This window comes from Camellia sinensis, chromosome 5 (genome assembly GCF_055761805.1).
Source record: "Camellia sinensis isolate YWXY chromosome 5, ASM5576180v1, whole genome shotgun sequence".
Taxonomy (NCBI): domain Eukaryota; kingdom Viridiplantae; phylum Streptophyta; class Magnoliopsida; order Ericales; family Theaceae; genus Camellia; species Camellia sinensis.
The window spans coordinates 186,943,131-187,015,219 of NC_138965.1; the positions used below are offsets into that span (position 1 = coordinate 186,943,131).

General features: G+C 41.8%; 2 protein-coding genes across 6 annotated transcripts; both read right to left on the reverse strand.

Annotated features, from left to right (window-relative positions):
* Positions 1–16,132: 16,132 nt before the first annotated feature.
* On the reverse strand, positions 16,133–29,453 carry LOC145791058 (uncharacterized). 3 transcript variants are annotated; one of them, XM_082870823.1, is made up of 6 exons: positions 29,211–29,453; positions 20,989–21,082; positions 17,726–17,887; positions 17,060–17,632; positions 16,881–16,979; positions 16,133–16,671 (listed from the first exon to the last, which is right to left on the reverse strand). In XM_082870823.1, the coding sequence occupies exons 4-6, from the start codon at positions 17,486–17,488 to the stop codon at positions 16,369–16,371; spliced, it is 831 nt and encodes a 276-aa protein (XP_082726949.1). In that variant the 5' UTR covers positions 17,489–17,632; positions 17,726–17,887; positions 20,989–21,082; positions 29,211–29,453; the 3' UTR covers positions 16,133–16,368. The 3 variants fall into 3 exon arrangements, with proteins under 3 accessions (XP_082726949.1, XP_082726950.1, XP_082726951.1); XM_082870824.1 differs by having other exon boundaries at positions 20,895–21,082; positions 29,211–29,449; XM_082870825.1 differs by lacking the exon at positions 20,989–21,082 and having other exon boundaries at positions 29,211–29,422.
* Positions 29,454–47,222: 17,769 nt separating this feature from the next.
* On the reverse strand, positions 47,223–55,743 carry LOC114309837 (uncharacterized). Of its 3 annotated transcripts, none has more exons than XM_028255666.2 (6): positions 55,456–55,697; positions 52,079–52,172; positions 48,815–48,976; positions 48,149–48,721; positions 47,970–48,068; positions 47,248–47,760 (listed from the first exon to the last, which is right to left on the reverse strand). In XM_028255666.2, the coding sequence occupies exons 4-6, from the start codon at positions 48,587–48,589 to the stop codon at positions 47,458–47,460; spliced, it is 843 nt and encodes a 280-aa protein (XP_028111467.2). In that variant the 5' UTR covers positions 48,590–48,721; positions 48,815–48,976; positions 52,079–52,172; positions 55,456–55,697; the 3' UTR covers positions 47,248–47,457. The 3 variants fall into 3 exon arrangements, with proteins under 3 accessions (XP_028111468.2, XP_028111467.2, XP_082726948.1); XM_082870822.1 differs by having other exon boundaries at positions 51,985–52,172; XM_028255667.2 differs by lacking the exon at positions 52,079–52,172 and having other exon boundaries at positions 47,223–47,760; positions 55,456–55,743.
* Positions 55,744–72,089: the final 16,346 nt, after the last annotated feature.

Genomic DNA, 72,089 nt, shown 5'->3' on the forward strand with positions numbered 1-72,089 from the left:
TGATATTTTGTATCCATCTTCTCATAAATATATTCGCTCCATCTTTCTATATTTTCTTATATCATTATTTTTCTAAATAGCTATATTTCATAGTTGAATGATTTTTGATATTTTTTTGTTCAAAAAAAAAAAGAGTTAAATTTTGTTTAAATGAATGTCTTTTTGAATTTCGGCAGTGAATGGTTGGATGATTAAAATAACAGTGCATATTTTTTAATGATTGCTTGTGTATATAAATTTTATAATTAAATAATTATTGATATTTTTTGTTAAAAAAAAGAGTTAAATTTTGTTCAAATGAATACTTTTTTGAATTTGGGCAATAAATGATTAAAATAGCAGTGCATATTTTTTAATGGTTGCTCGTGTATATATAAATTATATAGTTGAATGATTTTTTATTTTTTCTATTAAAAAAAAGTATGTTAAATTTTGTTCAAATGAATTGAAATGGATGTGGTGTAACAACAGGAAAATTCGCTTTTTAAAAATAATAACACATGCTAGTACAAAATTTTACAATAATTATAATAGGGTGTAGACACCCCATTTTTGACCGACTTTAAGACTCAGACGTCGTCGATTGAGCGCTCGGTGATGGTGCATGTTGTGCTCGTTCTGAGGTTTTGGAGTTTTGGCTGAGAGTCTTACCCCCAGACCTCGGGACCCTTTTGTGCTTTGTCTCAGTTTGCGAACCAGGTCTTGTTTTCTCTTCCCGAAGGGAGGGAGAGGTCTCGTAGACCATCTCTCAGTGGCTGTAGGCTACTTTTCGTGGTCGTAGGCCACTTTTCCCAGTTGAAGACCAGTTTCTGGTTTTCGGAGCCGTCGGTCGTGCGTCTCGGTTCAAGACCGCTTAACTTTCTTCGTTTGGCACGGTTTTTGGCACACACCTTGCTTCCTCTCTCTAGAGGGATACTGTGGCCCTGGAGACTACTTTTGTGGTCGTGCACCACTTTCGATGCTTAACAGCCTGTTTTCGGGGCACCCGACTGCACATTTTGACCCCCCAAACCCTTGTTTTACATCCGTCTTGGTTCATTTTTGGCATGGACCTTGTTTTCATTGTTTGGGAGGTGGTACAAGGGTGGGAGACCACATTTTCTCCTTGGAGACCACTTTTCTCCCGCCATCCGGGTTTCTTGTCAGCAAGCTGGTCTCCTTGGTCTTTGAGCCACATTTACTGGTCTCCCACCATACCACTAACTTGCATTCAATGTGGAGACCATCAAATAGGGCTGCCGACCACCTTTCATTGAGTTGAACCTTTTGAACTGCTCGGTCGACCAGGGGAAGTGGTCGGCCGACCACCTGAACTGGTTGGCCTGCCTCTCCTAGTTTTTTCTCTGTGAGTTGTTGCCAGCTGTGCTAGCTGGAAGGCACAGACTGGATCCTTCATACACGTGTATGGAGGATCTTCAACCTTGGTTTTTAGCTTCTTTGAGAAGCTTTGGTCCCTTTTGGCTATAAAAGAGAGCCTCCCCCTCCTTTGTGAGGGTTCAGAATTTGGTTGAAGGCATACAATACATCTCCCTCTATATTTCTCTATCTTGGCTCAAAAAGTGTATTGTTCTTGCACCTTTGCACACCATCTCATAGCCTAACCCTTCCACCATTGCTTGGAGCTTCTTGGAGGCCATTTTCAGAGGTTAAGGAGTTGGGTTTTGGGTCCAGAAGTTGCTGTCTTGCTGAGCTTCAAGAGTAACACACTTTTTCCCTCTTTTAAGCTTTATTTTGATCCATCTCTTAGCCTTATTTGCATGCATATTTGAGCTTTGTTATCAACTGAAAAAAGTCTTGTTTTGAGGTTCTTTTGATGTTTGTTTAAGGCCCTTTTGGTGTTGGGGGTCTTCTACCCTCTTGCATGCCTCATTTGGCCTTGTTTTGTGCCATGCCATAGGGCCTTTGAGCTAGTCTTTGCTTGGCCTTTTAGCCACTGAAATCCAGCGAATTTTTAGTGGTTGGCATGTAGTTTTGAGGTCCTAAATCAGAGAGGGGTGACCCTCTCTCTTTTTGATCATGTTTACTTGTATTTTGGCCTATCAAAGGAGCCTTCATTTGTACACCTCCAAGCCTTGTTTTAGGCCCTTTTCAATGACTTTTAGGGCTTGCCTAGGCTCTGTCCAGAGTTGGTTTTGTCACCTTGGGTGTGTCTCTTGCATTTGTAGAATAACCCCTCTTATAGCCTATCAAAGGAGCATGACATTCTTGCATGCATTGATCATGTTTCAGTGGGTTTTTGGGCTTAATTTGGCATGTCATGTCTCTAAATTTTGTTGGTTTAGTGGCCTCTTGAATGCTTCATATGCTTGTAGTGTAATCCATGTTCACTAGCTCACATTGCATGTTGTTTTGGCCCTTCATTCTAGCATATTTTGGCCATGTTCTAAACTGCTTTTTTTCATGATTTGGGTTGCTTTAGCTTTGTTTTGAGGTCCCATGGTCGAATGATGCTTTCCATGCATGCTTGTAGTGTAATACCATTGCCTAGCTTCGAGTTTTGAAGCCTCTTGCATGCTTAACTTGAGTTGTCTTCATGTTTTGGCAACATTGAACATGTTATTTCAGAGCTTATACTTGTGTCATATTCCCATGTTTCCCACTCTTTAAATGCGTTTGAGAGTTGCGCTTGTATGCCTCATTTTTGGGCTATTGCATGAGCTTCATTTTTGTACATTGCAAGTCATCATTTTAGTCCACTTTGCCACTGTTTTGGGTCTAGATAGGGACTGTTTGGGGTTGGTTTGGTCATTTGGGCATCGCTTTGCATACCTCTAGTGTAATGCACTTCACTAGCTTCGGTAATTGTGCCATCCAACATGCATCGAGTGAGTTATTTGCATGATTCAGGACCATCTTGGATGTCATTTCAGAGCTGGAACATGTGTCATTGTATGCCATATTTCATCCTTGTCATGCTTTGGTAGAGTTGTACTTTGTTCCTTAGGTTTGGTCCCTTGCATTTGTGCATGTTTGCATGTACCTTGTTGCCTCATTTTCATCATATTGGCCACTAATTTGGGTTTGGCCGGGGCCCATCCACTTTGGTTTAAGTCCATCTTGTGTTGTGTATGCCATCTAATCCATGTTGTCGCATGATTGATCATTGCATTGTGTGTGTTTTGTTCATCTCATCGTGTATGTTAGCTTCACATGTGCATTGTGTATGCCATTTAGTATCCATGTGCATTGAGTATGCCATTGATTAGTTCATAGCATTGTGTATGCCATTTGCATGCTTGCATGTCATTCTGTGCATCTTCGCATCACTTAGTTGCATTGCATTTAGGTCGCATGCTAGAGTTGCATTTGTCCATACATTATTTGTTGCATTGTGTTTGGAGTAGGGTTTAGTCCAAACACGGGAAACGAGGGACGTTTCATACTCAAAGTGACGAAACGTGCCTCAATTCTTGGTCACCGACAATCTTGACTATCCATAATAGAGTTGTTGGTTTTAGTTGCTTATATGTGCATTCATGTCCCATTGAGTCGTGCAATTCGACTCCTCGGCCATCATGTACCGGGATGCGTGATTGGTGGCTCGAGGATCGAGGACTACACCCCCTAGAGCTTATGCAATGATGGGGAGAATGGTCGGGAACACATATGTTGAAAATACCTTGCCTTCTCTATCTCTTGCCTTTGTTGCAGAAAAAGCAGAAACTAGGAGAATGAACTGGTCGGCCGACCAGGTTTTTTGGCAGGCCGACCACCTTTTCTGGTCTTTACCACCAAGGGTGGTCGGCAGGTGGTCTCCCTTGCCCATAGCTGGTCGGCAGCCTACCTCACAGCTTCCCTGGGTGGAGTTTCATCTCTCTGGAGCCTCGTGCAATTTTCTAAAATCAATTGCAAACAAAGGCGAGTCGAGGCATCGCGATATATTTCTCGACAAGGCGACTCGGGTATGCATGCGTCCTTTATCATTAAAGGCAGAACTGAGGCAATCCATTTCATATAGCTTGCATGCTAGTTTATTTGCTTCCTTAGTTAAATTTGTTGATTAGCTAGTGTTGTGTAATAATTACCTGTAATTCGTTATTCATCTGGGTTGTGTAATAATTAGTTTAATTAGCTTAGATTAGTCAGTTGGTTGTGTATTATTCATTCGGACCCTCCGAGGAGGGCAATGTTGTAATAAGTGTGCATGTGTGTGATGCATGTCTTCCAGCCCCACGTCTTTCTCCATTTTATTTACCAGCTTATGATGGTTAGTTTTAAGGCACGTTTCAATTAGCATCCTTATGCTTGTATGTTTGCATCCATTCATCTGTTTTTCATGCACTGGGCTCGGCGCATCATACTAACTGCATCGTATTTCAATTCCAAGTTAAATACATGTTACCTGTAGCATCTCACATGCCATCTTAGAATAGCCGAGCCTATCTTAGTTGCATTCTTGCATGTGTTGCATTAGGTATCTCAACATAGTTAGGATTCATGCATGTTTTCTAATTAGCTTCTTTCTTTGGCTCGGAGTACTCGGTAAGTGTTTATGCTTTAGCATCCTTGCATGCGTGTGAGTGACTGCCATGATAGCAAGCTTATCATGATGCTATGTGCTTATGTGATATAACGGCCTGAATGCCTGTGGGTGAAGGTTGGATTGCTTGAATTGGAATAATTCGTCGAAACCCGTGTTTTAGCCTACTTGCTAGTAGCAAACTTCAATCCATTTTCAAAACAAACGGACATGCGATGCTTTGTTACAACTGAAGCAATCTAGTCTATACTTGTATGCTGTGCGTATCACATAATAATTCTAAGTTAATAGCCGGAATAAGTGCACATGTGTTTTCAAAAACAAGATATCATGCTTAGTAGTGGCCGATCTTTGATCGGGCGAGCGGGGATGCTCATGAAATGACCTTCCCCAATCGTACCCAAGTTCTCGAGCCGAGATAACTTTGGTGATGATGAACACGTGGTCTTAGGCACGAGTCAGGGTTTCCTAAATTTTCCCAAAATAAAATATTTAGGTGGCGACTCTGTGTCTGGCAAAGCAGTCCATGTTTGGCACTTCTTTCTAAAAATTAGTTTTTCAAAACGATTTGCCAGATTTGGACTCTTTGGTGATTTATCGATCTTGCATTGCACTTTGCGAGATTAGATTCAGAACCGTGACATCAAGTCCGAACTGTAGTGAGCCCAATGAACAAAACAGGAATTCTTCCCGGGACGTTTGGGCGCGTCTACAGTTTCTGGCGACTCTGCTGGGGATTTAGAGAACTTGACTCGAACTCATGATATGTTATTTTGATTACACTTATGTGTTTCTTTGCATTGCATTTACATTGGTGTGCCTAGGACACCGTGTTTGCCATCTGCTATTCCTGAACGGTTTGCCGGAGGCTTGCTTTGAGAAGCGTGCCATAAGGCTGACCGGTTACGGGCTCTGCCACGATGGGAACACAAATCCCGATTTTTACCGGGGCACCCTTTTTGACCATTCGACCTAGTGCATATTCGGAATCCGTAGTGACCATTCCAAACTAGGACAAGTTGCTCACCCGATTATTAGTTGTTTGAAACCGCTGCGTACGTAGTGAAACCCTAGCTCCTGACAAAATAGGACAGGGAAACCGTACCCCTCCATAGGGGTGTTTTGGCTCTCACTTGTTTGCTATGTGCTTTTAAAGTGTGTCTCTACAGGAATGCATGTATCAGTTTGCAAGTTTAGGCATCAGGCCTACAGGCACTAGTGTTTTGAGAATCAGTATATCCGCGGGTATCAGATTCAGATTTGGGGCAGTGATTTGGGAAACAATGACCAGTATTTGAGAACAGTATATTCAGCTTACACGTGCCAACTGTGTCTTGTCATGCCGACTGTGTGTTGTGTTTATTTAAGCCGTTATGCTGTCCGTTTCGGGTTGTTTATTTCCTTATTATGCTTTATTTATCTTTTTGGTAGGTAGTTTAGCACAATTGTCCGACCAAGCAGATATTCCCCAAGCACTCTGGGCTAAAGGTCGTCGACTCCATCGATCTGAGGATCTAGTAGACGGACAACCAATGTTCTATTCCTTACCCCCGGTTGTCAGGCGGAGGTTGAGAAGACGCAGTGTATCAGTACCGAGATTGCCAGATCAGTGGTCTTTGAACAGTCAGGTTGGGATTCCCGAGGCTACTCTAGAGATAGACATACCGGCAGTTCAGATAGATCAGGGTAGTATGGCAGGAATGGAAGAAATAATGCGTCAACTCCAGGAGAGCATGAGAACCATGCAGGAGAACGCTGCTCATCAAGCAGAATTTGCCAAACAGCAGGCCGTCGTCATGGCCCAACAGCCAGAACTAATCACCCGACTACAGCAGCAAGCCGGAGCATCAGCTTCACACCAAGCTCCTCCCTCACCAAGAGTTCCAGTACCCGGGGAGACGACGAATGTCCATAACGTCCAGGAGGATACAGACATCCCAACAAGGCCGGCTCCGCCCCCGATTCTACCTCAACTATCCAAGGCACCCACTTCTATCAATCAATCGGATTCTCCCTTCGAATTCGAGGTAGACCCCACGGCACTAAAAGTGAGCAAGCTTGAAAAGCTGTTCAAGAAATCTCAGGGTGTGAAGTCCATCCCGGACATCAAGGATGGGTATACCGACGCAGCCGTAACGCTGCCGGACAGATTTAAGATGCCACATATTGACTGCTTTGACGGGTCCGGGGATCCCATGGTGCACTTACGGCTGTTTTTCGACATATTAAGGCCGATGGGCCTCACCAAACTACAGAAGCTTTCTTTATTTGACTGGACCCTGTCAGGTGTGGTGGCCATCTGGTACGCAAAACTGGAAGACGATGTTAAGAGGAATTGGGATGAGATGGCCGAGGCTTTTGTCGCTCAGTACTCCTATAATACACAGATCGAGATCATAACCCGTGATCTCGAAACGACTAGGCAGGAGCCTAAGGAGAGTTTTTCTGACATCGTAACCCGGTGGAGGGTCAAGGCCTCAATGATGACCACTAGGCCCACTGACAAAGATCAGATTCGGATGATTGTGCACAATCTCCAGTCCAAGCTTATGCAGAAAATGATTGTTCTCTCCTTCCCCACCTTTTCAGATTTACATGAGATGGGGGTACAAATTGAGGATGCTATGAAATAGGGTCTGATTGACCAAGACAGAGAGCAACCCAGGAGAACCTTCAACTGCAACACCAACGCAGGCACGAGCAGTGCTGCAACTGCCAGAGCCTCAGAAGTAAGCATGGTTACCACCACTCCTCCCCCAAGAACCCTTGCGGCTACACCATTCACCGGTGCGTCCGGTAGCAACTCACAGACAACCAAATATCAACCCCGAGGCCAAAGAACCTTCACCCCATTATATATGCCCCTATCCAAAGCTCTGGGGGTTTTAATCAGGAAAGGGCACTTGAAGCCCCTGGAGCCGCGGCCATTGCCGAATCCATTTCCCCCCTCCCATAATCTAGCCAAATACTGTGCCTTTCACTAACAACACGGTCATGACACCGACCAATGCTTCCGATTACGTCATGAGATTCAAGATCTCGTTGATAATAGGGTGATTGTGTCTCCAGAGAAATCCAATGTCACAACCAACCCTCTCCCACCACACAACCAAGCTCCACATCCCAAACGCATCAACTTTATCCAGACCGGGGTCACGTCATACGACCCCAGCATATATATCACCCCATCTCACCTACCCAAGCCGGAGGTGTTCCTTCCTGACAGCACTGACTTGTGCATGTTGGACATCTCCCGAACCCAACCCGAACCAATGGTGGTGGCTGTTGAAGACAAAATAGGGATGATTTCGGAGAAAAGTGGTACAGTGGATTCAGGGACTGAGGAATTGAGGAGCTTTGCTGAGGAGGTGTACAATCTGAGTGGCTACATTGCGTCAGCGGGTCAGATTAGGCCAAATGTGGAATTGCCGATGGGGGCAGAAATTTGTGTACTACGGGGGGATAGACTTGATTAGAGGATAGATGACTTAGCAGTTCAGGAAGAGGACATTGCTGACCTTCAGATTTTCAACGAACAAGATTCGGGGAACATGACAGTCAACTGGTTCGATTTTGAGGAGTCAGCAGAGGTCACAGGGTGGCTTGATGACCAACCAGATATTGTTGAAGAATCTCAACTGGAAAAGGGCCCGTCAGGGGCAAGGACATCAATTGTGGCCGGAAGGGTCGGGGATCAGAATACATCGCCGGAGAGCGCCGGTGCCAAGAATTTCGCTCAGGATTTGGGCATTTTGAATACAGGGAATGTTGAACAGCAAACTGTACTGACACAGTTGGAACAAGAAGGAATCGAGGACTCTAAGAGAGCCAGAAAAGCCAAGGCCCCTGTGGGGACTGAACCTGCTGTGTGCACAAAGATAGAGCGTGCTGCGAGCACATGGACGGAAGGTACTGTGAGTACAATGATAGTTGCAATGGAGCCAGACAGGTGTCTGTCGGCTGCCGATGGCATGTGGTGGGAAAACGATGATTTATGTCTTGCTCACACAGATGAGGATTGGGGAAGTAACCAACCAGACGATACCTGGTACATTGGCGAAGTTGATCATATGACTAGGAGCGGACGGTGTTTCAAGCCCCCACACCTAGATCAACCAGAGGCGTCCGAGAAGGACAAGGAGTCGGAGAAGCAGAAAGAGAAGCTACTTGAAGAAGAGGCCGTGCTGAAGCAGTTGAAAAAGATACAAGCAGACATCTCCATCTGGGGACTGCTTATGGCTTCACGTGTTCATAGACAAGCTGTCCTATCAGCAATGGACAAGGCCAAACTCTCAATAGACACCACGTCTGAACAGTTGGTGGGATTGGTTTTTCTGGGAGGGGCTTCCCCGATGTTGACCTTTTCCGACAAGGAACTGCCACCTGAGGGCGCGAATTATAACAAACCGCTCTACATCTCTGTGGAATGTAGAAGCAAATGGATACCGGTGGTTCTTGTCGACACAGGATCCGCTATTAACGTGTGCCCGTCAAGGACGGCATATCCAATCGGGTTGAAGCCCGCGGACTTTGTGCCAACAATCCAGGTGATAAGGGCATATGATAACACAAGCAGAGAAGTGATGGGGACTGTGAAAATTCAAACTCAGGTTGGTCCAAGACAACAGAAGATTGACTTCCATGTCTTGGGCATTCCTGCAACCTTTAATTTACTCTTAGGGCGGCTGTGGCGGCTGTGGCTGCACCAGGTGAAGGCAGTTTCTTCCACCTTGCACCAGATATTGAAATACTCCCACGAGAAGGGGGTGGCTATTGTTTTTGGGAATTTGTCAATCCATCCGCCGCCAGAAGTGTCTACACCGGTTTTGGAAATCGAGCATGGCATGGAGGATGTGTTTGGGTTTTACCCTAGCCAAGGCTCAGGTTGTACAGAACATCTTAGCTGCCGAGGAGGGGGTGTATGTCAGAGCTCAATCAGTGTACCTCATGAACAAACTCCAGCACATTCCTGGGATGGGACTGGGAAGAAGTGGCCAGAAGGGCATCGCAGTATCGGTCGAAGTGCTGCATAACCCACATACCTTTGGTTTGGGTTATCTGCCCACCAAAGAGGATTGGGTAAGGAAAGGCAAGGAGATGGCCAGGAGAGCCAGAGCAAAGCAGGAAGGGAAGCCTTATGAGTTAATGCACCGACCCATCTAGGGTACCCTAAACGGACGCTTTGTCCAAGAGGGAGAGGATTTTCCATTCTGCGGTTTCCCAGAGTCATGGTTGAATGCGGAGAAGCGTCGCTTGCCAGGGTTTGAGATCTTCTTTGACCTGCAGTTATCCAGGGATGATGTTGCCGAAGAGCAGACAGACCCATCAACTGAGTTTGAGCAGTACAAGAAAGTGGATTCTGAGAACGTTGAAATCGAAATGGGGGTAGCGCTGGGTTGTCTACTCTCAGATCCTCCGATCGTACAGAAGTTCTTGGGGGATAACTTCTCGGTGTCCATGATTAGGAATGAAACGGCTGCGAGCCCACCGTCAAGCATTTTGGATGCATCCATCGCACCTTCTCTTATCTGGCAGTACGATGAGGGATTTTTGTCAAGCAGCACCGGGTCAGGTAGTGAGCCGGAATCTGATTCCACCGAGTCTGTAGAGTCGGAATCAGGTTCCAGCTTGTCTGAGTTTGAGTCCGGTAATCCTGGGGGTGATAACCCGGATACCACAATCCTGTCTTGGTCGTCTTTTTCTTTCTCTTTTGAGTCTGTTGTAACAGAGGAATCAAACGATTTGGAAGTAATTAATGAGAATGGAATGGCTGTGGCTTTTGAGTACTTTTCTGTGCCTTTGATTTATTGTATTAATCAGGACTTTCAAAATTTTGATGAAAGCGACGAGGAAGAAATTTCTCCGATTTTACAACGTTTAATTGATCAAGAGCAGAAGAGATTTGTTAAACCCTTGGTTGATGAAATCACTACAGTTAATGTGGGTACTGAGGAGGACCCGCGGTTGGTCCAGATCAGGTCCACGTTGCCTTCGGAGGAGCGCGAACGCTTAGTCGCTTTATTAAAAGATTTTAAAGATGTTTTCGCGTGGTCCTACGAAGACATGCCTGGAATCGATCTTGAGATTGTACAGCACCGGATCCCTCTTGACCCAGAGGCCCGACCCGTTAAACAGAAACTCAGAAGGATCCGTCCGGACTAGGCTCTCAAAATTAAAGAAGAGGTCACCAAGCAAATTGACGCAGGGTTCCTGCTGGTATCTGAGTACCCAACTTGGTTGGCCAACATCGTTCCGGTGCCGAAGAAGGATGGCAGGATCCGGGTATGCGTGGATTTCAGGGATTTGAATAGAGCTAGTCCGAAGGACGACTTCCCTCTGTCGCATATCGACGAGTTAATAGACTTCACAGCGGGGCATGCTTTGCTTTCGTTCATGGATGGATTTTCAGGCTACAATCAGATAGTGATGGCACCTGAAGACCGAGAGAAGACTATTTTCACCACTCCGTGGGGGACTTATTACTATAGAGTAATGTCATTTGGGTTGAAGAACGCTGGAGCTACATATCAACAGGCCGCAACCACGATATTGCATGACATGATCCATAAAGAGGTTGAGGTGTACGTGGACGACATGATTGTCAAATTCAAAGAAATAGAAGGCCACTACACCGCCTTGCAAAAGTTTTTTCAAAGGATCAGAGAATTTCGATTGCGGCTGAATCCTCAGAAGTGTACGTTTGGTGTTACAGCAGGGAAAATGTTGGGGTTCTTGATTACACAGAGAGGTATTGAAGTCGACCCTTCCAAAATCAAGGCCATCTTAGAAATGTCACCACCTAGGACTAAAAAGGAGGTGCGAGCCTTTCTGGGTAAAGCGCAATTTATAAGACGGTTTATCTCAAAATTAACCTTGACTTGTGAACCACTTTTTGGTCTCCTGAAGAAAGAAAGAATTTCCAATGGGACGGCCGATGCCAAGCTGCTTTTGAACAGATCAAGGAATACTTACAGAACCCACCCGTGTTGTCACCACCTGAGCTGGGGAAACCGTTGATTTTATACCTTTCAGTGACTGAAACTACGATGGGCTGCATGCTCGCACAAGAGTCTGAGGACAAGATGGAAAGGGCTATCTACTATCTGAGCAAGAAAATGTTGGATTACGAGACCCGCTACACTCCACTCGAGAAGGCTTGCTTGGCCTTGGTATGGGCTACCAGGAAGCTGCGACACTACCTGTTAGCTCACTCTGTAATGTTGGTTTCAAGATTAGATCTCATCAAATATCTCTTTGAGAAACCAGCACTTATGGGTAAGCTAGCTCGTTGGTTGCTTCTACTTTTCGAATTCGATCTGAAATATGTGACTCGCAAGTCAGTAAAGGGGAGAGCGGTAGCAGAGTTCCTAGCCGATCACCTAGTGGAATGGGATGAAGCAGTTGAGTACTTATTCCCAGATGAGGCCATTTTGTATATCGAGGATGAAACCTGGACGATGTACTTTGATAGAGCGTCAAACCAGTACGGGTATGGGATAGGGGTGTTGCTGATAGCACTCGACAATTCCCGTATCCTTCTAGCATTTAAACTTCGGTTCAAAGTCTCGAACAACGAAGCTGAATATGAGGCATGCATTGCCGGTTTAGAAGCAGCCCTAGAACTAGGGGCAAAATGGTTGGACGTCATCGGGGACTCGAACCTTGTTGTATCCCAAGCGAAGGGAGATTGGAAAGTCAAAGAAGAAAAAATGATACTCTACCATCAGACCCTGGATTTGCTGATTCCTTGGTTTGAGAAGCTGAACTTCGCTCATCTACTAAGAGAGAACAACAGGTTCGCAGATTCACTAGCAACTCTATCTTCCATGATAGACATCCCTTTCAGAGTCCGGATGCGTCCAATCATTATTGACCAGAAATTTGTACCGGCTTATGAGTTGATTACTGCCATAGATGAGGTTCAAGATGAGAACCCCTGGTATTACGATGTCTGGAACTTCTTGGAAAAAGAGACGTATCCACCAGGGGCAAATGCCAAAGACAAGAGGGCAATCCGAAGAATAGCTGCTCAATTCATCATCTGTGGAGGAAAACTGTATAAGAGAGGTCATCTGGGAATGCATATGCCATGTGTTGAGGCTGAAGAGTCGAAGCGCCTAATAGAGGCCATCCATGGAGGAGAATGCGGAGCACATGTGAACGGGGTGATGCTAGCCCGAAAAATCCTCAGACAGGGTTACTACTGGTCCACCATGGAGAAAGATTGTATCGGCTTTGTTTGGCGATGCCACAAATGTCAGATCCATGCAAACCGCATGAACATCCCGCCGTCGAAGCTATACAATATGACTTCGCCATGGCCATTTTCAGTTTGAGGAATCGATGTGATCGGGGCTGTCACTCCAAATGGGTCTAATGGGCATGAGTTCATTCTGATCGCGATAGACTATTTCACAAAGTGGGTCAAGGCCTAATCTTATGCGGTGTTGAAGGCGCCGCACGTTGCAAAGTTTATCAAGAACAACATCATCTGTTGCTATGGGGTCCTGAACGAGATTATCTCAGATAATGATTCCCACTTCAAGAAGGAAGTGATTGACTTGTTGGAGAAATATAACGTGGCTTTTCATAAGTCATCTACATATCGGCCGCAGACCAATGGAGCAGTTGAGGCCGCCAACAAGAACATCAAGCATATTTTACAGAAGATGGTGGAAACCTATAGGGACTGGCCAGATAAGCTATCGTTTGCTCTGTGGGGCTACTGGACTTCAATTAGAACTTCTACTGGAGCGACTCTGTATTCATTGGTTTATGGGATGGAGGCCGTTCTACCTATCGAAATTGAGGTTCCGTCATTATGAGTATTGGCTGAGTGTTAGATAGATAGCCGAGGCAGATTGGTAGCAGAGCAGATTTGAAGAACTCATGCTCTTTGATGAACGAAGACTGAAAGCACTGTACCATGTTCAAGGTTATCAACGCAGAACTGCCAGGGCTTTCAACAAGAAAGTCAAGTCCAGGAATTTGAAGGAAGGAGATTTGGTGCTCAAAGACAACCGAGCTCCCATCTACGACCCTAAGGGAAAGTTCAGACCTAATTGGACTGGTCCTTACATCATCAAGTTTATGTGGTCGGGTGAAACTGTCATTTTAATAGACCTAGATGGTCTAGAGTTCTCACAGCCAATCAACATGGACAAATTGAAATAATATTACCCCTGAGAGGCTCGTTAGGCCGAAAACCCGAAAGGGCGATCTAGGCAAAAGTTAGAGCACAGAAAATTTGAAATTATAAAAACTGAGCTCGCAAGGTTGAAAACCCGCAAAGGGCGGCCATGGCAAAAGTTAGAGCGTAAAAGGTGAGGGTTAATACACGAGTGAACCTGAGTCGAACTATGTAAGGCTTGATTCCTATCTTTGGGATACGTAGGCAACTTCATCCTGAAGTCCAGTCATAAACTTTTTCCCGATCAACCTTGTCCATTTGATCATCTCGGTCATCTTTGTCTATTCAGCATTCAAGAGCTTCGGTTGTGATCTCCGGTGCAGTGCTATTCAGACTAGGGGCAACTTTCCAGTTGCTGGGATCCGGGGTTGAACATCTCAGTGGCAGATCTCAGGCGCATCCAGTTCTGATCCATATCAAAAATGGTTTTGAAAAGTTTTAATAAAAGTTAATTTTGCTCAAATTAATCATTTACAACTTAGACCATTTTTGGACCAAATGGGAAATTTTCAGTACCCACAACCTTCAATTTTATTGATTTCAATACAGAGTTCTCCTGCTCCTGCATACAAATTGAAGTTGTTTTTGATTACATTCATACCGAAAACTTGAAAGTTCTGATTAAAAGCAATAAATTCGGGGCATAGATAGATCAGGTATTCCTGCGCCCCCTCTTGAAGCTGGCAATCTGTGCCTCTTCATTGAGCCAATCTATGCACTCATCAGACAAGGTGCAACTGAAAGTGGGAGCGAGGGCCAGAAGCTCTCTCGTCCTCCATGCCGTGGCATATCGAGCTAGCTGTGCGCCTCGGACCAGAAATGTAGCGGGGTATTCTATCCCCTCTGCCGGGCAAATCTGATCATGGCCGAACTGGCACTGGAGCTGGAAAGGAAAGTAGAACACACAGTGTGTCAGGCCGATCAACTGAATCCCAGGCTGGCGAGACATACTGTAGCTCATTGCCGGTAGATTGAGCCAAGGACAGCGCCAAGCAATGCGGTCTGCGGACAAATTGCACATCCAATCGAACCACCATCCTTCATCTAGGGCATCAACTAGACGACGTCGAAAAAAGTAGCCGCGAGCTGAGTATGCTGGGCAAGAGTCCACAACCTGCAACTTATCCATCAACCACACTTGGGAAGGGATGAAAAATGAGAGATTAAAGAATAGAGAGATGTACGATGAGAGAAAAGTGAGAAAAAGGCTTTGTGAGAAAAATCGATCTTGAGGGCCGAGTGATGTGAGCAATATACATGTGAGATAGGGTGGGAAACATTACCTGCAGCAGTAGTGGACTCCCCGCAAATCTGGTCGTCTCTCGGCGATGAAAAGCATCCAAGCCCATCAATGTCTCGGCCAATGACATGGCAATGCAGCTTTTGCCCTCCCTTACGCCTTGGGCAACCTCGATCAACTAGACACTAGATCCTCCGGAGCCGGAGGCAAGCAAGAAATGAGATAGCATGCACAAACAAAGGGCATGTCGTCGAAAGCCTTACCAATTATGGTTACCGCAGTCACTGGCATCGGAAAACCGACAAATCAAACTCAGAATATCCAGCATTCCGTCACAAATCAAAGATCGAGCGTCGTGCATAGTGAGCCCACACATTCATCCTAAGGCTTGGGCATGGCCGAAGCGAAGTTGGGGCAAGATTTCTTCTTTGCGCTCAGATTCCATCAAAGCTTGGAAATCTTCGAAGGTAGACACACCTCTTTCCCGCCAAAGCTAAAGACGTGTTACCGGATTCCAAAACTTCGCCACGGCATGGACGAACGGAAGATGTAGCGGAGTGCGACTCAGCATGAATAGTGCATTTATGTTGAAGCCCCGGAAGTTCAATTTTTCCGAGCTGTCTAAGGTAGCAATCCAAGCTGTGAGATTTTGGATGAGAAATGCCTCCATTTTGATGCAAAACTGAGATGGAATGAAAGAATCACGAAGCTGGAACTTTTATAGAGGATAAGGCACTGTTTGGAGGACATGTGTCAAAAATTTGGAGGTCGCCGGGCCAAGTGGTCGGCCGACCACCCATTGTTCTCCAAGGCAGAAAGCTGGTCGGCCAGCCTTCTCTGGTAGTCGGCCATGGAGGAAAGTTGGTCTTTGGTCTTTTCCTAGTCTCTAGAAGGGAGCTCCTAGCATTTCCATGTGTTGAGAGTGTTGAAGGTCCGAGTCTACCTCTGTTTCGAGTGCGTTCCGTCGCTCAGTTTGTCCGAAGTGCATTTGCTTATCGAGTTGTTGTTTTTTATTTATCTAGTTGTTGTTTAAGTTTTGTTTATCGAGTTGTTAAGTTTGCTTATCAAGTCGTCGAGTCTTGTACATTGAGTTGTTACTCTCTGTTTATCAACATTGTCGTGTTTTGCTTATCGAGTTGTAAACTTGCTGAAATTTTGTTGTTTGTTAGCGAGTTAAGTTATTTAGTTTGTTGCGTCGGTTCATGACCTGACTTGGTGATATACAATGCTCATTTTTCATTCAATCTCATTTTTGTGCAAAATGATGCGATGCGATGCTAAGAATACAAAATACAACACTTTTTTAACAAAAAGCTGTTTCATTCCATCATAACTTCTTTTTTACAACATCTTACAACATGGTACAAGTTTTAAAGAAAATAAAACTGCCTAAAAGCTGATGTGCTACAACTACTAGTAATAAAAGAAAACAAAGCAGGAACATCTGCATCAGTGTTATCAAGAGCAAGACTGAGAGGCCCTCTTCGTCCTCTTCGACTGAGCAACCTCTGCACCATCACCATCTGAATCGGAGTCGCCGCCCTCGGAATCCTCCTCGGCATCACCTCCGCCCTCAGAACCGGATCCAGAGTCATCCTCTCTGCCTGCAGATGTCTCTGACTGAGGATGTGCAGACTCCTCCTCCTCGCTGGACTCCGGATCATCTCTATTAGGTGCTCTACGCCTGCCTCGGTTACGAGCCGAATCCCCTCTCCCAGCTCCTCGAGAAGGCCGGGATGGCCCAACCAGTAGCGGTGGCATCTTAGAAAGAAGACAATTTGAATACATTAGCCAATATGTATACCAGATGCAGAGACAAGAAAGCTACATAGAGTGGGTGTATGCAGATATGGTGTATGAATGTGGTGTGTATCAGATGTGCTCCACACATACAGTCAACCAATGCAGTGAAATGGTCAAATTCAGCATGTCATCAGAAGTATGATAAATGCAAGAAAATTGAAAAGTACCGAAACACCGATGATGAACAGCTGCGTCTCTCTCCGCAAGACCATGCCCTCGAGTGAGGCCACCAACCTGAGCAACCCCTCAATATACTCGCTGGGAGGCTGCAGATGCAAGTGTAAGTTATCAGTGAATAAATGAACGTCCAAATATCTGAGTGATAAATCAAAACTGTAAAGCATACCGGTGACGAGTCAGGGTCTCTGACGTATCGGTGATCAGGCAATGGAGGCTCCAATGGGATCGGGTAAGATGTCCCGTATCGCCATCCTGTCAACTTAGTCGGAAGATCTGGCCACCCAGCGTGCTGATAAGTCGGGGGAATCTGTCTAGCCCCACTCCTCAATATGCCGGCCCTGCTAGTCGAAGGAGCATCTGCAGCCCGGGCTCGAGTTGACAATGATGCACCAGCAGCCCTCCTCGCAGGAGTACGGATACCTGTCAGTGGTGGCGTCAAGTACGTATGCCGGTAAGTCGCGTACTCCCCCTCCTCCGTGTGCAGAATCGCATTAGTACCCAACATAGCGACGTCGACCTCCTCGAGAGTGAGTCCCTCAGTGGACCGCATGTCCTCTGGAGGTACTGAAGGAATACTCTGATCGGGGACGCCCATCGTCTAACGCATGAAGCGATCTCCTAAAAACCAGGCCCTACTAACTGGCCCCTCAAATAAAATCTTGTATAGAGAAGAGGCCCACTCCCCAGGGAATCGGAAACGGATATCTCCTCCCAAGGGCGCCCAGGGCTGCCAAGTGATCTGCGGATAACCAGTGCATGTGCTGATTAGATATCGTAAATATGCAAGATGAATCAAAGCTGAAAACATAAAGAACTGAGAGTTCTGAATTACCTCGGTCGCCCACACCGTATCAAAGAACTGCCGCAGGTAGGGCAGAGTCTCCCGAGCCCTCGACCGGTACCGGCCCTCAAATACGTGAGAGTAAGGAATCACAAGAGGCACCTTCACCTTGAGCTCCGGAGCTAGCGTCGAAAAATATGCGTAAACCCATAGCTGTGGAAAACAGGGCAATAGCCATCAGAATACAGAATGTATAGGGAATACATAATGCTGAATGCATAATATGAATACAGAATGGAGAATACAGAATGCTAAAATCCTACCTGATCGAACACTAAAATCCTAATCTTCCTTCTAGTCTCTCTCTCCCTCTCTCTCTTTACCTGATCGAACACTAAAATCCTAATCTTCAGCTTATAAATCTATCGAATCTGAAACTTTTTTTGCAAAAGAACGTCGATTAAAGAGATACACAGTGGGTAAGGACGATGGTGACATTGTGCCCTGGTAGAAAGGTAAGTTTCTCCTCTCTATTTTCAATTTTGTCCACTATTTTCTATCATATCTAGTGTGTATGTAAGAGAGGTAGATTTGTATAGTATGTGGGTGAGTTTGTTTTGTGTATATTTGTTTGGCATTGATTTTGTAGGCGAGATGAATAGAAGTCATAAAATTGAAATGGTGAATGAAAATCACTCGACCAAAAACAACCAACCGAACCGGACACCCGATGTGCACGGTTTCGATCATTACCTTGGGTGAAATCGGATGAACATTTCTCTACCCGAAGCAGGCCTGTTCGAGTGATGGTTCTATGATAAAACCGAGCTGACTCGACCCGTGCACACCCCTAGTAAAGAATAATGGATGATGGTATAAATCTATATTGTTTTTTCTTTTATCATTAGATCCTAAATTACTTTGTTCAAACTTGTATTATGCTTTACAAGTGTCTAAACGATAGACATGTATGTCTCTCATGTATCAGAAATATATCCTAGTCTAAAAAAAAAATACAAAACAAATAATATTATATTGTTTGGACATGTATCCAACACGTATCGCGAACTGTCTGATGAGTGTCGAGAAGTATGTGATGAGTGTTGGAAGCAAGGTTTTAAAAAGCGGCCGCAACCATTACGTAACAGTTGTGGTGGTTATCGCCACCCGTTACAACCGCTTTTGCAGTGTGATTGAAATTCACAGGTGTGTCGGCCGTAGTGACTGCCGTAGCAGTTGTAACGGTGTCGTAACAGCTGTGACGGCCTGTTACGCACTGTTACGTAACGGTTCCAAACTGCTTCTTTTGAAAAAAACACACAAAAAAAGCTACAAATTAGAGAAGAGAGATAGAGAGAAGAGGGAAGAAAAAGAAAGAAGATGGAGGAGCAAGAGATAGAGAGAGAGAAGAGTGAAGATGAAGAACATGTTATTGATTTGTTGAAACTGTATAACTTTTGATATTTTATTCAGCTGTTATCACTCAACTATTTTGTTTGTCTATATATATATTGTTTGAAAATAATAATAATAATAAATGTGATCATTTTCTATTTGACTTGGTTAAAATATGTATATATATATATATATATATATATATATATTTAGGCTCTTATTTATTCTCTTACTTTTGTCATTGTTTATCTTATATATAATAGTTAGTGACTGATTTTTTTGTATAATATAAAGTCTTTAATTATTAAAATAAAATGTAAAAAAACTCAGTTTATAGTGATTTAAAAATATGAAATATGTTGGATCATACTTAAAAATTTACAAAAATTAATCAATACTTATTTTAAACCCAATAAATATGATCATGGAAAAAAAATATGTATATCGGTAAGTTTTTTTCAAAATGTGCAAAAAATAAAAAAAAAATTCACGGTTCCGGTTACCACAACCGTTACGTTACGGCCTTTATACCCTGCAACCACAACCGTGCCACCACTACCGTTACGGCAACTGCAACCGCTTTTCAGAACCTTGGTTGGAAGTGTTTGACAAGTGTCGGTGTCAGACATAGACAGACAACCTTCTCAAAAATGATGTGCTTATTTGGTGTGTGAAAGCATTTAATATAGTAAAATAAAGGGTTATTTGAAAAATTTTAAACTATAATAGTTTGGTGTGAACACATTCCATGCATATCACTTTAGGAAGTTAGCATTTTCATAGTGGACGAAAAGAATGGGATGAAAGGGAATCTGATGAGGGAACTGAAAATGTATTAATATGCTTTTGTTTCAATCAGTGTTGTGAAAATCATCTCATATCAGTCAGTACATATATATTAGTAATAAAACAATACAAAGGGAGCTTAATTCCATTTAAGGCTTAGGGTTTAAGGGTTTAATTCCGTTCAAGCCAATTTTTTGGGCTTCGACGATCAATATTACGTTGTACAGAGTTGTAACGGTCTTTTTTTACTAGTATTGATATGCACCAAGATAATTAGTATTTAGTCATTTTTAGCATAGTAAAATAAAAATAATTTTTTTTATTAATATCTCAAAATATTAATCAGTTAAGTATACAAACTGTATGGGTTCTAGTGCTTCAAATTGTTGCAAAAACTAATTATAAATTACGCTACAAATCATACTACCTTTCCATGCATTGTGTGCTATTAAGCGTTACAAGCTATTAAATACTAACAGTAATATGCTTTTTAAAATTAGAAGTGATTTATTTTAGGGGGTTTTAGTTTAAGGTCCTTGATATTAAGATTTTATAAAATAAAGGACATGAAATATTTTCATAGTAGTTTGAGTCCTTCAACATTTTCACAGATACATTTTGACACAGAAAAATTTCAGCAAAGGGAAATTTCTCTTCATAGAGAAGTTTTAGCACTTCAAAGAGAAATTTCACAGAGAAATTTAAATTTCTCTATGACTAGCTGAAATTTCGCTAATGATATTATTAAGGGATCTTAACTAATAAGAAAAAACATATTGGATCTCTCTTACTATCAAAAGTTGGACAGGAATGTTTCACTAATTCCCCATTTATTTTGTGAAAACTGGAAAAATATTATTAGTAAGTAACTAGTATATTTAGGAACGTTTATTCTTTTTCTTTCCTTTATTTATTTATTTATATTTTTTCTTCCTTTTTTGACGAGCAACTTCTTTATTTTTACCCTTATAAATCTAAAACACTTGGTAAGTACGTAATTACTATAGCGATAAATCCAAAATGGTACACCGAAACGTACCAATACCAGTATGTATTGTACCGATGTCAAAAACGATACATTGGCTGGTAAGGTATTGACAATAATGGTTTCAACTGGACAGTTTAACAATTACCGGTCAAGGGGAGTGTATTCCAAATACTTCATGTTCTGTGTATCAAATGAAGCAATGACTTCAATATGGATGGTGTAATATGTTCCCTGAGATCCTGCATTCAAATTAAAACTCCTGATAGTTCAAATTCACAAGCTTTTGCATGTTATGAAAGTCAAACAAAACACTAAATCAAGTTGATTAAACTTATCATGCCACTTTGTGTGAATACATTTATGGAGTACGGAAGGATTTATAACTAGTTTAAAAATGGAAAATCTCAATCGATGTACTTCAGTTCATAAAGCTTTCTCCAAATAACATCCACACTCTCTACTTGAAGCAATTAACTATGCTAACGTTGATACTTGTGTCAAACAAAATTATAAAATGAAACAAAGACAATATCTATTAGCTTAAGCAGTATCTATCAACTCATCTACAGAGCAAGTTAAATTTGATAGTTTTATCAGAACAAACAATAGAGCTGCAAGTGGTCTTTATAAAACTAATTTGTTGTGAAGGGATCTTTTTTGTCTTTTTAATAAGTATCAGGGATCTAATGGACAACCAACTGAGTGTAGACACCCTATTTTTGACCGACCTTAAGACTCAGACATCACCAGTTGAGCGCTTGGTGATATTGCATAATGTGCTCGTTCAGAAGTTTCAGAGTCTTGGCTGCGAGCCCTGCCTCCGGACTTCCGAACCCTCTTCTGTGCCTTGCCTCGGTTTGCGAACCAGACTCGGTTTTCTCTGTTTCTTTTCCTAAGGGGAGGGAGAGGTCCCGTAGACCATCTCTCAGTGGCCGTGGGCTACATTTTGTGGCTATAGGCCATTTTGCCCATTTCGGAGCCCGGTTCTTGATTTTCGGAGCCGTCAGGTCGTGTGCCTCAGTTCGGGACCGCTTAACCATCTCCATTTGCTCTGATTTTTCGCATACATCTTATTTGCTCCCTTTTGAGGGACACTGGGGTCTGAGAAACCCACTTCGTGGCCGAACGCCACTTTCGGTGCTTAACAGGCAGTTTTCGGGACCCCGAACTGCGTGTTTCGGCCCCCGAGCATTCGTTTCGCATCGGTTTTCGTTCATTTTTGGCAGGTACCTCTGTTTTATCACCAGGAAGGTCACTAGAGGGTGGGAGGCCAGCAATTATCTTGGCAACCAGTTATATTCCATTTTCGCCCTCCGACACCCGTTTTTCTCACTTTCGAGCCAATGTTGAACACCTTGGGGCCACTTTCTTCAACCCCAAACCACATATTTGTGTTGTACACACATGGGAGGATCCTAATATCATATGGCCGGCCAGAAATTCCATTTGACCCTTTTGAACCCCTCTTAAAAATGGCTTATTCTCTCTCCTGTTTTACAGTTTCCAAATTCGAACCACAGAGTTGTGATGAGGGGACCTTGGAGGACACCTTTTTGTGGTGGCCGGCCAGAAAATCAACTTGACCTTTTTGACCCCTAGCCGGCCGACTAGGGGGGGTGGCCGGCCGACCACCTGCAGCTCTGAAACTTGGCTGGTCATGATCCTCACAAAGTATACTTTACAGCTGTATAGCTGTTGTCCCCCGGAAATATCTAAATCCGGGGGACACCTTTTGGGGGAAAGCCTTGGTCCTTTTCCCCTACCCTTTCCTTCCATGCTCTCCCTCTCTTTGGTCCATATAACCAGCTGCCAACATTGGTCTTAGGGGTTAGAAAAAATTACCTTCAAGCTTGCATGCAAAAATCTCCCTCCATCTATCCCTTTCAAGCAAAAAACTTTCTAAGTTCTACCACCATTTCTTCTACACCACCAACCCCCACCCTTCCATCCTCCATTCCAGAAGTTTGAAGGTGTTCTTTAAGGCCTAAGGGTGCTACAAACTCAAGCCAAGAGTTGCTAAGGACTTGTCTTCAAGGGTGAGTCTCATTTTTCCCTTTTTGGTTTATTTCTTGTATCATTTATAAGCTATACATGCTTGTTGTTTTGAGCTCCGGCCCTAACTGAAAGTGACCTTATTTTGAGCTCTTTTTCACTTTTTCTTAAGGGCTCAACACTGTTTGAGGCCCCCATATTGCACTTGCTTCAATATCCTCCTTGAATGCCATTTTCTTGCATGATATTTTTAGCCTATATGTGATCTGTTTTGGAGCATGATGTAAACTGTAAATAAGATTATTTTGAGCCCCTCTTCAACATTGAAGAAGGGCTCATCACTGTTTGGGACCTCCATCTGCCACTTCATGTTATATCCCTCTTTGGTCCCCTTTTCTTGCATGCTTTGGCAGCCCATTGTGCTTCTATTTTTGGCCTTTTTATAGTACTGAAAATAGTCTTATTTTGGCCTATTCTTCATGTTTCATTAAGGGTCTTTGGCCGTTTGTGGAATATTTTGTAGACTTTGTGTTATAGCCTCTTTTGAGCCTCATCTTGCATGACATTTTGAGTGTATTTATATACTGTTTTTGGGGCTGCCATAAACTGTAAATAGTCATATTTTTGGCCCCTCTTCAGTGTTATAGAAGACTCTTTTTCTGTTTGGGCTTTGCATCTACCACTTGCTTCTTTGTCCATTTTTCGGTCCAATTCTTGCATAAGAGCTTAGCCATACCTATGTTTGTTTTTGGGGTTTTTACAGTTCTGTAAAGTGGCTTATTTTGGGCCCCTCTTCAATGTTGTTGAAGGCCCTAACCTGCTTGAGGTCAGCAGCTGTGAGTTGCTTCATAACCTCATATTTAGGGCCATTTTTGCATACTAGTTTTGCCCTATTTATGTTTGCTGTTTGGCCATGCTTTGTACTAGTAAAATGCTAATTTTGGGGCTGCCTTGCTACTGTCTATTCATTGCACATCCATATTGTGCATATTTGGTATAGCTATAGGCCATTTCGGGTGCCAAAATTTATGCTTCAGGGCTATTCCATGCATCGGGTGTGTTTTCGCCTCATTTCGGGGCTGTTTTCCCCCACATTTCAGTGGTGAAATTCCATTAGCATGTTTACATATCATTTTCCATGATATTGCATTGCGTATGCCATTGCCTCGGTTTGCGTGCCCGTGTGCACGCATTTCGAGGCACTTCATTTTCATCCATCGGCCTCTTATGTGAGTGCGGCTGAGGCTCTCTCATGTTAGTATAAGTCCATGTTGCATTCTATATGCCATTTTAGCCATATTGCATTGCGTATGCCATTGCCACGGTTTGCGTGCCCGTGTGCACGCATTTCGAGGCACTTCATTTTCATCCATCAGCCTCTTATGTGAGTGCGGCTGAGGCTCTCTCATGTTAGTATAAGTCCATGTTGCATTCTACATGCCATTTTAGCCATATTGCATTGCGTATGCCATTGCCTCGGTTTGCGTGCCCGTGTGCACGCAGTTCGAGGCACTTCATTTTCACCCATCGGCCTCTTATGTGAGTGTGGCTGAGGCTCTCTCATGTTAGTGTAAGCTCATATCATATTTCCATGTCATTTGCATTGCATATGTCTTTTTCTCGGTTTGCGTGCCCATGTGCACGCATTTCGAGGCATCTCATTTTTACAGCATAGTGCATACTAGGTTATATCTTAGATCACATTCTGTCATTTTCTCGATTTGTGTGCCCGTGTGCACGCATTTCGAGACATCTCATTTTCATAGCATTGTGCATACTAGGCTGTATCTTAGTTGCATTCATGCATATCATGCATATCGCATCATGTTCGGGATAGAAGTTAGCCCGAGCACGGGAAACGAGGTGCGTTTCATACTCCGAGTGACGGAACGTGTCTCAATTCCCGGTCACCGACACTCTGGATTACCCATGATGGAGTTAGGTTCTTGTTGTGTTTATACGTGCATTCATTCTATATTGAGTTGCACATTTCGATTCCTCTGCCATCATGCATCGATATGCGTGATTGGTGGCACGAGGATCGAGGCATGCATATATCTGTGAAAATATATTGCCATGCCCCTTTCCTGCTCTCTGTTGCAGCAAAATGAAGAATCAGCAACTTTTTGGAGTTTGGCGCGCATTTCAAGAAAAGGTGTAAACAGAGGCTAATTGGGGCATCCCAGTGGATTTTCGCGCAAGGCAGCCCAAACATACATCATTCATCAGGAGCAAGGCAGTCCCTGGCTTGCATGCCAGTTTATTTATTTTCTTAGTTAATTTGTCAATTAATCAGGAATTTGTACATTATTTGGACTGTAATATTTATTTGGACTGTACTATTCTTTTATTCGGGACTGTATTATTTATTCGGACCCTCTGCGCGAGGGCACAACTGTAATAAGTGTGCGTGTGTGTGTTGTATGTCTTCCAACCCCACGTCTTTCTTCCCTTTTATTTTACCTGCTTATGATGGTTAGATTAGGGCATGTTTCAATTAGCATACAGTATGACAGCATGTTTACATCATTCATCTGTTTTGCATGCACCGGGCTCGGCGCATCATACTAACTGCATTTGTATTTCAATTCCAAGTTGAATACATGTTAGTTGTAGCATTCCATATGCCATGTTTAGAATAGCCGAGCCTGCTATAGTTTGCATTCTTGCATGTGTTGCATTAGGCATTTTTGTATACTTAGGATCATGCATGATTTCTAATGTAGTTTCTGTTTTGGCTTGGAGTACTCGGTGAGTTTTTATGCTTTAGCATCCTTGCATGCGTGTGAGTGACTGCCATGAATAGCATGCTTACCATGAGGCTATATGCTTATGTGATATAACTGCCTGAATGCCTGTGGGTGAAGGTTGGGTTATTTGGATTGGAACAATTCATCAAATGTTTGTTTTGAGCCCACTAGATAGTGGCAAAACCATCTTTACTAAGCCCACCCGAGGGTGGCAAAATCTGCATTTTAAGCCTACTTGCGAGTAGCAAACCATCTTTCAAATAAACAAGCATGAAATGTTTTGTTCCAATTCGGGCGACCCAGTCTATACTTACATGCTGTGTGCATCACATAGTAACCTAGGCTAATAACCGAAATAAGAACACATAATGTTTTCAAAAATAGATATCATGGTTAGTAGAGGCCGATCTTTGATCGGGCGAGTGGGGGTGCTCACGAAGTGACCTTCCCTAATCGTACCCAAATTCTCGAGCCGAGGCAACTTTGGTGATGACGGACACGTGGCCTTTGGCACCGAGTCAGGGTTTCCTAAATTTCCCATTAAAAAAAACATTTAGGTGGCGACTCTGTATCTGGCGAAGCAGTCCATGTTTGGCACTTCTTTTCAAAAATCTGTTTCTCAAAACGATTTGCCGGATTTGGACTCTTTGGTTCAGACTTAGAACCGTGACAAATTTGAGAGTCCTGAGCTATAGTGACCCCAAAATGAACAGAACGGGAGCTCACCCTCCCGGGGCGTTCGGGGATGTCTACACTGAGGAACTCTTCTCTATAACTATACCTATACCTCGAGATAAAACCAGTAAGTAAAGCAAACAAAAGAAGAAAAAAGAAAAAAAAAACATGAAACGGAAAAGCATAATATGAAGTAACAGTAAAGAATTTTCAAAGAACTGTTTCACTCAAATTTTCCTTTTACAATTCATCACCTATTATACCCTAACGAGGAATATTTTCGCAATCTAACCAATCACTGCTTTATTTGGAACACCTTCTGATGTAGTTGAATTAGCATGGTTGTTATGTTTTAGTGTCATAAGAGTTAGTGAGAGGTCTTTTATCCTATAAATAGGTGGTTAGGCCCCTCTAGTATTCAATTTATAATATTTTGATATTGAATATTTCAGAGTATGAGACTCTTGTACCCATTTTGGGATATTCTCTCTCTAATGAAAGCCATTTCTTGATTTGGCTCCATCACCTTCCATTCAACAAGGGCAAAACCTCACATGTTCATGGTATACATCTTAGACTCATGATATTGATATGTTCATTGTACAACCAGCATCCAGATTAAACAAGCCAGAATTAAACTTGCAGAATTAACAATTATAATCCATGGATAAAACTATCTACTTGGTACTTGTATAGTGCAAAAAACTAGATACAAACAGAAAACTAACAGTGATGTTCTCTGGCTCTATTCATGGCTTGGTCACAAAGAACCAAAACCAAACTTAATCTAAGCCTCTCTAATATCTAAATGCGTTCTCACTAGTTCATTAGTTCATATACATAAAAATATATACACAAGTGTACAGATTATTTTTCCGCCTTATCATGCTCTATCTTAAAAATTACCTCACCCATGTGCAGGTGGATTGCACCCAGAGGATTAGACACTGAAGTCCAAATTAACAAGTGCAAGAAAAGAGGTAATACCTTAAAAAAATTGAATCAATACCATGGATTAGATATTGTGAACTAATAGTCAACTTAGAGTTCTAGTCTAAACCTGAGCTCGTACAAAAAAAATTCATGAAATGTTATTTTTCTTCTTTTCTCCTTTTTCACATTTTAGTAAAATAGAGCCAACACCATCTGCTTCAAAATAGGAGATAACAACATAACAATGTTCCTCCCTATCAAAAATAAATAAATAAATAAACATAACAGTATTCTTCTTGTCTTTTTCCTTCACGAGTCAAAGTTGAACAACCCAGATTTCTCAAATTTTCCTTTTCAAATTATAAGGCTAAAATAGTTCAAAAAAAAAAAAAAAAAAAACACACTCTCAGGCTGCATGTTATTCTACAACCAAGTGCCCATTAGCAGGGATTGACAGAATTGGGAGAGGAGGGGGGTGACAAACACCAACCCAAAGTTTTAAAAGAACTCCTTAAACATAGTAGTAGTAGTTATGAATTTTTTTTAATTATATAAAGGTTTTACCTCCCACAATTTTTTTGAGAAATTTTATACTGCCCCATAAGATGCTCTTATAGCTACAGCTGAAAACTCATTTACCACGTACAAGAAATCAATTTAGGGCAAACCTTTTTTTGGGGAAAAAAAAGCACAATGAAGTAACTGCGACAACTTGGACCTCCATCATCCAGAACTAGGTGTGGTACTCTCTCTATCTCTCTTATTCTTCTTTTATGTTTCAGTTCACGATCTTCCCTTCTTATTATTCTTTTGTTATGAATTTTCTTTTTTCTCTTCAACTCGATCTCCATTTATGGTTTCTTCTTTCTCTTCTCCATATCTATTTCAAAACTTCTACTGCTTCAGTTCTTCCTCATCTTTTTATTTATCTGTTTCAGTTCTCTCTTTTCTTCTTCTTCCTTATCAATCTTTCAAGAATTGACGATATTTGCAAAAATTGAACAATTGGTTTAAGGAGAGTACAATGGAGTCACTTGTGCTTAGCTAAGCTTTAGATTCTAGGAATGGTTATAACTTATAGGGCTTTCAAAATTAAAGATATTAACTTGCAAATAAAGTTTTATCCCAATGACTTCACATATCAAGAAAATCGCATTTGAAATTCTAATTGCAGAATCAATATCAACATCCTTAGTTTTAAAAGTTGATCAACAATTCTGAGTTGTGCCAAATGTTGGAGTAAGCAATACATATTCTATGGTATTATGATCATATTTTTTAAAATTATATACATTGAATATAAATTTGTGAGTTTTTTTTTTTTTTTTTTTGGCATTTTGTATAGATAGAAATTAATATTGCATTTACACGTTATAAAATTATGTGAGTGTTTGGGAAGTGAGTTTTTTTTATAGGTTTTTTTAGTTGTAGGATATTATTGGAGGAAAAAAAATTATATTTGGGAAGATAGTTGAGTTTTTTTGTGGTGGGATATGATTTTTGTGAGAGAAAAAATAAAATGATTATGGGATTTGATGTGATATTTTGTTTGGATTAGTTTTTTTTGGTTTTGTAACTAATTTGTCTTTTAGTGAAAAAAAACCAAAAAACTTTGTTTCCGAACAGCGCTATAGCCTAAAATCATGTTCTTCCATTATATGTACTAGGACCCCCCCCCCAAAAAAAAAAGGATTTTTTTCCCTAAATTGGTCAATTGAGATAACATTTTGAACTACTTATTTCGCCCATATACAAATCTTATTGAATAATTGGCAAATTTACTACTACAACTGTTATCATTACATACACAGATCTAAATCCATGTATATCAAACAAAACCTCATGCAGCAACAACTACAACTCAAAAAACAAATTGTATTGTACATATAGAAAACAACATAATACGATTTGGTTCTCTACAAACAATCATATATACATACAATTAGATAAATAAATTCATGTAATAATGTATATATATAAACCAAATACAGAGAAATTTAAATGAAAAACGACTTACCTAAGCAAAGAATTAAGAACCAAACGGTCTCGCGAGAGAGATGGAGTTTGCTTGAGTTCTCTGGTGGAAATTAAACGGTAGGAAATGTGAATAATTTGAGCCCTAAATTCAAATATTCGCTTCTTTCTGTGCTTTCGGAATATGATTGGCGAAGATGCCACTGGATTGGGGTTGGAGCAGCGATGTAGTGTTTCAGCCGACTACATCTGAGAATGCTCTGCTGTGATTGTGATTGGACTATCTATCATCGGACGGTTCAGAGGCTAGCCTTATCATCCACTAACAGTGCAAGTCAACGTGGATGAGATGGGTTCAAAGGGCAACGGGTCTTTGGACAGGTGTGTGATAGGCTTGTGGGTATGGACTGGGCTTACCCAATTATCTTCGGGCCTATATTTGCCACCAAATTCGTTTAGATTGTTTGGTTTGAGATGGGAAAGTCAAAACTCCTCCATTATACCCTTATTTGGTGAAGAAGATAGTTTAATTTATTATTTTTCATAAACTTTCTAAGAAAAAAATATATAATTGAGTAAAGATAAAGTAAAATATCTTTTTTTTTTCTTTCTCGGACAATATTACCAGAGTAACATGTTACTATTACTATTTACTTCAATTTCAACGGTAATAATTTTAAAAAAAAAAGAATTTTCATAGTCAACATATATCTTATTTGATAGATCTTAATGAGACAATTCTAAAAATATTAATTTTATTAAAAATCGATATTTACGCCAAAAGTTATATTATTTGAACGGACTGGATAAAAGGGATTGTAATCTCTTAGATTATTAATCTTAGGCCATGTTTATTTGAACGGACATGTGCTTGAGATTGGACTAATAGTCTAATAAAATTATTAATCCGATCTTTGGTTAAAAAAATGAAATATGGATTAATAATCTATTCAGATATGGTATCCCACATATAATGGATTATTCAATCTCACAGATACGGGTAGGATATAAATTGGGAGACTAAGCCAAAGTTTGGACTAACTCATCAAATGACTAGATTAACCCTGACTATATATATATATATATATATATTTGAAGAAGTTTGATTTTGCAAAGTTTCGTCTCTACCTTCTCTGTCTTTGCAGAACCAGTACTGATTTTCAAAGAAAAAATAACACTATAACTACAATCTTGTGCTATTGTTGTCTTAGGAAATCATAACTAATAGATTTCATTTATACCTCATTTAAATATTTTAAAAATATTTGAAATATTTTTTTAAAAAAAATCCAGAAAATATTTTTAACAAAAACCCCAAAACAATTTCAAAATGCAACTAAGAACATGATATTGACATATTCTTTGCTGGAAATGATCTAAGAACAATAATAATATTTTTTATAACAATTATGAATGCGAAAATGACTGGTAGCTCGAAATTCGTGGCTTGATTTTGGCTCGACAGCCCAACGTTTTGGGCTGTCTTTTTTTTTTTTCTTCGTCATGCTGGTCTGAAACAGAGGAAGAGGAGAGAGAGAGAGAGAGAGAGAGAGAAAGAGAGAGAAGGCAGGTCGTCCATCGCAGCCCTCCGCCGTCGCCTCTGCCCGATCGTCGCAGCCCCGCATCCGCCGATCGTCGTTGCAGCCTCTGCCTCGCAGCCCCCACCCCCCACCCCCACCCCTCCTCCCCCTGCCTCCGCCTCCACCCCGATATGTTGGCCCCCTCCAGTCCCTCCTCCTCCTCCTCCTCCGCCCCTCCTCCAGCCTCTCCCTCCTCCTCCTCCTCCTCCTCCTTCTCTCTCACTTTTTCGAGCCAATTTCGAGCCAAAAATCTCGAGCTACCAATCGCGATCGATTATGAATGGTAGTGATCATTAATTACCACTATAGACTTTTAATTCATCATGTCTACAATTGATATTTTGTATCCATCTTCTCATAAATATATTCGCTCCATCTTTCTATATTTTCTTATATCATTATTTTTCTAAATAGCTATATTTCATAGTTGAATGATTTTTGATATTTTTTTGTTCAAAAAAAAAAAAAAGAGTTAAATTTTGTTTAAATGAATGTCTTTTTGAATTTGGGCAGTGAATGGTTGGATGATTAAAATAGCAGTGCATATTTTTTAATGATTGCTTGTGTATATAAATTTTATAATTAAATAATTATTGATATTTTTTGTTAAAAAAAAAGAGTTAAATTTTGTTCAAATGAATACTTTTTTGAATTTGGGCAATAAATGATTAAAATAGCAGTGCATATTTTTTAATGGTTGCTCGTGTATATATAAATTATATAGTTGAATGATTTTTTATTTTTTCTATTAAAAAAAAGTATGTTAAATTTTGTTCAAATGAATTGAAATGGATGTGGTGTAACAACAGGAAAATTCGCTTTTTAAAAATAATAACACATGCTAGTACAAAATTTTACAATAATTATAATAGGGTGTAGACACCCCATTTTTGACCGACTTTAAGACTCAGACATCGTCGATTGAGCGCTCGGTGATGGTGCATGTTGTGCTCGTTCTGAGGTTTCAGAGTTTCGGCTGAGAGCCTTACCCCCAGACCTCCGGACCCTTTTGTGCTTTGCCTCGGTTTGCGAACCATGTCTTGTTTTCTCTTCCCGAAGGGAGGGAGAGGTCTCGTAGACCATCTCTCAGTGGCTGTAGGCTACTTTTCGTGGTCGTAGGCCACTTTTCCCATTTGAAGACCAGTTTCTGATTTTCAGAGCCGTCGGCCGTGCGTCTCGGTTCGGGACCGCTTAACTTTCTTCGTTTGGCACGGTTTTTGGCACACACCTTGCTTCCTCTCTCTAGAGGGATACTGTGGCCCTGGAGACTACTTTTGTGGTCGTGCACCACTTTCGATGCTTAACAGCCTGTTTTCGGGGCACCCGGCTGCACATTTTGACCCCCCAAACCCTTGTTTTACATCCGTCTTGGTTCATTTTTGGCATGGACCTTGTTTTCATTGTTTGGGAGGTGGTACAAGGGTGGGAGACCACATTTTCTCCTTGGAGACCACTTTTCTCCCGCCAGCCAGGTTTCTTGTCAGCAAGCTGGTCTCCTTGGTCTTTGAGCCACATTTACTGGTCTCCCACCATACCACTAACTTGCATTCAATGTAGAGACCATCAAATAGGGCTGCCGACCACCTTTCATTGAGTTGAACCTTTTGAACTGCTCGGTCGACCAGGGGAAGTGGTCGGCCGACCACCTAAACTGGTTGGCCTGCCTCTCCCAGTTTTTTCTCTGTGAGTTGTTGCCAGCTGTGCTAGCTGGAAGGCACAGACTGGATCCTCCATACACGTGTATGGAGGATCTTCAACCTTGGTTTTTAGCTTCTTTGAGAAGCTTTGGTCCCTTTTGGCTATAAAAGAGAGCCTCCCCCTCCTTTGTGAGGGTTCAGAATTTGGTTGAAGGCACACAATACATCTCCCTCTATATTTCTTTATCTTGGCTCAAAAAGTGTATTGTTCTTGCACCTTTGCACACCATCTCATAGCCTAACCCTTCCACCATTGCTTGGAGCTTCTTGGAGGCCATTTTCAGAGGTTAAGGAGTTGGGTTTTGGGTCCAGAAGTTGCTGTCTTGCTGAGCTTCAAGAGTAACACACTTTTTTCCTCTTTTAAGCTTTATTTTGATCCATCTCTTAGCCTTATTTGCATGCATATTTGAGCTTTGTTATAAACTAAAAAAAGTCTTGTTTTGAGGTCCTTTTGATGTTTGTTTAAGGCCCTTTTGGTGTTAGGGGTCTTGTACCCTCTTGCATGCCTCATTTGGCCTTATTTTGTGCCATGCCATAGGGCCTTTGAGCTAGTCTTTGCTTGGCCTTTTAGCCACTGAAATCCAGCGAATTTTTAGTGGTTGGCATGTGGTTTTGAGGTCCTAAATCAGAGAGGGGTGACCCTCTCTCTTTTTGATCATGTTTACTTGCATTTTGGCCTATCAAAGGAGCCTTCATTTGTACACCTCCAAGCCTTGTTTTAGGCCCTTTTCAATGACTTTTAGGGCTTGCCTAGGCTCTGTCCAGAGTTGGTTTTGTCACCTTGGGTGTGTCTCTTGCATGTGTAGAATAACCCCTCTTATAGCCTATCAAAGGAGCATGACATTCTTGCATGCATTGATCATGTTTCAGTGGGTTTTGGGGCTTTATTTGGCATGTCATGTCTCTAAATTTTGTTGGTTTAGTGGCCTCTTGAATGCTTCATATGCTTGTAGTGTAATCCATGTTCACTAGCTCACATTGCATGTTGTTGTCGCCCTTCATTCTAGCATATTTTGGCCATGTTCTAAACTGCTTTTATTCATGATTTGGGTTGCTTTAGCTTTGTTTTGAGGTCCCATGGTCGAATGATGCTTTCCATGCATGCTTGTAGTGTAATACCATTGCCTAGCTTCTAGTTTTGAAGCCTCTTGCATGCTTAACTTGAGTTGTCTTCATGTTTTGGCAACATTGAACATGTTATTTCAGAGCTTATACTTGTGTCATATTCCCATGTTTCCCACTCTTTAAATGCGTTTGAGAGTTGCGCTTGTATGCCTCATTTTTGGGCTATTGCATGAGCTTCATTTTTGTACATTGCAAGTCATCATTTTAGTCCACTTTGCCACTGTTTTGGGTCTAGATAGGGACTATTTGGGGTTGGTTTGGTCATTTGGGCATCGCTTTGCATACCTCTAGTGTAATGCACTTCACTAGCTTCGGTAATTGTGCCATCCAACATGCATCGAGTGAGTTATTTGCATGATTCAGGACCATCTTGGATGTCATTTCAGAGCTGGAACATGTGTCATTGTATGCCATATTTCATCCTTGTCATGCTTTGGTAGAGTTGTACTTTGTTCCTTAGGTTTGGTCCCTTGCATTTGTGCATGTTTGCATGTACCTTGTTGCCTCATTTTCATCATATTGGCCACTAATTTGGGTTTGGCCGGGGCCCATCCACTTTGGTTTAAGTCCATCTTGTGTTGTGTATGCCATCTAATCCATGTTGTCGCATGATTGATCATTGCATTGTGTGTGTTTTGTTCATCTCATCGTGTATGTTAGCTTCACATGTGCATTGTGTATGCCATTTAGTATCCATGTGCATTGAGTATGCCATTGATTAGTTCATAGCATTGTGTATGCCATTTGCATGCTTGCATGTCATTCTGTGCATCTTCGCATCACTTAGTTGCATTGCATTTAGGTCGCATGCTAGAGTTGCATTTGTCCATACATTGTTTGTTGCATTGTGTTTGGAGTAGGGTTTAGTCCAAACACGGGAAACGAGGGACGTTTCGTACTCAAAGTGACGAAACGTGCCTCGATTCTTGGTCACCGACAATCTTGACTATCCATAATAGAGTTGTTGGTTTTAGTTGCTTATATGTGCATTCATGTCCCATTGAGTCGTGCAATTCGACTCCTCGGCCATCATGTACCGGGATGCGTGATTGGTGGCTCGAGGATCGAGGACTACACTCCCTAGAGCTTATGCAATGATGGGGAGAATGGTCGGGTACACATATGTTGAAAATACCTTGCCTTCTCTATCTCTTGCCTTTGTTGCAGAAAAAGCAGAAACCAGGAGAATGAACTGGTCGGCCGACCAGGTTTTTTGGCAGGCCGACCACCTTTTCTGGTCTTTACCACCAAGGGTGGTCGGCAGGTGGTCTCCCTTGCCCATAGCTGGTCGGCAGCCTTCCTCACAGCTTCCCTGGGTGGAGTTTCATCTCTCTGGAGCCTCGTGCAATTTTCTGAAATCAATTGCAAACAAAGGCGAGTCGAGGCATCGCGATGTATTTCTCGACAAGGCGACTCGGGTATGCATGCGTCCTTTATCATTAAAGGCAGAGCTGAGGCAATCCATTTCATATAGCTTGCATGCTAGTTTATTTGCTTCCTTAGTTAAATTTGTTGATTAGCTAGTGTTGTGTAATAATTACCTGTAATTCGTTATTCATCTGGGTTGTGTAATAATTAGTTTAATTAGCTTAGATTAGCCAGTTGGTTGTGTATTATTCATTCGGACCCTCCGAGGAGGGCAATGTTGTAATAAGTGTGCATATGTGTGATGCATGTCTTCCAACCCCACATCTTTCTCTATTTTATTTACCAGCTTATGATGGTTAGTTTTAAGGCACGTTTCAATTAGCATCCTTATGCTTGTATGTTTGCATCTATCCATTTATTTTGCATGCACTGGGCTCGGCGCATCATACTAACTGCATCGTATTTCAATTCCAAGTTAAATACATGTTACCTGTAGCAACTCATATGCCATCTTAGAATAGCCGAGCCTATCTTAGTTGCATTCTTGCATGTGTTGCATTAGATATCTCAACATAGTTAGGATTCATGCGTGTTTTCTAATTAGCTTCTTTCTTTGGCTCGGAGTACTCGGTAAGTGTTTATGCTTTAGCATCCTTGCATGCGTGTGAGTGACTGCCATGATAGCATGCTTATCATGATGCTATGTGCTTATGTGATATAACAGCCCGAATGCCTGTGGGTGAAGGTTGGATTGCTTGAATTGGAATAATTCGTCGAAACCCGTGTTTTAGCCTACTTGCGAGTAGCAAACTTCAATCCATTTTCAAAACAAACGGACATGCAATGCTTTGTTACAACTGAAGCAATCTAGTCTATACTTGTATGCTGTGCGCATCACATAATAATTCTAAGTTAATAGCCGGAATAAGTGCACATGTGTTTTCAAAAACAAGATATCATGCTTAGTAGTGGCCGATCTTTGATCGGGCGAGCGGGGATGCTCATGAAATGACCTTCCCCAATCGTACCCAAGTTCTCGAGCCGAGACAACTTTGGTGATGACGAACACGTGGTCTTAGGCACGAGTCAGGGTTTCCTAAATTTCCCCAAAATAAAATATTTAGGTGGCGACTCTGTGTCTGGTAAAGCAGTCCATGTTTGGCACTTCTTTCTAAAAATTAGTTTTTCAAAACGATTTGCCGGATTTGGACTCTTTGGTGATTTATCGATCTTGCATTGCACTTTGCGAGATTAGATTCAGAACCGTGACATCAAGTCCGAACTGTAGTGAGCCCAATGAACAAAACGGGAATTCTTCCCGGGACGTTCGGGCGCGTCTATAGTTTCTGGCGACTTTGCTGGGGATTTAGAGAACTTAACTCGAACTCATGATATGTTATTTTGATTACACTTATGTGTTTCTTTGCATTGCATTTACATTGGTGTGCCTAGGACACCGTGTTTGCCATCTACTATTCCTGAACGGTTTGCCGGAGGCTTGCTTTGAGAAGCGTGCCATAAGGCTAACCGGTTACGGGCTCTGCCACGATGGGAACACAAAACCCGATTTTTACCGGGGCACCCTTTTTGACCATTCGACCTAGTGCATATTCGGAATCCGTAGTGACCATTCCAAACTAGGACAAGTTGCTCACCCGATTATTAGTTGTTTGAAACCGCTGCGTACGTAGTGAAACCCTAGCTCCTGACAAAATAGGACAGGGAAACCGTACCCCTCCATAGGGGTGTTTTGGCTCTCACTTGTTTGCTATGTGCTTTTAAAGTGTGTCTCTACAGGAATGCATGTATCAGTTTGCAAGTTTAGGCAATAGGCCTACAGGCACCAGTGTTTTGAGAATCAGTATATCCGTGGGTATCAGATTCAGATTTGGGGCAGTGATTTGGGAAACAATGGCCAGTATTTGAGAACAGTATATTCAGCTTACGCGTTCCAACTGTGTCTTGTCATGCCGACTGTGTGTTGTGTTTATTTAAGCCGTTATGCTGTCCGTTTCTGGTTGTTTATTTCCTTATCATGCTTTTATTTATCTTTTTGGTAGGTAGTTTAGCACAATTGCTTCCGACCAAGCAGATATTCCCCAAGCACTCTGGACTAAAGGTCGTCGACTCCATCGATCTGAGGATCTAGTAGACGGACAACCAGTGTTCTATTCCTTACCCCTGGTTGTCAGGCGGAGGTTGAGAAGACGCAGTGTATCGGTACCGAGATTGCCAGATCAGTGGTCTTTGAACAGTCAGGTTGGGATTCCTGAGGCTACTCTAGAGATAGACATACCCGCAGTTCAGATAGATCAGGGTAGTATGGCAGGAATGGAAGAAATAATGCGTCAACTCTAGGAGAGCATGAGAACCATGCAGGAGAACGCTGCTCATCAAGCAGAATTTGCCAAACAGCAGGCCGTCGTCATGGCCCAACAGGCAGAACTAATCACCCGACTACAGCAGCAAGCCGGAGCATCAGCTTCACACCAAGCTCCTCCCCCACCAAGAGTTCCAGTACCCGAGGAGACGGCGAATGTCCATAACATCCAGGAGGATACAGACATCCCAACAAGGCCGGCTCCGCCCCCGATTCTACCTCAACTATCCAAGGCACCCACTTCTATCAATCAACCAGATTCTCCCTTCGAATTCGAGGTAGACCCCACGGCACTAAAAGTGAGCAAGCTTGAAAAGCTATTCAAGAAATCTCAGCGTGTGAAGTCCATCCCGGACATCGAGGATGGGTATACCGATGCAGCCGTAACGCTGCCGGACAGATTTAAGATGCCACATATTGACTGCTTTGACGGGTCCGGGGATCCCATGGTGCACTTACGGCTGTTTTTCAACATATTAAGGCCGATGGGCCTCACCAAACTACAGAAGCTTTCTTTATTTGGCTGGACCCTGTCAGGTGTGGTGGCCATCTGGTACGCAAAACTGGAAGACGACGTTAAGAGGAATTGGAATGAGATGGCCGAGGCTTTTGTCGCTCAGTACTCCTATAATACACAGATCGAGATCACAACCCGTGATCTCGAAACGACTAGGCAGGAGCCTAAGGAGAGTTTTTCTGACTTCGTAACCCGGTGGAGGGTCAAGGCCTCAATGATGACCACTAGGCCCACTGACAAAGATCAGATTCGGATGATTGTGCACAATCTCCAGCCCAAGCTTATGTAGAAAATGATTGTTCTCCTCTTCCCGACCTTTTCAGATTTACATGAGATGGGGGTACAAATTGAGGATGCTATGAAATAGGGTCTGATTGACCAAGACAGAGAGCAACCCAGGAGAACCTTCAACTGCAACACCAACGCAGGCACGAGCAGTGCTGCAACTGCCAGAGCCTCAGAAGTAAGCATGGTTACCACCACTCCTCCCCCAAGAACCCTTGCGGCTACACCATTCACCGGTGCGTCCGGTAGCAACTCACAGACAACCAAATACCAACCCCGAGGCCAAAGAACCTTCACCCCATTATATATGCCCCTATCCAAAGCTCTGGGGGTTTTAATCAGGAAAGGGCGCTTGAAGCCCCTGGAGCCGCGGCCATTGCCGAATCCATTTCCCCCCTCCCATAATCTAAACAAATACTGTGCCTTTCACTAACAACACGGTCATGACACTGACCAATGCTTCCGATTACGTCATGAGATTCAAGATCTCGTTGATAATAGGGTGATTGTGCCTCCAGAGAAATCCAATGTCACAACCAACCCTCTCCCACCACACAACCAAGCTCCACATCCCAAACGCATCAACTTTATCCAGACCAGGGTCATGTCATACGACCCCAGCATATATATCACCCCATCTCACCTACCCAAGCCGGAGGTGTTCCTTCCTGACAGCACTACCTTGTGCATGTTGGACATCTCCCGAACCCAACCTGAACCAATGGTGGTGGCTGTTGAAGACAAAATAGGGATGATTTCGGAGAAAAGTGGTACAGTGGATTCAGGGACTGAGGAATTGAGGAGCTTTGCTGAGGAGGTGTACAATCTGAGTGGCTACATTGCGTCAGCGGGTCAGATTAGGCCAAATGTGGAATTGCCGATGGGGGCAGAAATTTGTGTACTACGGGGGGATGGACTTGATTAGAGGATAGATGACTTAGCAGTTCAGGAAGAGGACATTGCTGACCTTCAGATTTTCAACGAACAAGATTCGGGGAACATGACAGTCAACTGGTTCGATTTTGAGGAGTCAGCAGAGGTCACAGGGTGGCTTGATGACCAACCAGATATTGTTGAAGAATCTCAACTGGAAAAGGGCCCGTCAGGGGCAAGGACATCAATTGTGGCCGGAAGGGTTGGGGATCAGAATACATCGCCGGAGAGCACCGGTGCCAAGAATTTCGCTCAGGATTTGGGCATTTTGAATACCGGGAATGTTGAACAGCAAACTGTACTGACACAGTTGGAACAAGAAGGAATCGTGGACTCTAAGAGAGCCAGAAAAGCCAAGGCCCCTGTGGGGACTGAACCTGCTGTGTGCACAAAGATAGAGCGTGCTGCGAGCACATGGACGGAAGGTACTGTGAGTACAATGATAGTTGCAATGGAGCCAGACAGGTGTCTGTCGGCTGCCGATGGCATGTGGTGGGAAAACGATGATTTATGTCTTGCTCACACAGATGAGGATTGGGGGAGTAACCAACCAGACGATACCTGGTACATTGGCGAAGTTGATCATATGACTAGGAGCGGACGGTGTTTCAAGCCCCCACACCTAGATCAACCAGAGGCGTCCGGGAAAGACAAGGAGTCGGAGAAGCAGAAAGAAAAGCTACTTGAAGAAGAGGCCGTGCTGAAGCAGTTGAAAAAGATACAAGCAAACATCTCCATCTAGGGACTGCTTATGGCTTCACGTGTTCATAGACAAGCTGTCCTATCAGCAATGGACAAGGCCAAACTCTCAATAGACACCACGTCTGAACAGTTGGTGGGATTGGTTTTTCTGGGAGGGGCTTCCCCGATGTTGACCTTTTCCGACAAGGAACTGCCGCCTGAGGGCGCGAATCATAACAAACCGCTCTACATCTCTGTGGAATGTAGAAGCAAATGGATACCGGTGGTTCTTGTCGACACAGGATCCGCTATTAACGTGTGCCCGTCAAGGACGGCATATCCAATCGGGTTGAAGCCCGCGGACTTTGTGCCAACAATCCAGGTGATAAGGGCATATGATAACACAAGCAAAGAGGTGATGAGGACTGTGAAAATTCAGACTCAGGTTGGTCCAAGACAACACAAGATTGACTTCCATGTCTTGGGCGTTCCTGCAACCTTTAATTTACTCTTAGGGCGGCTGTGGCGGCTGTGGCAGTACCAGGTGAAGGCAGTTTCTTCCACCTTGCACCAGATATTGAAATACTCCCACGAGAAGGGGGTGGCTATTGTTTTTGGGAATTTGTCAATCCATCCGCCGCCAGAAGTGTCTACACCGGTTTTGGAAATCGAGCATGGCATGGAGGATGTGTTTGGGTTTTACCCTAGCCAAGGCTCAGGTTGTACAGAACATCTTAGCTGCCGAGGAGGGGGTGTATGTCAGAGCTCAATCAGTGTACCTCATGAACAAACTCCAGCACATTCCTGGGATGGGACTGGGAAGAAGTGGCCAGAAGGGCATCGCAGTATCGGTCGAAGTGCTGCATAACCCACATACCTTTGGTTTGGGTTATCTGCCCACCAAAGAGGATTGGGTAAGGAAAGGCAAGGAGATGGCCAGGAGAGCCAGAGCAAAGCAGGAAGGGAAGCCTTATGAGTTAATGCACCGACCCATCTAGGGTACCCTAAACGGACGCTTTGTCCAAGAGGGAGAGGATTTTCCATTCTGCGGTTTCCCAGAGTCATGGTTGAATGCGGAGAAGCGTCGCTTGCCAGGGTTTGAGATCTTCTTTGACCTGCAGTTATCCAGGGATGATGTTGCCGAAGAGCAGACAGACCCATCAACTGAGTTTGAGCAGTACAAGAAAGTGGATTTTGAGAACGTTGAAATCGAAATGGGGGTAGCGCTGGGTTGTCTACTCTCAGATCCTCCGATCGTACAGAAGTTCTTGGGGGATAACTTCTCGGTGTCCATGATTAGGAATGAAACGGCTGCGAGCCCACCGTCAAGCATTTTGGATGCATCCATCGCACCTTCTCTTATCTGGCAGTACGATGAGGGATTTTTGTCAAGCAGCACCGGGTCAGGTAGTGAGCCGGAATCTGATTCCACCGAGTCTGTAGAGTCGGAATCAGGTTCCAGCTTGTCTGAGTTTGAGTCCGGTAATCCTGGGGGTGATAACCCGGATACCACAATCCTGTCTTGGTCGTCTTTTTCTTTCTCTTTTGAGTCTGTTGTAACAGAGGAATCAAACGATTTGGAAGTAATTAATGAGAATGGAATGGCTGTGGCTTTTGAGTACTTTTCTGTGCCTTTGATTTATTGTATTAATCAGGACTTTCAAAATTTTGATGAAAGCGACGAGGAAGAAATTTCTCCGATTTTACAACGTTTAATTGATCAAGAGCAGAAGAGATTTGTTAAACCCTTGGTTGATGAAATCACTACAGTTAATGTGGGTACTGAGGAGGACCCGCGGCTGGTCCAGATCAGGTCCACGTTGCCTTCGGAGGAGCGCGAACGCTTAGTCGCTTTATTAAAAGATTTTAAAGATGTTTTCGCGTGGTCCTACGAAGACATGCCTGGAATCGATCTTGAGATTGTACAGCACCGGATCCCTCTTGACCCAGAGGCCCGACCCGTTAAACAGAAACTCAGAAGGATCCGTCCGGACTAGGCTCTCAAAATTAAAGAAGAGGTCACCAAGCAAATTGACGCAGGGTTCCTGTTGGTATCTTGAGTACCCAACTTGGTTGGCCAACATCGTTCCGGTGCCGAAGAAGGATGGCAAGATCCGGGTATGCGTGGATTTCAGGGATTTGAATAGAGCTAGTCTGAAAGATGACTTCCCTTTGCCGCATATCGACGAGTTAATAGACTTCACAGCGGGGCATGCTTTGCTTTCGTTCATGGATGGATTCTCAGGCTACAATCAGATAGTGATGGCACCTGAAGACCAAGAGAAGACTGTTTTCACCACTCCGTGGGGGACTTATTGCTATAGAGTAATGTCATTTGGGTTGAAGAACGCTGGAGCTGCATATCAACAGGCCGCAACCACGATATTGCATGACATGATCCATAAAGAGGTTGAGGTGTACGTGGACAACATGATTGTCAAATTCAAAGAAATAGAGGGCCACTACACCGCCTTGCAAAAGTTTTTTCAAAGGATCAGAGAATTTCGATTGCGGCTGAATCCTCAGAAGTGTACGTTTGGTGTTACAGCAGGGAAAATGCTGGGGTTCTTGATTACATAGAGAGGTATTGAAGTCGACCCTTCCAAAATCAAGGCCATCTTAGAAATGTCACCACCTAGGACTAAAAAGGAGGTGCGAGCCTTTCTGGGTAAAGTGCAATTTATAAGACGGTTTATCTCAAAATTAACCTTGACTTGTGAACCACTTTTTGGTCTCCTGAAGAAAGGAAAGAATTTCCAATGGGACGGCCGATGCCAAGCTGCTTTTGAACAGATCAAGGAATACTTACAGAACCCACCCGTGTTGTCACCACCTGAGCTGGGGAAACCGTTGATTTTATACCTTTCAGTGACTGAAACTACGATGGGCTGCATGCTCGCACAAGAGTCTGAGGACAAGGTGGAAAGGGCTATCTACTATCTGAGCAAGAAGATGTTGGATTACGAGACCCGCTACACTCCACTCGAGAAGGCTTGCTTGGCCTTGGTATGGGCTACCAGGAAGCTGCGACACTACCTGTTAGTCACTCTGTAATGTTGGTTTCAAGATTAGATCTCATCAAATATCTCTTTGAGAAACCAGCACTTATGGGTAGGCTAGCTCGTTGGTTGCTTCTACTTTTCGAATTCAATCTAAAATATGTGACTCGCAAGTCAGTAAAGGGGAGAGCGGTAGCGGAGTTCCTAGCCGATCACCTAGTGGAAGGGGATGAAGTAGTTGAGTACTTATTCCCAGATGAGGCCATTTTGTATATCGAGGATGAAACCTGGATGATGTACTTTGACGGAGCGTCAAACCAGTACGGGTATGGGATAGGGGTGTTGCTGATAGCACTCGACAATTCCCGTATCCTTCTAGCATTTAAACTTCGGTTCAAAGTCTCGAACAACGAAGCAGAATATGAGGCATGCATTGTCGGTTTAGAAGCAGCCCTAGAACTAGGGGCAAAACGGTTGGACGTCATCGGGGACTCGAACCTTGTTGTATCCCAAGCGAAGGGAGATTGGAAAGTCAAAGAAGAAAAAATGATACTCTACCATCAGACCCTGGACTTGCTGATTCCTTGGTTTGAGAAGCTGAACTTCGCTCATCTACTAAGAGAGAACAACAGGTTCACAGATTCACTAGCAACTCTATCTTCCATGATAGACATCCCTTTAAGAGTCCGGATGCGTCCAATCATTATTGACCAGAAATTTGTACCGGCTTATGAGTTGATTACTGCCATAGATGAGGTTCAAGATGAGAACCCCTGGTATTACGATGTCTGGAACTTCTTGGAAAAAGAGACGTATCCACCAGGGGCAAATGCCAAAGACAAGAGGGCAATCCGAAGAGTAGCTGCTCAATTCATCATCTGTGGAGGAAAACTGTATAAGAGAGGTCATCTGGGAATGCATAAGCCGTGTGTTGAGGCTGAAGAGTCGAAGCGCCTAATGGAGGCCATCCATGGAGGAGAATGCGGAGCACATGTGATCGGGGTGATGCTAGCCCGAAAAATCCTCAGACAGGGGTACTACCGGTCCACCATGGAGAAAGATTGTATCGGCTTTGTTTGGCGATGCCACAAATGTCAGATCCATGCAAACCGCATGAACATCCCGCCGTCGAAGCTGTACAATATGACTTCGCCAGGGCCATTTTCAGTTTGAAGAATCGATGTGATCGGGGCTATCACTCCAAATGGGTCTAATGGGCATGAGTTCATTCTGATCGCGATAGACTATTTCACAAAGTGGGTCAAGGCCTAATCTTATGCGGTGTTGAAGGCGCCGCACGTTGCAAAGTTTATCAAGAACAACATCATCTGTTGCTATGGGGTCCCGAACGAGATTATCTCAGATAATGATTCCCACTTTAAGAAGGAAGTGATTGACTTGTTGGAGAAATATAACGTGGCTTTTCATAAGTCATCTACATATCGGCCGCAGACCAATGGAGCAGTTGAGGCCGCCAACAAGAACATCAAGCATATTTTACAGAAGATGGTGAAAACCTATAGGGACTGGCCAGATAAGCTATCGTTTGCTCTATGGGGCTACCGGACTTCAATTAGAACTTCTACTGGAGCGACTCTGTATTCATTGGTTTATGGGATGGAGGCCGTTCTACCTATCGAAATTGAGGTTCCGTCATTATGAGTATTGGTTGAGTGTTAGATAGATAGCCGAGGCAGATTGGCAGTAGAGCAGATTTGAAGAACTCATGCTCTATGATGAACGAAGACTGAAAGCACTGTACCATGTTCAAGGTTATCAACGCAGAACTGCCAGGGCTTTCAACAAGAAAGTCAAGTCCAGGAATTTGAAGGAAGGAGATTTGGTGCTCAAAGACAACCGAGCTCCCATCTATGACCCTAAGGGCAAGTTCAGACCTAATTGGACTGGTCCTTACATCATCAAGTTTATCTGGTCGGGTGAAACTGTCATTTTAATGGACCTAGATGGTCTAGAGTTCTCACAGCCGATCAACATGGACAAATTGAAATAATATTACCCCTGAGAAGCTCGTTAGGCCGAAAACCCGAAAGGGCGACCTAGGCAAAAGTTAGAGCACAGAAAATTTGAAATTATAAAAACTGAGCTCGCAAGGTTGAAAACCCGCAAAGGGTGGCCATGGAAAAAGTTAGAGCGTAAAAGGTGAGGGTTAATACACGAGTGAACCTGAGCCGAACTACGTAAGGCTTGATTCCTATCTTTGGGATACGTAGGCAACTTCATCCTGAAATCCAGTCATAAACTTTTTCCCGATCAACCTTGTCCATTTGATCATCTCGGTCATCTTTGTCTATTCAGCATTCAAGAGCTTCGGTTGTGATCTCCGGTGCAGTGCTATTCAGACTAGGGGCAACTTTCCAGTTGCTGAGATCCGGGGTTGAACATCTCAGTGGCAGATCTCAGGCGCGTCCAGTTCTGATCCATATCGAAAATGGTTTTGAAAAGTTTTAATAAAAGTTAATTTTGCTCAAATTAATCATTTACAACTTAGACCATTTTTGGACCAAACGGGAAATTTTCAGTACCCACAACCTTCAATTTTATTGATTTCAATACAGAGTTCTCCTGCTCTTGCATACAAATTGAAGTTGTTTTTGATTACATTCATACAGAAAACTTGAAAGTTCTGATTAAAAGCAATAAATTCGGGGCATAGATAGATCAGGTATTCCTGCGCCCCCTCTTGAAGCTAGCAATCTGTGCCTCTTCATTGAGCCAATCTATGCACTCATCAGACAAGGTGCAACTGAAAGTGGGAGCGGGGGCCAGAAGCTCTCTCGTCCTCCATGCCGTGGCATACCGAGCTAGTTGTGCGCCTCGGACCAGAAATGCAGCGGGGTATTCTATCCCCTCTGCCGGGCAAATCTGATCATGGCCGAACTGGCGCTGGAGCTGGAAAGGAAAGTAGAACACACAGTGTGTCAGGCCGATCAACTGAATCCCAGGCTGGCGAGACATACTGTAGCTCATTGCCGGTAGATTGAGCCAAGGACAGCGCCAAGCAATGCGGTCTGCGGACAAATTGCACATCCAATCGAACCACCATCCCTCATCTAGGGCATCAACTAGACGACGTCGGAAAAAGTAGCCGCGAGCTGAGTATGCTGGGCAAGAGTCCACAACCTGCAACTTATCCATCAACCACACCTGGGAAGGGATGAAAAATGAGAGATTAAAGAATAGAGAGATGTACGATGAGAGAAAAGTGAGAAAAGGGCTTTGTGAGAAAAATCGAGCTTGAGGGCCGAGTGATGTGAGCAATATACATGTGAGATAGGGTGGGAAACATTACCTGCAGCAGTAGTGGACTCCCCGCAAATCTGGTCGTCTCTCGGCGATGAAAAGCATCCAAGCCCATCAATGTCTCGGCCAATGACATGGCAATGCAGCTTTTGCCCTCCCTTACGCCTTGGGCAACCTCGATCAACTAGACACTAGATCCTCCGGAGCCGGAGGCAAGCAAGAAATGAGATAGCATGCACAAACAAAGGGCATGTCGTCGAAAGCCTTGCCAATGATGGTTACCGCGGTCACCGACATCGGAAAACCGACAAATCAAACTCGGAATATCCAGCATTCCGTCACAAATCAAAGATCGAGCGTCGTGCATAGTGAGCCCACACATTCGTCTTAAGGCTTGGGCATGGCCGAAGCGAAGTTGGGGCAAGATTTCTTCGTTGCGCTCAGATTCCATCAAAGCTTGGAAATCTTCGAAGGTAGACACACCTCTTTCCCGCCAAAGCTAAAGACGTGTTACCGGATTCCAAAACTTCGCCACGGCATGGACGAACGGAAGATGTAGCGGAGTGCGACTCAGCATGAATAGTGCATTTATGTTGAAGTCCCGGAAGTTCAATTTTTCCGAGCTGTCTAAGGTAGCAATCCAAGCTGTGAGATTTTGGATGAGAAATGCCTCCATTTTGATGCAAAACTGAGATGGAATGAAAGAATCACGAAGCTGGAACTTTTATAGAGGATAAGGCACTGTTTGGAGGACATGTGTCAAAAATTTGGAGGTCGCCGGGCCAAGTGGTCGGCCGACCACCCATTGTTCTCCAAGGCAGAAAGCTGGTCGGCCAGCCTTCTCTGGTAGTCGGCCATGGAGGAAAGTTGGTCTTTGGTCTTTTCCTAGTCTCTAGAAGGGAGCTCCTAGCATTTCCATGTGTTGAGAGTGTTGAAGGTCCGAGTCTACCTCTGTTTCGAGTGCGTTCCGTCGCTCAGTTTGTCCGAAGTGCATTTGCTTATCGAGTTGTTGTTTTTTATTTATCGAGTTGTTGTTTAAGTTTTGTTTATCGAGTTGTTAAGTTTGCTTATCAAGTCGTCGAGTCTTGTACATTGAGTTGTTACTCTCTTTTTATCAACATTGTCGTGTTTTGCTTATCGAGTTGTAAACTTGCTGAAATTTTGTTGTTTCTTAGCGAGTTAAGTTATTTAGTTTGTTGCGTCGGTTCATGACCTGACTTGGTGATATACAATGCTCATTTTTCATTCAATCTCATTTTTGTGCAAAATGATGCGATGCGATGCTAAGAATACAAAATACAACACTTTTTTAACAAAAAGCTGTTTCATTCCATCATAACTTCTTTTTTACAACATCTGACAACATGGTACAAGTTTTAAAGAAAATAAAACTGCCTAAAAGCTGATGTGCTACAACTACTAGTAATAAAAGAAAACAAAGCAGGAACATCTGCATCAGTGTTATCAAGAGCAAGACTGAGAGGCCCTCTTCGTCCTCTTCGACTGAGCAACCTCTGCACCATCACCATCTGAATCGGAGTCGCCGCCCTCGGAATCCTCCTCGGCATCACCTCCGCCCTCAGAACCGGATCCAGAGTCATCCTCTCTGCCTGCAGATGTCTCTGACTGAGGATGTGCAGACTCCTCCTCCTCGCTGGACTCCGGATCATCTCTATTAGGTGCTCTACGCCTGCCTCGGTTACGAGTCGAATCCCCTCTCCCAGCTCCTCGAGAAGGCCGGGATGGCCCAACCAGTAGCGGTGGCATCTTAGAAAGAAGACAATTTGAATACATTAGCCAATATGTATACCAGATGCAGAGACAAGAAAGCTACATAGAGTGGGTGTATGTAGATACGGTGTATGAATGTGGTGTGTATCAGATGTGCTCCACACATACAGTCAACCAATGCAGTGAAATGGTCAAATTCAGCATGTCATCAGAAGTATGATAAATGCAAGAAAATTGAAAAGTACCGAAACACCGATGATGAACAGCTGCGTCTCTCTCCGCAAGACCATGCCCTCGAGTGAGGCCACCAACCTGAGCAACCCCTCAATATACTCGCTGGGAGGCTGCAGATGCAAGTGTAAGTTATCAGTGAATGAATGAACGTCCAAATATCTGAGTGATAAATCAAAACTGTAAAGCATACCGGTGACGAGTCAGGGTCTCTGACGTATCGGTGATCAGGCAATGGAGGCTCCAATGGGATCGGGTAAGATGTCCCGTATCGCCATCCTGTCAACTCAGTCGGAAGATCTGGCCACCCAGCGTACTGATAAGTCGGGGGAATCTGTCTAGCCCCACTCCTCGATATGCCGGCCCTGCTAGTCGAAGGAGCATCTGCAGCCCGGGCTCGAGTTGACGATGATGCACCAGCAGCCCTCCTCGCAGGAGTACGGATACCTGTCAGTGGTGGCGTCAAGTACGTATGCCGGTAAGTCGCGTACTCCCCCTCCTCCGTGTGCAGAATCGCATTAGTACCCAACATAGCGACGTCGACCTCCTCGAGAGTGAGTCCCTCAGTGGACCGCATGTCCTTTGGAGGTACTGAAGGAATACTCTGATCGGGGACGCCCATCGTCTGACGCATGAAGCGATCTCCTAAAAACCAGGCCCTACTAACTGGCCCCTCAAATAAAATCTTGTATAGAGAAGAGGCCCACCCCCCAGGGAATCGGAAACGGATATCTCCTCCCAAGGGCGCCCAGGGCTGCCAAGTGATCTGCAGATAACCAGTGCATGTGCTGATTAGATATCGTAAATATGCAAGATGAATCAAAGCTGAAAACATGAAGAACTGAGAGTTCTGAATTACCTCGGTCGCCCGCACCGTATCAAAGAACTGCCGCAGGTAGGGCAGAGTCTCCCGAGCCCTCGACCGGTACCGGCCCTCAAATACGTGAGAGTAAGGAATCACAAGAGGCACCTTCACCTTGAGCTCCGGAGCTAGCGTCGAAAAATATGCGTAAACCCATAGCTGTGGAAAACAGGGCAATAGCCATCAGAATACAGAATGTATAGGGAATACAGAATGCTGAATGCATAATATGAATACAGAATGGAGAATACAGAATGCTAAAATCCTACCTGATCGAACACTAAAATCCTAATCTTCCTTCTCGTCTCTCTCTCCCTCTCTCTCTTTACCTGATCGAACACTAAAATCCTAATCTTCAGCTTATAAATCTACCGAATCTGAAACTTTTTTTGCAAAAGAACGTCGATTAAAGAGATACACAGTGGGTAAGGACGATGGTGACATTGTGCCCTGGTAGAAAGGTAAGTTTCTCCTCTCTATTTTCAATTTTGTCCACTATTTTCTATCATATCTAGTGTGTATGTAAGAGAGGTAGATTTGTATAGTATGTGGGTGAGTTTGTTTTGTGTATATTTGTTTGGCATTGATTTTGTAGGCGAGATGAATAGAAGTCATAAAATTGAAATGGTGAATGAAAATCACTCGACTGAAAACAGCCAACCGAACCGGACACCCGATGTGCACGGTTTCGATCATTACCTTGGGTGAAATCGGATGAACATTTCTCTACCCGAAGCAGGCCTGTTCGAGTGATGGTTCTATGATAAAACCGAGCTGACTCGACCCGTGCACACCCCTAGTAAAGAATAATGGATGATGGTATAAATCTATATTGTTTTTTCTTTTATCATTAGATCCTAAATTACTTTGTTCAAACTTGTATTATGCTTTACAAGTGTCTAAACGATAGACATGTATGTCTCTCATGTATCAGAAATATATCCTAGTCTAAAAAAAAAATACAAAACAAATAATATTATATTGTTTGGACATGTATCCAACACGTATCGTGAACTGTCTGATGAGTGTCGAGAAGTATGTGATGAGTGTTGGAAGCAAGGTTTTAAAAAGCGGCCGCAACCATTACGTAACAGTTGTGGTGGTTATCGCCACCCGTTACAACCGCTTTTGCAGTGTGATTGAAATTCACAGGTGTGTCGGCCGTAGTGACTGCCGTAGCAGTTGTAACGGTGTCGTAACAGCTGTGACGGCCTGTTACGCACTGTTACGTAACGGTTCCAAACTGCTTCTTTTGAAAAAAACACACAAAAAAAGCTACAAATTAGAGAAGAGAGATAGAGAGAATAGGGAAGATAAAAAAAGAAGATGGAGGAGCAAGAGATAGAGAGAGAGAAGAGTGAAGATGAAGAACATGTTATTGATTTGTTGAAACTGTATAACCTATGATATTTTATTCAGCTGCTATCACTCAACTATTTTGTTTGTCTATATATATATATTGTTTGAAAATAATAATAATAATAAATGTGGTCATTTTCTATTTGACTTGGTTAAAATATGTATATATATATATATATCTATATATATATTTAGGCTCTTATTTATTCTCTTACTTTTGTCATTGTTTATCTTATATATAATAGTTAGTGACTGATTTTTTTGTATAATATAAAGTCATTAATTATTAAAATAAAATGTAAAAAAACTCAGTTTATAGTGATTTAAAAATATGAAATATGTTGGATCATACTTAAAAATTTACAAAAATTAATCAATACTTATTTTAAACCCAATAAATATGATCATGGAAAAAAAATATGTATATCGGTAAGTTTTTTTTCAAATTGTGCAAAAAATAAAAAAAAATTCACGATTCCGGTTACCACAACCGTTACGTTACGACCTTTATACCCTGCAACCGCAACCGTGCCACCACTACCGTTACGGCGATTGCAACCGCTTTTCAGAACCTTGGTTGGAAGTGTTTGACAAGTGTCGGTGTCAGACATAGATAGACAACCTTCTCAAAAATGATGTGCTTCTTTGGTGTGTGAAAGCATTTAATATAGTAAAATAAAGGGTTATTTGAAAAATTTTAAACTATAATACTTTGGTGTGAACACATTCCATGCATATCACTTTAGGAAGTTAGCATTTTCATAGTGGACGAAAAGAATGGGATGAAAGGGAATCTGATAAGGGAACTGAAAATGTATTGATATGCTTTTGTTTTAATCAGTGTTGTGAAAATCATCTCATATCAGTCAGTACATATATACTAGTAATAAAACAATACAAAGGGAGCTTAATTCCATTTAGGGCTTAGGGTTTAAGGGTTTAATTCCGTTCAAGCCAATTTTTTGGGCTTCGACGATCAATATTACGTTGTACAGAGTTGTAACGGTCTTTTTTTACTAGTATTGATATGCACCAAGATAATTAGTATTTAGTCATTTTTAGCATAGTAAAATAAAAATAATTTTTTTTTATTAATATCTCAAAATATTAATCAGTTAAGTATACAAACTGTATGGGTTCTAGTGCTTCAAATTGTTGCAAAAACTAATTATAAATTACGCTACAAATCATACTACCTTTCCATGCATTGTGTGCTATTAAGCGTTACAAGCTATTAAATACTAACAGTAATATGCTTTTTAAAATTAGAAGTGATTTATTTTAGGGGGTTTTAGTTTAAGGTCCTTGATATTAAGATTTTATAAGATAAAGGACATGAAATATTTTCATAGTAGTTTGAGTCCTTCAACATTTTCACAGATACATTTTGACACAGAAAAATTTCAGCAAAGGGAAATTTCTCTTCATAGAGAAGTTTTAGCACTTCAAAGAGAAATTTCACAGAGAAATTTAAATTTCTCTATGACTAGCTGAAATTTCGCTAATGATATTATTAAGGGATCTTAACTAATAAGAAAAAACATATTGGATCTCTCTTACTATCAAAAGTTGGACAGGAATGTTTCACTAATTCCCCCTTTATTTTGTGAAAACTGGAAAAATATTATTAGTAAGTAACTAGTATATTTAGGAACGTTTATTCTTTTTCTTTCCTTTATTTATTTATTTTTATTTTTTCTTCCTTTTTTGACGAGCAACTTCTTTATTTTTACCCTTATAAATCTAAAACACTTGGTAAGTACGTAATTACTATAGCAATAAATCCAAAATGGTACACCGAAACGTACCAATACCAGTATGTATTGTACCGATGTCAAAAACGATACATTGGCTGGTAAGGTATTGACAATAATGGTTTCAACTGGACAGTTTAACAATTACCGATCAAGGGGAGTGTATTCCAAATACTTCATGTTCTGTGTATCAAATGAAGCAATGACTTCAATATGGATGGTGTAATATGTTCCCTGAGATCCTGCATTCAAATTAAAACTCCTGATAGTTCAAATTCACAAGCTTTTGCATGTTATGAAAGTCAAAGAAAACACTAAATCAAGTTGATTAAACTTATCATGCCACTTTGTGTGAATACATTTATGGGGTACGGAAGGATTTATAACTAGTTTAAAAATGGAAAATCTCAATCGATGTACTTCAGTTCATAAAGCTTTCTCCAAATAACATCCACACTCTCTACTTGAAGCAATTAACTATGCTAACGTTGATACTTGTGTCAAACAAAATTATAAAAAGAATCACAGACAATATCTATTAGCTTAAGCAGTATCTATCAACTCATCTACAGAGCAAGTTAAATTTGATAGTTTTATCATAACAAACAATAGAGCTGCAAGTGGTCTTTATAAAACTAATTTGTTGTGAAGGGATCTTTTTTGTTTTTTTAATAAGTATCAGGGATCTAATGGACAACCAACTGAGGAACTCTTCTCTATAACTATACCTATACCTCGAGATAAAACCAGTAAGTAAAGCAAACAAAAGAAGAAAAAAGAAAAAAAAACATGAAACGGAAAAGCATAATATGAAGTAACAGTAAAGAATTTTCAAAGAACTGTTTCATTCAAATTTTCCTTTTACAATTCATCACCTATTATACCATAACGAGGAATATTTTCGCAATCTAACCAATCACTGCTTTATTTGGAACACCTTCTGATGTAGTTGAATTAGCATGGTTGTTATGTTTTAGTGTCATAAGAGTTAGTTAGAGGTCTTTTATCCTATAAATAGGTGGTTAGGCCCCTCTAGTATTCAATTTATAATATTTTGATATTGAATATTTCAGAGTATGAGACTCTTGTACCCACTTTGGGATATTCTCTCTCTAATGAAAGCCATTTCTTGATTTGGCTCCATCACCTTCCATTCAACAAGGGCAAAACCTCACATGTTCATGGTATACATCTTAGACTCATGATATTGATATGTTCATTGTATAACCAGCATCCAGATTAAACAAGCCAGAATTAAACTTGCAGAATTAACAATTATAATCCATGGATAAAACTATCTACTTGGTACTTGTATAGTGCAAAAAACTAGATACAAACAGAAAACTAACAGTGATGTTCTCTGGCTCTATTCATGGCTTGGTCACAAAGAACCAAAACCAAACTTAATCTAAGCCTCTCTAGTATCTAAATGCGTTCTCACTAGTTCATTAGTTCATATACATAAAAATATATACACGTGTACAGATTATTTTTCCGCCTTATCATGCTCTATCTTAAAAATTACCTCACCCATGTGCAGGTGGATTGCACCCAGAGGATTAGACACTGAAGTCCAAATTAACAAGTGCAAGAAAAGAGGTAATACCTTAAAAAAATTGAATCAATACCATGGATTAGATATTGTGAACTAATAGTCAACTTAGAGTTCCAGTCTAAACCTGAGTTCGTACAAAAAAAATTCATGAAATGTTATTTTTCTTCTTTTCTCCTTTTTCACATTTTAGTAAAATAGAGCCAACACCATCTGCTTCAAAATAGGAGATACCAACATAACAATGTTCCTCCCTATCAAAAATAAATAAATAAATAAACATAACAGTATTCTTCTTGTCTTTTTCCTTCACGAGTCAAAGTTGAACAACCCAGATTTCTCAAATTTTCCTTTTCAAATTATAAGGCTAAAATAGTTCAAAAAAAAAAAAAAAACACACTCTCAGGCTGCATGTTATTCTACAACCAAGTGCCCATTAGCAGGGATTGACAGAATTGGGAGAGGAGGGGGGTGACAAACACCAACCCAAAGTTTTAAAAGAACTCCTTAAACATAGTAGTAGTAGTTATGAATTTTTTTTAATTATATAAAGGTTTTACCTCCCACGATTTTTTTGAGAAATTTTATACTGCCCCATAAGATGCTCTCATAGCTACAGCTGAAAACTCATTTACCACGTAGAAGAAATCAATTTAGGGCAAACCTTTTTTGGGGAAAAAAAAGCGCAATGAAGTAACTGCGACAACTTGGACCTCCATCATCCAAAACTAGGTGTGGTACTCTCTCTATCTCTCTTATTCTTCTTTTATGTTTCAGTTCACCATCTTCCCTTCTTATTATTCTTTTGTTATGAATTTTCTTTTTTCTCTTCAACTCGATCTCCATTTATGGTTTCTTCTTTCTCTTCTCCATATCTATTTCAAAACTTCTACTGCTTCAGTTCTCCCTTATCTTTTTATTTATCTGTTTCAGTTCTCTCTTTTCTTCTTCTTCCTTATCAATCTTTCAAGAATTGAAGATATTTGCAAAAATTGAACAATTGGTTTAAGGAGAATACAATGGAGTCATGGTTATAACTTATAGGGCTTTCAAAATTAAAGATATTAACTTGCAAATAAAGTTTTATCCCAATGACTTCACATATCAAGAAAATCGCATTTGAAATTCTAATTGCAGAATCAATATCAACATCCTTAGTTTTAAAAGTTGATCAACAATTCTGAGTTGTGCCAAATGTTGGAGTAAGCAATACATATTCTATTGTATTATGATCATATTTTTTAAAATTATATACATTGAATATAAATTTGTGAGTTTTTTTTTTCTGGCATTTTGTATAGATAGAAATTAATATTGCATTTTACACGTTATAAAATTATGTGGGTGTTTGGGAAGTGGGTTTTTTTATAGGTTTTTTTAGTTGTAGGATATTATTGGAGGAAAAAAATTTTATATTTGGGAAGATAGTTGGGTTTTTTTGTGGTGGGATATGATTTTTGTGAGAGAAAAAATAAAATGATTATGGGATTTGATGTGATATTTTGTTTGGATTAGTTTTTTTTGGTTTTGTAACTAATTTGTCTTTTAGTGAAAAAAAACCAAAAAACTTTGTTCCCAAACAGTGCCATAGCCTAAAATCATGTTCTTCCATTATATGTACTACGACCCCAAAAAAAAAATAAAGGAATTTTTTTCCCTAAATTGGTCAATTGAGATAACATTTTGAACTACTTATTTCGCCCATATACAAATCTTATTGAATAATTGGCAAATTTACTACTACAACTGTTATCATTACATACACAGATCTAAATCCATGTATATCAAACAAAACCTCATGCAGCAACAACTACAACTCAAAAAACAAATTGTATTGTACATATCGATAACAACATAATACGATTTGGTTCTCTACAAACAATCATATATACATACAATTAGATAAATAAATTCATGTAATAATGTATATATATAAACCAAATACAGAGAAATTTAAATGAAAAGCGACTTACCTAAGAAAAGAATTAAGAACCAAACGGTCTCGCGAGAGAGATCGAGTTTGCTTGAGTTCTCTGGTGGAATTAAACGGTAGAAAATGTGAATAATTTGAGCCCTAAATTCGAATATTCGCTTCTTTCTGTGCTTTCGGAATATGATTGGCGAAGATGTCACTGGATTGGGGTTGGAGCAGCGATGTAGTGTTTCAGCTGACTACATCTGAGAATGCTCTGCTGTGATTGTGATTGGACTATCTATCATCGGACGGTTCAGAGGCTAGCCTTATCATCCACTAACAGTGCAAGTCAACGTGGATGAGATGGATTCGAAGGTCAACGGGTCTTTGGACAGGTGTGTGATGGGCTTGTGGGTATGGACTGGGCTTACCCAATTATCTTCGGGCCTATATTTGCACACCAAATTCGTTTAGTTTGTTTGGTTTGAGATGGGAAAGTCAAAACTCCACCATTATATCCTTATTTGGTGAAGAACATAGTTTAATTTATTATTTTTCATAAATTTTCTAAGAAAAAAATATATAATTGAATAAAGATAAAGTAAAATACCTTTTTTTTTCTTTCTTGGACAATATTACCAAAGTAACATGTTACTATTACTATTTACATCAATTTCAACGGTAATAATTTAAAAAAAAAAAAGAATTTTCATAGTCAGCATACATCTTATTTGATAGATCTTGATGAGACAATTCTAAAAATATTAATTTTATTAAAAATCGATATTTACACCAAAAGTTATATTATTTCAACGGACTGGATAAAAGGGATTGTAATCTATTAGATTATTAATCTTAGGCCACGTTTGTTTGAACAGACATGTGCTTGAGATTGGACTAATAGTTTAATAAAATTATTAATCCGATCTTTGGTTAAAAAATTGAAATATGGATTAATAATCTATTCAGATATGGTATCCCACATATAATAGATTATTCATTCTCACAGATACGGGTAGGATATAAATTGGGAGACTAAGCCAAAATTTGGACTAACTCATCAAATGACCGATTAACCCTGACTATATATATTTGAAAAAGTTTGATTTTGCAAAGTTTCGTCTCTACCTTCTCTGTCTTTGCAGAACCAATACTGATTTTCAAAGAAAAAATAACACTACAACTACAATCTTGTGCTATTATTGTCTTACGAAATCATAACTAATAGATTTCATTTTTTACCTCATTTAAATATTTTAAAATTATTTGAAATATTTTTTAAAAAAAATCCAGAAAATATTTTTTTAATTTGTAAATATTTTTAAAAATTAATAAATTTTTTAAATATTTTAAACAAAAACCCCAAAACAATTTCAAAATGCAACTAAGAACATGATATTGACATATTCTTTGCTGGAGATGATCTAAGAACAATAATATTATTTTTTATAACAATTATGAATGGTAGTGATCATTAATTACCACTATAGACTTTTAATTCATCATGTCTACAATTGGTAGTTTGTATCCATCTTCTCATAAATATATTCGCTCCGCCTTTCTATATTTTCTTATATCATTATTTTTCTTAATAGCTATATTTCATAGTTGAATGATTTTTGATATTTTTTTGTTCAAAAAAAAAAAGAGTTAAATTTTGTTTAAATGATTGTCTTTTTGAATTTGGGCAGTGAATGGTTGGATGATTAAAATAGCAGTGCATATTTTTTAATGGTTGCTTGTGTATATAAATTTTATAGTTAAATAATTATTGATATTTTTTGTTAAAAAAAAGGGTTAAATTTTGTTCAAATGAATACTTTTTTGAATTTGGGTAATAAATGATTAAAATAACAGTGCATATTTTTTAATGGTTGCTCGTGTATATATAAATTATATAGTTGAATGATTTTTTATTTTTTCTATTAAAAAAAGTATGTTAAATTTTGTTCAAATGAATTGAAATGGATCTGAAGTAACAACAAGAAAATTGGCTTTTTAAAAATAATAACACATGCTAGTACAAAATTTTACTATAATTATAATAAAAGTATTATAGTTAATGCGTGTGTCAATTTCCGACAACACTGCCAAATTAGTACTTAGCTAGAGAGCACCGGCAGAATAGATTAAACCCGAACGACCTGCAACAGAAAAAAGAGATTACGGCGGTGGTTCGTCCACCCGGGGGCACTCCGATGATCAAGTCATTTATCTCTCAAAGATAGCAAAAATGTTTAACTCACTATTCAGAATATAAATTGTGTACCTTAGGCCCATGGGAGTGCCTCCCTTTTATAGCCAATACAATCCTAGTCCCAATAAAAGCCTAGCTCTATTGGACTTAGGATTACTATGACAACCCTCACCTCTGATTAGCGTTAAATTGTGATTAAGCATGATAAGTAATTGATTAGGATGAAATCCTAAATTGATTACATGAGTGTGTTGTTTTAAATGCATTTCTATCTGTTTGTCATTGAATGGTCTGTTCATGTTTTAATTTCGAATTGCGAAGTGAAAGCCTTATCGGCGACTGATTCAGAAATTGGTTAGTGTTATATACTAATTAGGATTTATATGATTTTATGGTAGGTTTAATTAAAATTCAATTTAGAATGATTAAATTAGAATAAACAATGTTAAATTAAATGGATGTAAGTTATTTACATAATTACCCTTGAGTAGGCTCCCTCAAAAACTATTGTTTTGCTCCTTATTATTCACACATTTGACACATCATCTTTGGCATCTTCAAGACCAAACCGTGTGAGAGAGAGAGATAGGGGACAATTGAATTCATCTAGAGATTGGCTTGAAAATTTAGAGGAATTGAAGGAGAATTGCATTTTTGAGCTAACACACATGGAATTCAAGAATTAAGGTAGGAAATTTATTCCCTTAATTATGAATTTAAGTTGTTTCATGCTTGGTTTATGGAAAAATTGGTGATTTGAGTCAAGAATTAGCTTAAAGTGTTGATTTGAGAGTGAATTCATGCATGCATGTCCATATCATAGAGTTTGAAGTTATTTTTCATGAAATTCTTACATGCATGTTCATATTTTAGTTGTGGTCTAAGAATTCACCATGTTTTAGAGTTCAATCTTGCATTTGATCATGTGTTAGAAGCTTTGAATTCAAATAAACACATCCATGGCATATTTACATCATGTTCTTGAATTTTGAGTTGGATTTGTGTTCAATTGACATACTTTTGGGCTTTGATTTTATAAATGATCTTCAAAACATGTTATATTATGAGTTTCTTAGTGTTTTTCGGAAAATTGGCCCAAAAGGATGATTTTTGGTATGTTTGATTCTTGGTTTGAGCTTTGGAAGCAAATATGGAAAACCTAGATTTTGGCTTCCACGCTAGAGCGACCACTTTTGTTCTCAGCCTCTCGCTCGAGCAACGGAATGCTGGCTCGAGCGTAAATTGCAAGCTCTCAGGTTTTTGCGTGTGCAGACGCACGCTCGAGTGACGAGACCTACGCTCGAGCGATGAACTGTGTCGAGCGAGCATTGAGCGAGCATCGGGCGGAGGATTTCAGCAACCAGTACTTTTTGCATTTTTATAGACAGCTCGAGTGAGGGAGCCTACGCTCGAGCGACCCCTTTGTTTTTGTAAGCTCACTTGAGCGAATAAAACCACGCTCGAGCGAATAAAACCACGCTCGAGCGAGACCCCTGTTTTCAGTAAATTTTGAAAAGTTAGTACATTTTTGCATCCTCATTCAATCTTAGGCATTCCTGGGCCATGTTTAAGGCATCGTAATGAGGATAATGTTACAGAACCACACCAAGCCAAATGGGGGCTAAGTTGCTAATCCCGAGTGTGTAATTAGTGTGTGTTCGTTCTGCATCTGTGTAGGGTTGGCACCCGAGGACGCCGATTAGCCTGCCTATAGCCCTGTAACCTGTAAGTAACAATGTTGTAAAGATATGTTCAATTATGATTATTTTCTGAACGATTGACTGTACTGCTTTCCGAAATAACATTGTTTACTGAATGAATGTTTGTCCTATTTGTAAACTGTACTCGTGACATCCATAGAAACTTACTGTTACTGTTACTGTTACTGCTACTGTACTGTTACTATTACTGCTACTGTTACAGAGATCTCTGTCAGTTCCAATGTTTGGAACTACTACTGTTTATTGTTTGATGGCCATCAACTGACTGTTCGGTCTATTAAGACCTACTGTACTGTTCTGCTATTGGATGCACCACGTATGACTGCTATGATTTCTAATTGACTGATATGGCATGAAATATGAGCCACTGATTGAATAACTAATCTACTGATGCAAATGACTGTTTTAATTACTGAAAGGACATCCATTCTTAACATCTTTACACAGTTGTTATTCACTGGGCTTTAGCTCACTGTTTATATATGTGTGTAGGTGGCCAGTCACCAGACCGAAGCTAGGAGCGTCAAGTTAAGCTCATGTTTTGTCAAGCCAACCATTGTGCCTCACTTCGAGGTTCCGAGTCTTCTTAAGCCAAGGCTGTTTTGGGGTGCCTCAGATTTACCCTTTTTGTCTCTGTTATGTATTGACTAAATAAGACTTTTGACTGTACAGTTATGGTGTAGGGGTTGAATCCCTAACCTGCATAATATGTGTTTATATATGTATATGTGAATGTGTTCATAAAAGTCTTTTCCATGCAGGTTTTCACAGCTCATTGGACATCTTTTATTTACTGTTTGGCTTCCGCCAGCCCCCTTACCCTGTATTATTGTCATTACTGTTAAGCAGGTATTTGGTAATCACGGGTTACTAGCCGGTTACGATGCTAAACCCTTAGGGGCGAGTTTGGGTCGTGACAATTACTGCTAATCTTGAACTCACAGTAGGAATGAGATAAACTCTCTGAGAGTCTTATCTTTACCCAAACTGAAGTCCTTTCTCATTTTAGGACTCTTGTCCTTTATCCGCTTATTCCGGACTCCGATATCTTCAGAGATAACCTCGGCCTATCCGAGATCACCTCGGCGTCATAATAAGGACATGTGCCACCTCGGCTGACACTTTAGCGTCACCTTGGCCACGTGTTGGTACTCAGAAAATATATCTCCACAACTGCCCCCTAGGTTCTATTACCTCGGCATCCTGAGGTGATGGAATCTATATCATTCCTTCCATTTAGCTCGTCGGTAATCTCGCTTTATCATTCATTGCCAAAGTTATAACTTGTCGGCTCAGTATGACCGAGACCTATAGTCTACTTCTATCAATGTCTTAGAACCATTAACTAGGGTTGTTCAATTTTCTCAGTCGAGATCACCCTCCCAGCCGAAGTCTTTGCTTCTGTAAACCAAGAACTTCAATAGTTCTATCACGCGTGTGAGCTGTCATGCACAATATTCCAACTGTTATTAACTAAGGTTGTTCAATTTTCTCAGCCGAGATCATCCTCCCAGCTGAAGTCTTTGCTTCTGTAAACCAAGAACTTCAATAGTTCTATCACGCGTGTGAGCTGTCATGCACAATATTCCAACTATTTTTGCCACGCATCTTTCCCCTATTTAACAGTTCCCGACACGTGCCATCAAGTCACATCACTCATGTGTGCGCCGTCTGACAGGCACGTCGTCCAAGGCACATTCATTGAAGTTTTGCCGTCATTTCATGTTTTTGACAAAAACTTCTCCCTCTCTCCGTCTTTTCACTTTACACCACCGTTTATGGAGCATCCAACTTCTTATCTCTCTAACTTTTTCTCCCAAATCTGCCATTGCCACTTTCGCGAAGCTTTCTGCAACTAGCTTCGCTCTCTCTCTCTCCGGCGAGGATTTTGGTGCACTTCTCTGGTTGCTGCCATCGTCTGATCTCGGCAACCCTAATCTTCCCTTGTAAGTCACCGTTCCTTCGTTTCAATTTTTGTTCTTCCTCAAACTGTTATATCTGTATGCTGCAATTGCAACGTTTATTCACATCTGTGTTTTTCAAATCCAATCATGTATTTATGAGCATATTTAACTCATGATTTTGCCTTTTGCCCAAACCATTCTTTAATATACACACTATAACCACATACTTGTTCATTCTTCCACTATTCTTGGCCTTGCACCCTTACACACACTCTGTCACAGTGTTCTTGATGACTCACCACTATTCTTGATTCTGAATCGTTGCTCTTGTTTCTGTTTGCCGTGTTTTTTCCAGATTTTTGCCTGCAATCTCCATTTGCTTAGACTTAGGTTTGAAATTTTCCATAGAACACACGAATCTAAGGGAAAAAGTGAAACAACCTTCACTTTGGATCACAAAAAATCTTTTCCCCTGCATTTGTTTAGGTTTTGCCGAGGTCTTCTGAGCCTTTACAGAACACTTTATTTTCAAATTATACACCTTCCCCCTTGGCCGACGTCATGGGTATGTGGAAACATCGGGTAGATACCCCAACCAAGTTGGGATATTTTAGGCAGGAGTTTTTCATCCCCGCCGACGTCCATCTGAGGTTGGCTGGGGAGGATGACTCCATCATGCCCATAACTGATTCTATGCCCTTCCCCGTTGTAGCTTTTATTGAGGATGGATTTAGGCTCCCACTCGACATCCTTTTTCGTGAGATACTCCATTACTATAAATTGAGCCCAATGCAGCTCGCCATCAATTCCTACTGAGTCATCAATGGTATAATAGCTTTAGCCAAACAAGAGAATGCTAGGGTTATCTTAGCCGATATCCAGTATTGCTACACCATATGTGGCCTTAAACTAGAAAAATGCTACATTTACTACCTTAAGCCAAGGTCTACAGAGTACAAAGTTGTTGCCGACCTCCCAGACTCCAACAAGGGAGTCGGGGATGATTACTTTATTATCTCGGGGAACTGGGAGTTCGCTCTAGATGAGGACCTCCATCTCTACCCTCTTCCTTACTTGTTTTTTAAAGTCTTTAATACTTCGTTTGTTCTAATGTCTGTTTTTCTTGCAGCTCTTCCTCAGCTAGCAAAAGACTTTCGCAAGTCCTTTTTTCCCAGCAAGGGCTTGAAGAAGTTGGATCTAACCATTCAGAGGCGGAGAGCTCCTTTGGTACTCAACTTCATTCCTACCTATAAGTCGGTTCTTCCCGACGTTCCGAAGAAGAAGAAGAGCCAGTCTCTTCCGTCTGCCACTACTCCTCCCACAACCTCATCATCTCGGCCAGATCAAGGGTCAACCTCTGATCCAGCAGAGCAGCCATCTACCTTTGCTCCACAACTGATCACACCATCTCAACACCGTCGAAAACACCGAACTGTTTTTGCTGCTAAGATAGGCTGCAAGAAAACAGTTGTCGAAGATCTTTTGGCCGACATCCCTGACTCAATTGACGCTCAACCAGCACAAACCCAGCCTCAACCAAAGCCAAAGCCAAAACGTCTGAATACGAAAATTTTGCTCTGATACTGCAGCATTCCATTCAAGTAAGTTCTTTACACTTGGTATTTTCCTTACTTTTTCTTTTTATACTTAAAGAATTTTTTGATAACTTCTGCTCTGTCCATTTTCCTTCAAGCGATCCAGCATGCCCACTCCTTCTCAATGCAATCTTTTGAGACAAGGAATGAGTTGGCCGACAAGACTAAGGAGGTTGCTAGTCTGCAAAGGGCCGCTAAGAAGACTGAGGCCAAGATGAAGGCTTTATCTGATCAAGCCAAGGAAGCCATTAAGGCTAAAGATGAGGCCGAGAAAAAAGCGGATGCTGCAAAGGCCATCGCCAAAGTCCTCACGGTCGAAAAAAAAGAGGCCGAGGCTAAGATGTCTGAGGCCCAAAAGGAATTTCAACATGCCCTGGCCACAAAAGAGGCCAAGATCAAGTCCGCTGATGAGAGGGCGTATGCTGAGAGGGCGGCCGACGTCAAGGAGAACTACAAAAAGCAAGTGAAGCAAGAATGTAACAAGGGTTTTACCCTTGGTTGGATGGCTGCCCTCAAAAAGCTTGATGTCCCCGAGGACTCCCCCCTCAAAAATGCCGACGTCCTCCCCCTCCCATTCCTCCCTACTCCAAGCCAATCTGAAGACAATTATGAGTCTGAGGAGGAAGCTTTGGTGAGGAAACCGAAGGAAGCTGCTGGGGCCAAGTCCTCTACTCCAAATAAGCAAGTCCTAGACTTGACTCTGGATAAGAAGGGTGAGGTCCCCAAAAATGACACTCCTGAGAAGACAACATCGACTGTGCCCATTGCCGACCAGAGCCTCGACCAAACTCTTCAAGAAATCGATGCCGAGCTTGCGGCTGAGAGGGCCGCCGAGATGTCTTTTCAGCAGTCTTCCGAACTCCAGACCCAACCACCTAAAGACGCTGAAGAGTCTTAGTTTGATGTTTTTTTCCTTTTTTTCTTGTACTTTGTACTTTTTTCGCTCTTTTGAAACAATGTAAGTTTTCTGTCTGGCCGATATGCCTTCTTTTGAATGTAAATACAACTTCCTCTTTTGAATGCTTGTATGTTTGTCTTCATTGCATGACTCTATACTTAGAATAATTTGAATGTCTTCAAAATACACCTTATCTGTGCGATCTTCTCGGGGTGAAATACCTCGGTTATATCCACCAACGGTTTATCTCGGCAAGTACATAAGTACTTCTTTTAATACAACCTTGGTCTTAACTTGTAAATCTCAACAAGTATTTAAACCAATCTTTATTTATCATAACCTTGGTTTCAACTTGAAAATTTAAAATTTCAACAAATGTTAAACATGTCATCGATTTAACTTTAACTTGTAAACTTAAGTTTCAACAAGCGTTAAACTAATTTTAGTTTGTAATTTCTACCTTTTCAGGAACCATTTTCCAACTCTCTGCCCCCTAATTGTGAACTTAAGTTTCACTTGGATTCTCATTAGAAACATCATCAAGTATCTTATCAGTCACGAGTGTAAAAAAAAAAAATCAAGCTAAAAACTTTATTTATTACTTCGGCTAGTAACAAAGAACAAGAAAGTCTAATGATAAAAAAATTTCAAATTGCAAGTATTCCAGGGCCTTGGCACCTATTTGCCTTCATTATCTTCAAGCCAATATGCCCCATTGCCTAATACCGAGATGATTCTATAGGGTCCTTCCCAATTTGGGCCAAGCTTGCCTTCTCTGGGATCCTTTTTGTTGCCGACAACCTTTCTCAGGACGAGGTCACCAACTTGGAACTCTCGTGGGTTCACCTTTTTATTATAAAGCCCTGGCAAGCTGCTGCTGGTATGTCCCCAGCTAAATTGCTACTTTCTTCCTTCTCTCTTTTCGAAAATCTAGATCTCGAGCTAAAAATACATCATTAGTTCTATTCTCCACTGCCTGGGTTCTGATCCCTGGGATGCTGACCTCCAGTGGAATGACTGCTTCTGTGCCATAAGCCATGGCAAACGGGGATTTTCCAGTTGATCATCTCAGCGTAGTCCGATATGCCCATAGTACACTGGGCAATTCATCTACCCATTTTCCTTTTGCTGCTTGCAGCCTCTTCTTAATCTCATCCAAGATAACTTTGTTGGATGCTTCTGCTTGTCCATTACTTTGAGAAAAACTTGGGATGAAAAAATAATTATTGATTTTGAACTTGGCACAGAAGCTCTTGATTAGCTTACTATCAAACTGTATGTCGTTGTCAGCTATTATTACTCTTGGGATTCCAAACCTAGTGATGATATTCTTCCACATGAAGTTCTTCACATCCACATCCTGAATCTTGGCAAGGGGTTCAGCTTCTACCCACTTAGTGAAGTAATCTGTTACTACAAGCAGGTACTTCCTTTGTCCAGTTGCTTGAGGTAGTTTTCCGACAAGATCCATGCCCTATTGGGCAAATGGCCAAGGATTGGATACTGGGTTCAAGTCAGCTGCTGGCTGATGTATCAAAGGTGTAAACCTTTGGTACTTCTCACATTTTTTCACATAAGCTTCGGCATCTTTTTGCATATAGGGCCACCAGTACCCCTGAGTGATGGCCCTGTGGGCAAGTGACCTGCCCCAGCGTGGCTTCCACATATTCCTTCATGTATTTCGTACAGAAAATCTTCAACCTGTGCAGGATGCACACACCTCAGAAGGGGTCCAGTAAATGATCTTCTGTAGAGGTGTCCTTCTGGGGTCAAACTGAATTTTGCCGACTTCAGTCTGATCTTGTGCGCTTCTTTTCGGTCATCGGGCAAATTCCCGTCTTTAAGTAATGCTATTATTGCATTTATCCAACTTGGTCCCATCTCCACACACATTGCTTCACGCTCTGTGTTCAGTGGTTCTATGCTTAGACCGGACAAGTAGTCAACCATTATCGTCCTTGCCTTTCCAGATTGTATTGCACTAGCCAGGTTGGCTAGGGCATCAGCGTGACTGTTATCATCTCGGCTAACCTGCCGTAGTTGGCAATTCTGAAATAAGGCCACCAGTCTACCGACCTCCTTTACATAGGCCGGCATCCTTTCGTCTCGGGCTGCGAACTCGCCTGTTGTCTGGTTGACTATAAGCTGAGAGTCACAGAAGACTATCACCTTATCTGCTTCTACTGCTACTGCCAGTTTTAGTCCTGCAATCAGTGTTTCATATTCTGCTTCATTGTTTGAGGCCTTGAACCCCAAACGAATGGATTGTTCTAGTATCTGTCCATCTGGAGATACCAGTACTACTCATGCCCTCGCTCCTTGCTTGTTTAAACTCCCATCAACAAACAGTCGAAAGGAGTCACTGATGTAAATGCTGTAGGGTCTGAGTTTTTCTTCCTTCCTTTGTTCCGTTGCCCTCGGCTGGGTTCTTTTTTGTTCACTTGGACATCGTTCACCTCGGCTAAACGGGGCCTGATGTACGATGGCTCCTGGTGTGAACTAGGCCACGAAGTCGGCCAAAACTTGGCCTTTGATTACTGTTCTGGGTCTATATTCCAGGTCATACTAGCCCAGGGCCATTGCCCATCTGGCTATTCTGCCTGTTAGATCTCCCTGCTGCAATAGGGACTTCAAAGGATGTTCAGTTAGCACCACGATTTTGTGGCCTTGAAAGTAATGATTCAGCTTCTTTGAAGTCATTACTAAAGCCAGTGTTAACTTCTCCAAGGGTAAATACCTGGTTTTTGCATCAGCCAGGGTTTTGCTTACGTAGTAAATAGCCCTTTGTTCCCCTTTTTCTTCTCGGATTACCACTGCACTTACTGCATGTTCCGAAATTGCACAGTACAGGAATAGCTCCCCTCCAGGTTCTGGATTTGAGAGAACTGGAGCCGTTGTTAAATACTTCTTCAGGTCGGCCAAGGCGACTTTGCACTCTTCTGTCCATAAGAAGTCTGTGGTCTTCTTCACTAAGCTGAAGAAAGGTTTGCATTTGTTAGAACTTCTGCTTATGAACCTATTCAAGACTGTAGCCCTTCTAGTCAACATCTGTACTTGCTTCGCCGATGTTGGGCTTTTCAGTTCTAGAATGACCTTGATCTGATCTGGGCTGGCCTCAATGCCCCTTCTGGTCACCAGGTATCCCAAGAACTTACCAGATCCAACTCCAAATGCACACTTCGATGCATTGAGTCGGAGCCGATATGTTTTAAGGATATCAAAGTGTAATAACCCTCATCGCTGCTTACCGATAAACATTGATTACCGTCAAACCGAACTGATTATGACTGATAATTGAACTGATTAAAGTACTGAACTGACTGACTGAAAACTGGAACTGAATTGACTGAGTATGTGTGTTAATCTGTATTTTATCTGTTTGCTTGTTTATTTGATCTGTTCACGTTTTATGTTTCAACTGCTAATTGAAGGCCTTATTGGCGGCCGAACCGAGAATTGATTGATGTTTTATGATCCTCATAATTAATGTGACTTTATGGTAAATTTATCTGAAAACTGATTAGGTATGATTAAATTAGATTAAATATTGATAGATTGCTTAAGTTTGACTTAATTACCATTAGACCACTTAGTGGCCACTACCTCACATATGTTGAGCCTTGTACACACTTAAATCAAAACATTTGCTCAGCCTTCCTCCTTGCCATAGCCGACCAAGAGAGAAGAGAGGGAGAGAGTGAGAGAAATTGGATTCATCTTGAAGAATTGCTTGGTAATTGAAGTGTAGATTGCTATTTGAGCTCCCAAACCTTGAATACAAGACCTAGGTAAGGATTTCATCTTCTCATTCTTGTGCTTGAGCTAATTCATGCATGGTTCATGCTTCATTGTAGAACTAAGTTATGTTTTGGTTCATTGTTGTCGAATTGAAGCTCAATCCTTGCATGCATGGTTGTATTGTAGATGTTGAGTTGTTTTCATGGCAAAATGGTACTTGCATGTTCACAATTATGTTTAAGCCCATGATTTCATCATGTTTTGGAAACAATTGGCTCCTTAGAGCATCAAATTGAAGCTTTGAATTGATTTGAATTCATGCATGTTCGCATGTTCATCCTGTTCTTGAAAATAGTTTGAAATTGGGTTTGAATTAAACACCCTTGGGCTTTGATTTCTCAAAGTTGAGTTTTGAATCATGTTTAACTATGTGTTTACAAATGTTTTCTGGAAATTCAGCCCAAGAGGTCGAGTTTTGAGTTGTTAAAACTTGGTTTTTGGCTTGGAGGTGCAATCTGGGTTTTCCAAATTTTGCACTTCCGCTCGAGCGGGGACTGGTGACGCTCGAGCGTGGAATCCGAGCATCCAGTATTTTCTCTACACTGTTTTACAGTCCGCTCGAGCGGAGGATTGGGCGCTCGAGCGGAGGCATGTGTCTCACGATCGAGCGGGCGTCGAGCGTCCGTCGAGCGGAGATTTCACCTATCCAGTACTTTTACAGTACACTCGAGCGGGAAAGTTAACGCTCGAGCATGTACCTTTGTTGCATGTTTGCTCGAGCGGGTAAAACCACGCTCGAGCGGGACTCTGTTTTTCTGAAACTTCTGAAACTGCTTTTAAACGTGCATCTTTGCATCCTCATCCCATTCTAGGCATTCTTAGGCCTAGTTTAAGGCGTCCTGTTGAGGATATAGATGTAGAACACACCGAGGCATTTAGGGATTAAGGTATTATCTTTCCCAGCTGTGTAGCTTAGTGTGTTCAATCTGTTAACTGTGTAGAGTTGGCGACTGGGGAGACACGCTGTAGCATACTGTAGCCCAGAACTCTGTGAGTAACGATTGTGTAAAGATATGTTCACAAATGATTATCTTCTGAACAACTGAACCGTACTGTTTTCTGAACTGATTTACTGTTAACTGAATGAATGTATGTCCTATATTCTGAACTATATTGTGGTATCCTTAGCACCTACTGTTTACTGTTACTGTGACAGAATTCTCTGTTGGTTCCCTTGTTGGAACCACCACTGTTTACTGACTGATGGCCATCATTACTGCTCGGTCTTTTAAGACCTACTGTTTACTGTACTGTTATGCTAATGGGTGTACCACATATGACTGTACTGACTGAATGACTTAAATACTGATTTAATGAACTGTTTTCATTACTGTAAAGACATTCATTCTTAACCTCTTTACGCATTATGTTATTCACTGGGCTTTAGCTCACTGCTCTTATATATATGTAGGTGTTCAGGCACCAGACCGCGGCTAGGAGCGTCAGAGTTACTCCAGTTTTGTCAAGCCAGCCTATGTGCCTCACTGCGAGGTTCCGAGCCTATCATGTTAAGGCTTAGGGGTGTTTTACAATTTCCCCTTCTGTACTGTCTTACTGTTTTGTATAGACCGAATGCTTACTGTACTGTGATGTAAAAGGTTGAGTCCCTAGTCTGAATGATTGTGCATTTTGTGCATACTGTTCTGTACTGATTATGTATATATGTATGAAAAGTCTTTTTGCATACAGACTGTCACAGCTCATTGGACATTGTTTATTTACTGTTTTGGCTTCCGCCAGGCCCTGTACTCTGTTTTACTGTTCTTCTGTTCTGCAGGCCTTCGGTAATCTCGGATTACTGGCCAGTTACGGTGCTAAACCCATAGGGCCGGGTTTGGGTCGTGACACAAAGACTACTTTTAGGTTGGCCAGATGACCTTCAGATTCCTTGGTCTTCACGACCATGTCATTAATGTAAACTTCCACTGTTCTGCCAATTAGATGTCTGAACATCTTGGTTACCAATCTCTGGTAAGTTGCTCCTGTATTTTTCAACCCAAAAGGCATCACTCTGTAGCAATACAGCCCTTTTGGGGTGATAAACGCAGTCTTCTCCTCATCTGGGAGGTACATGGCTATATGATGGTACCCTTGTAGGCATTTAGGAAGCTCATCCTTCCATGCCCTGAAGTGGCATCCACCAGTTGGTCAATCTTGAGTAAAGGAAAATTGTCTTTGGGACAGGCCTTGTTTAGGCTGGTAAAGTCCACGCAGACCCTCCATTTACCATTCTTTTTCTTCAACACCACTGTATTCGATAGCCATGTCGGGTAATTTACCTCTCGAATGGCTCTGGCCTCCAGAAGTCTATCTACTTCCTCTTCCACTACTTCAACATGCATCAACGTCGGTCTTCTTGCCCGTTGGATTACAAGTTTGGCCGACCTGTCTACGTTCAGTTTATGGCAAGTGACCTCAAGGTCAATGCCAAGCATTTCGTAAGGCGTCCAGGCAAATACCTCAATGTTAGCTCTCAAGAAAGCCTCCAGTTCTTTTTCCTCTTCTTCGGCTAAGCCCGAGCTAAGAAGGAAGAAGCGTTCCTCATCCTCTTGCTGGGCAAGGATTTTCTTCAAGGCTTCTTCACTCTTTTCGGCTGGCTCTTTGCCGACGTCCTCTAGGACCTCCACGTCCTCATCTTCGATCTCTACTGTCTCTGGTTCTCGTATGCTGCAAGTGGTTTTTATTGCTGCCATGGAGTAGTTCTTTGCCTGCAGCTGATCCCCTCTGACCTTCTCTACCCTATGCTCTGTTGGGAACCGCAATAGCTGATGCAGTGTTGAGGGAACAGCCCCTATTGAATGCAGCCATGGCCTCTCCAGGATAGCATTGTAAGGGGACGGTGTGTCGATTATGGTGAATTCTGCCTTCACCCTCTTGGTGCCAGCCTACACCTCAAAGCTTGTTGCTCCTAGTGGCCATGTCGGCGTTCCGTTAAACTCGACCATTGGGCTGTTGGACTGCTCCATATCGTCTGGGTGAAGGCCAAGCTCCTTGTAACACTTGACATACATGATGTCACAAGAGCTGCCTTGATCAATTAGGATGCACTTCACTTAGCACTCCCCAACCTGGAAGGATACTACCAAGGCATCGTTATGTGAATGCTGCACCATCTTAAGGTCGGCTTCAGTAAAGGACACTACTGGTCCCTGGCACTCTCGGCCCGAGGTCTTTTATCCCGGACTTGGTACACATGCTGCAAGTGTTTTACCTTCTGGGTCTCCCCCCGTATTTCATTTTCGTTGACCTTCGAGTGAATTACATTAATTATCCGAGGTCCGCCTGCCTGCGGTTGTTGTGCTGGGGGAGGTGGAGCTGCTGGTGCCTGAGGCAGTCTTGCATGTTTTTCCCTTGTCCTAGCTTTATCTTCAAGGTCCTTTAAATGGCCATGCATTACCAGGTCTTCCAGATGTTCTTTCAGGGCTCTGCAACCCTGAGTTAGATGCCCATCTTCATTGTGGTAAGCACAATGCTTACCAAGGCTTCTTCCTATAAACTCTCATAGTACCCTTACTGGTGCTCTGAAATAGGACTGGGTTCGGATTTTCTCCAAGACTTTGTAAACCGGAATTCGGAATACGGTTGTGACTGCCTGTGCAACCCTCAGTTCTATCTCTTGCTTGTTGGATCCATTGTTACCTCGACCTCACTTCGGCGAGCCGTTTCTTTTCTCTTGCTTTGTCTCCTTAGTCCCTTGCGTGTCTTCCTCAACTCTGGCATATTTCTCAATTCTGGCCATGAGCTTTTCCATGCTTTTTGGCAATGTCTTTGCCAATGACTTTCGTAGTGGACAATCATCTTTCAAGTCGTTCTTGAAAGACACGACCGCCACCTCTTGGTTGCACTCGGGTATTCGGTTGAATACCTCATAATACCTTTTGGCATAGGCTCTCAGGGTTTCGTCCTTGCCAATTTTGAAAGCCACCAGGGCGTCTACCCTTAACGGCTATAGTTTGTTTGTCACGAACCTGGCCACAAACATCTCGGCGAAGCCTTCCCAAGTCTTCACAGTTCCTTTCAGCAGTTTGTGAAACCAATCCGATGCAATTTCCCCAAAGGATGAGAGGAACACCTTGCAAAACAACGACTCGTTCCCAGTGTACAATGCCATTGAGTTTAGGTATAAACCAACGTGAAAGTTGGGGTCCGATTTACCGTTGTATATTTGGAACCTCGGCATACTGAATTTTTTCGGGGCCTCAAATCTGTCCAGCTCCACCGAGAATGGTGTTCTCGGCTTAACGGGAGAAGTTACCTCGGCATTTTGTTACTTCCTTTTGAGGTAATCTCTTAAGTCCTCTTTGGTCTGCCTAAGAGCTCGGCTATCTCCTAACTTTAGCTTTTTAGGTACACTACTCTCAGCTTCGTTGTGAGCCCTCTTCGACCTTTCTTCATTAGTTGTGTCGAAGCACAACTCCTGCCTTTGAACATGCCGATGTTCTTTGGGGTCTGCTTCCTTGGTGCGATGTGTCCTTCGAGATTCTTCCCTTCTCGACTCTCCTCGCCCGACCTCCCTTGAAGGCCGGTGAGAGTGCTTTTCGCTCCTGGTGTGCTGGGGAGCTACAGGGATTGTTTTTTG

Bases quoted from the DNA above. Each gene is read 5' to 3' on its own strand.
- LOC114309837 (XM_028255667.2), bottom strand. From the start codon at position 48,589: ATGCGTCAGACGATGGGCGTCCCCGATCAGAGTATTCCTTCAGTACCT. The intron at 48,069-48,148 runs GTATGCTTTACA...TTGCATCTGCAG, and splicing joins GAGACCCTGACTCGTCACCG to CCTCCCAGCGAGTATATTGA. The intron at 47,761-47,969 runs GTACTTTTCAAT...CTTCTTTCTAAG, and splicing joins TGTTCATCATCGGTGTTTCG to ATGCCACCGCTACTGGTTGG.
- LOC145791058 (XM_082870823.1), bottom strand. From the start codon at position 17,488: ATGGGCGTCCCCGATCAGAGTATTCCTTCAGTACCTCCAGAGGACATG. The intron at 16,980-17,059 runs GTATGCTTTACA...TTGCATCTGCAG, and splicing joins GAGACCCTGACTCGTCACCG to CCTCCCAGCGAGTATATTGA. The intron at 16,672-16,880 runs GTACTTTTCAAT...CTTCTTTCTAAG, and splicing joins TGTTCATCATCGGTGTTTCG to ATGCCACCGCTACTGGTTGG.